This window comes from Ruditapes philippinarum, unplaced genomic scaffold, assembly GCF_026571515.1.
Source record: "Ruditapes philippinarum isolate M1 unplaced genomic scaffold, ASM2657151v2 ctg4131_1_1_1_1, whole genome shotgun sequence".
Lineage (NCBI taxonomy): Eukaryota > Metazoa > Mollusca > Bivalvia > Venerida > Veneridae > Ruditapes > Ruditapes philippinarum.
The window spans coordinates 32,511-104,599 of NW_026865925.1; the positions used below are offsets into that span (position 1 = coordinate 32,511).

The 72,089-nt window shown below is 33.6% G+C and overlaps 1 protein-coding gene across 4 annotated transcripts; it reads right to left on the bottom strand.

The window, feature by feature from the left end:
* Positions 1-19,801: 19,801 nt before the first annotated feature.
* Positions 19,802-45,766, bottom strand: LOC132730750 (uncharacterized). Of its 4 annotated transcripts, none has more exons than XM_060716736.1 (6): positions 45,659-45,766; positions 30,211-30,393; positions 27,494-27,605; positions 25,980-26,054; positions 24,274-24,333; positions 19,802-23,648 (listed from the first exon to the last, which is right to left on the bottom strand). In XM_060716736.1, the coding sequence occupies exons 1-6, from the start codon at positions 45,731-45,733 to the stop codon at positions 23,449-23,451; spliced, it is 705 nt and encodes a 234-aa protein (XP_060572719.1). In that variant the 5' UTR covers positions 45,734-45,766; the 3' UTR covers positions 19,802-23,448. The 4 variants fall into 4 exon arrangements, with proteins under 4 accessions (XP_060572719.1, XP_060572720.1, XP_060572718.1 ...); XM_060716737.1 differs by lacking the exon at positions 45,659-45,766 and adding an exon at positions 45,440-45,523; XM_060716735.1 differs by lacking the exon at positions 45,659-45,766 and adding an exon at positions 44,275-44,929.
* Positions 45,767-72,089: the final 26,323 nt, after the last annotated feature.

Consider the following 72,089-nt stretch of genomic DNA (forward strand, 5'->3'; position numbering starts at 1 on the left):
GTCTGGGAATACCGTTCTGTAGCTCTACTGATTTAAACTATCAAGTCGCTTACACATATCTTCCCTAAATAGTGAAAAGTTCTGAACTGTGACTCGTAATCCTCCGCTAAATTGAAATTCGTCCTCCAAAAGAAACTGTACCTGAAGTCTTCCTCCCCTAGAAAAACTGGAAAGTCACCATATGATCTGTGCAATGTTGATGTCACTTAAAATCCATCAAAACAAACATATAAACAAACACAAGATTCACTGTTCTGCTCAGCCTAAGAATAATGTACATAGATGCACCAGAGATCTTCTATCATCATTACAGATGGAAAGTTGCCATATGACTTAAGCAGTGTCATTATGACTTTAAATTCCATTAGATTATATGGACAAAATACTATGTAATTTACATGTAGTTTTTAGCTCACCTGAGCTTGCTCAGGGTGAGCTTTTAGGATCGATGAATGTCCGTCGTCCGTCCGGCCGTCCACAATTGCTTGTGAACACTCTAGCGGTCGCATTTTTGCCTCAATCATCATCAAACTTGGTCAGGATGCTTATCTAGTTGAAAGCTCGGATGAGTTCGAACATGGGTCATCTCAGATGAAAAACTAGGTCACAAGAGCTAAAAATAGAAAAACCTTGTGAACACTCTAGAGGTCACATTTTTGACCCAATCTTAATCAAACTTGGTCAGGATGTTTGTCTAGGTAATAGCTCGGATGAGTTCGAACATGGGTCATCTCGGATGAAAAAGTAGGTCACAGGAGCTATAAATAGAAAAACCTTGTGAACACTCTAGTGGTCACATTTTTGAACCAATCATCATCAAACTTGGTCAGAATGCTTGTCTAGTCAATTGCTTGGATGAGTTCGAACATGGGTCATCTCTGATGAAAAACTAGGTCACAGGAGCTAAAAATAGAAAAACCTTGTGACCACTCTAGTGGTCACATTTTTGACCCAATCATCATCAAACTTGTCAGGATGCTTGTTTAGATAATAGCTCGGATGAGTTCGAATATGGGTCATCTCGGATGAAAAACTAGGTCACCGAGCTATAAATAGAAAAACCTTGTTAACACTCTAGCGGTCACATTTTTGCATCAATCATCATCAAACTTGGTCAGGATGCTTATCTAGTTGATAGCTTGGATGAGTTCGAACATGGGTCATCTCGGATGAAAAAGTAGGTCACCGGAGCTAAAAATAGAAAAACCTTGTTAACACTTTAGCGGTCACATTTTTGCATCAATCATCATCAAACTTGATCAAGATGCTTGTCTAGGTAATAACTCGGATGAGTTCGAACATGGGTCATCTCGGATGAAAAACTAGGTCACAGGAGCTAAAAATAGAAAAACCTTGTTAACACTCTAGTGGTCACAATTTTGACTCAATTGTCATCAAACTGGTCAGGAAACTTGTCTAGGTCATTGCTGGGAATAAATCGAACATGGGACATCTCGGATGAAAAACTAGGTCACAGGAGCTAAAAATAGAAAAATCTTGTTAACACTCTAGTGGCTACTGTTTGTGATCCAAATATTCTGTTAATTGGTCTGAAAGTTTTTTTGATGATTTCTAAGTCAAGATCGAACATGGGTCATCTTGGATGAAAAACTAGGTCACACCGCCCAAATATGGAAAAAACCTTGTTAACATTCTAGTGGTCACATTTTCGACTCCATTATCATCAAACTTGGTCAGAATGCTTGTCTAGGTAATTGCTTGGATGAGTTCGAAATCGCATGTGAAACTAGGTCACCGGAGCTAAAAATAGAAAAATCTTGTTAACACTCTAGTTGCTACTGTTTTGATCCAAGTATCCTGGAAATTGGTCTGAAAGTTTGTTTTGATGATTTCTAGGTCAAGTTTGAATATGTGTCACCTGGGTAAAAAACTAGGTCGCACTGCTCAAATATGGATAATCCTTGTTAACACTGTAGTGGTCACATTTTTGACTCACCTGTCATGAGACTTGGTCAGAATGCTTGTCTAGGTAATTGTTTGGATGAGTTTGATAATTCAGGTGAGCGATCTAGGGCCATCATGGCCCTCTTGTTTAAAGATATAAAGGGCCTTTGTGGAAAAGGTAGTAATTTATAAACTGGAATCCTGAGGTCCTCATCACCTTTGATTTGAATTCGGCCAGAGATTAAATGTTTCATTTGTGAAAAGTTATGCCAGATTGGTGACTTGACCCTTAACTAGAATTTGTTGTGGGGACTTGTGCCTAAACAAATAATAAAGAGACAAATACACACACACACACGCACACATACGTGTATATTGTGGGAAGTGAATTCACTTCATTTTTGCCCGCAAACCCACTACCACTAGTTCTAGTTGTGCCAAAGACTTCATGTTTGGAAATATTGTATGAAATGCTTTGCTTTATTGAACGGTGTATTATTTTTTTCTAAATTAATGTATTTAAATATATTCATTTTTTACCATGCAATCCGCTACATACACATATCCAAAAAACAGTACGAGAATCACTACATTAACACACACACGTTTGAATCACAATGAAAATGCCTACATATAACCAGTGAATGAATATTTTCGCTCGTGCGCGTAAAAATATGGATAAAAATATCGACCTTTTTATGTTTAATAGTTTGTAAGATGTTTGTCTCTTAAAAATGTAGGCCATATTCGAAACTGGTCACGTGGGCTCAAAAACTTGGCCACTAGGCCAAATATTAGAAAAACCTTATGAACACTAAGCTTTCTTCATGAAACATGGTCAAAAAGAATCTTTGTCAAGTTAGCATCTCGGTCATATGGGTAAAAAAAACTAGATCACAAGGGCCAATTATAGAAAAAAAAAACTTTGAACACTTTAGAGTCCACATTAATATTTGGAAACTTCAGGAAAAGTTGTCTCCGTAAAATCTATGTTCAGTTTGAATCCAGGTCATGTGGGCTCTTACTTTCGACAGCTACAGACAGTCTTTGAAAAACCTTGTGAACACTCTTGAGGCCAAGTTGCCCGTTTAGAACTTTATGAGCCTTGATTTACATATTTTGGAACATTCGGGTGGGATAATGAAACGTATGATAAAGTAATGGGACATAAATCATTAAAATAAGCTGTCAGTTTTAATTGCGTTATAAGTATGGAATAAAACGTCCAAGTTATAAGAAGGTCTTTGTGATGTTCACCGAATTTCATTGGCTTTTCTTCGCAAGTATAAGAAGTAATCAATAGATTAAATGGAAAATGATAATCGAATGGCTGTCAGAATATCAGGGACCAGAAAGTTAGTGTGATACCATATTTTTTTTTAATTCAAAGCAAACATCTGGGAGAACAGATGCCCAGGATTATTGTTACAATAGATCTATTATTTATGTCTTTTGATCATTCCAAATAGTCGAGTTATCTAGTATTCGTTATAACTTTATAACAGTATAACAAGATGACATCAAACGTGCTCCATATTCAAGTGATTTGCAAAATTTCATTAAAAAATATAATAACATGTTAAAAATCTGGAAACAAAGTGATCCCTCGGAAGCATTAACCACAACAAAATAACAAGGGAATTGCAGACTCGGTCCCATTGAGTGTGTACATGAGGGATACTGAATACGTGCAACATCCCTCACGCCCCCTAGCACCGGCTTGAGAGGTACTCAATTCTCAACACTTTATAGTGCTGGAATCAATGTTCCCGAAGGACCAAATAAATGTAACAACCCTGAAGTGAAGTACGGGGCAATTTTTTACAGCTGCCACACAGCACTTGACACCTGCTGTTGTGAAGTATAAAAATCTGAAAACAACGTGATCCCTCGGAAGCATTAACCAAAACAAAATTACAAGAGAATTGCAGACTAGGCCCGATTGAGTCGGTACATGAGGCAACAACGTCCCTCATGCCCCCCTAGCACCAGCTTTAGCGGTACTCAATTCTCAACACTTAATAGTGATGGAATCAATGATCCCGAAGGACCAGAAAAATGTAACGACCCTGAATTGAAGTATGGGGCACCTTTTTACAGCTGCCACACAGCACTTGACACCTGCTGTTGTGAAGTATAAAATCTGGAAACAAAGTCATGTTTAGTTAAGTTGATTATCAGAAGACGATAATTCCCGGACAGTCTTTGTGGGTGCGACGTCGCCGCCCTTCGCGACGCAGCTAAATTGTGCAATTTGTAGGGCACATTAACATATCACAAGTGTTAACGAAGAATTGATCATGATCAATAAATGATTGCATTACCTGTATCTATTATTGACTTCCAGAAATTGACAGGTATTGGTACAACATTAAGAAATATAAACATTCTGGTAACATCACCGTCACTTCATGAACCATTGACAGTCTCATTCAAGTCGCGCATTGACTTGAGGTTGGTGAAGTTTCAATATTTTCATTTTCAATGATATGCTTTCGATCGGTGCTGAGGTCATTATGGTAAGACTAAAGTGTTGAACATAAACTATTGTCTGATACCGTCATTATGTTATGTTCGTAGTACTATCATTATGATCAGTTAATAAAACATGTTCTGTAATAAAAATTGTTACGCTTAGTCTACTCATGATTTTTGGGTGCTGAGTGGTCAAACATCTCAAGTGTTGCAGGGATAATTAGAGTGCACCAATCAGCATATTATTATAACTGACTATCACAAAATTATTAGCAAAATATTTGTAAATCTGTCAAGCTTCCGGCCGGACATCTCTGATTTCATGTACGTCTCAGACAAGAGGCCGAATTCGTCCCTTTTTTGTACGAGAAGTGCATGCATAATAATATGTCTTGTACGATGTGTCTAGAGCTAGGCATATGTGTTATATAATGATGTTTTGACTTGCCTGATATGCAGGCTTCATTACCTCTGACTCCCTTTCAAAAATTCCGTTTTATTTTATTTTGAATTGCATTGTGTTTTTATAAATACATTTGAATGTAGTAAATTGCATAGTGTGTGTAAATACGAATGTAGTGACTTGCATAGTGTGTTATACATACGAATGTAGTGACTTGCATAGTGTGTATACAACAAATGTAGTGACTTGCATAGTGTGTTTACAACAAAATGGAGTGACTTGCATAGTGTGTAAACATACGAATTGAGTTACTTGCATAGTGTGTATACAACAAATGTAGTGACTTTGCATAGTGTGTATACAACAAATGGAGTGACTTGCATAGTGTGTATACATACGAATTGAGTGACTTGCATATTCGTCGCTTGAAAAAACTGTAATGTTCTATCTCAAAAATTTTCCAAAAACAAGTTAAATACACAATTTTGTCCGTAATGGACTTGTTCTAATTTTTCCTTTTTTTCTCCTTGGCAATTTTGTTATATTAGTGCTTCAGAGCTTTATAAATAAATTACAACGAAAGCATCCAAAAATTTTACTATGTCTTGATAAAATAGACTGTTCTAAACTTATTGAACAATCATATCATCGATAATATCACGTGACCTGTGGGATATATGCAACATACTGTTCTAAATCCAAAACAAAGGTTAGCTTTTAAAAAAGCTAGTAGCGACTCGCTTCGTAATTGTTTTCCAGGGGTGTGTTTAAATGTAAAAATGTAAAAAATGACAGTTCTGGTAGCTGAAGAGACTTCAGCGAACATCAAGATAAAAAATCTTTAAGTGACATATAAAGTTATGGAAGTCAGTTATCTCAGTTTTAACAAAGAGGGAATATGAGTTTTATTTGGGGGGAAAGGAAAAGAAAAAAGATAGAATGAAGTCCCCCTTTTCTATGCACATTTAAAAATATGGCCTTTGACATTTTACCAAAAATTTTTAGGAAAAGGGAGTCTCTTATACGAAAATTAAGTTTAAATATGTTTTTTTAAATATTTGGAATGAGTTTACAAAACAAAAGTTTGTACAAGTTCTCCAAAAAGGGATTGGTTATTATAAACCCCCAAAATTTTAAACGGAGGCCAAATTTAAGTTTAATAAAAAAACTTACACATATTTTTCCCCAAGCATTTTTAAAAAAAATTTAAGTTCCACTTTATTTTTGGTATAAAAATCGTTTTGATTAGATACATTGAAAAAATTTTAAGAGTGGTAAACCCAAGGCCCAATACCATACATGCCAAATTATTTTAAGGTTGAAGGGCATTTAATAAGTAATTAAAGGTGTGCGTATGTATTTCTATATAAGAGGTGTCATTGACCTAGTGTATAGAACAATATTAAACAAACTATGAAAGAGGACTCCTGTAGTGTTGTTTGTGTGCTTTGATTTTCAGATATATCATTTAAAGAGAAGCAAAAAATTACACATTAGGGACAACAGATAAATAGTGATCCCAATTCCTGGTTTATGCTCACCAGAGCACAACTTGCTTCATAGTGAGCATAAAAGGGAATTATATTTGTAAGAGGGCTTGGTAAATGATCATCTCCTGTATATAAAATTAAACGACAATAATCAACAAAAATATAATGTATTCGCTTTTCCTATATATCTAATACTATATATATATATCCCCGGATCCCGGGCGTCCCGGGTCCCTGATCCCCGTGATTTCCCCCATCCTAAATACCCGAAAGAAAAAAAATGGACCGGAAAAAAAAAAAATGCACAGAACCAGAATATACACTTAATGTTTTATTTATCAAACGAAAGCTTTACTACAGAAAAACAGGTGAAATCGCTTTAATCAAAAGTCAGTGTAAATTATTTATGGAAAAGAATTCATGAAAAACAAACATTTTTTAATCATCATTATATTAATCATCATTATATCTTTGCGCTCAAAGCAATACTTTGCTGCCCTTTTAAAAAAAAATGGCGTGAAAAATTGAAGGTTTTTTGACGCTATGTAAGGTTAAACTTGATTGGCCTAAATAATTTTGGATTCCAGTCCAAGATAGATTAATTTAGTAGAAAGCTGGAAGCCAAGCTTCGATTACATTTTTGGATAGATTCAGAGTTTTAGGTTGTTTCTCAGTAAAAATCCCTAACGTAATACCGGCTCGCCGTGGCGAGCCGGCTCATGATCGTATCAAACATAGCATCAAATCACGTGAATAGCCAAGAACAAACCCGCCAGTGTTGTACGAAACATTTGAGTTAGATGGTTTTTGTTGTTTTATTTATTATATTATTACTAATATACTGTATTGAATGATACTTATGTATTCATGTTATTAGCTCCAATCATTGACATTTTTAATATTAAGTTCTGTAATTTATTACTGCATGTAAATTAAAACAACAAGCAAAAAAATGATCATGATTTGAAAGTAATTTTGGATGTGTATTTTCGGATAGAAACAACTGTGATCATACAATTACATCAAATAAATTCGGTAAAAAAAGCAAAATTTGTTTATATGTTTTAAACGTTTTCTTTAACAATCAAGGTACATTTGGTCTCAGAAACCAACTATTTATCTTTATAACACACAACATATTAGTTAAAAAAAATTGACTGTACCCATTGCCAATATGAAACAAAAAGGCATAAAGATGGGTTTAGGGTTTACTGACCCCAATGTGGAATTTTTGGAAAAAACCATAAACAGAAACTCCAAATAAAGGGGCTTTGGAGAGATTTTAAGATTAAAGCAAATTTCCTGGGAACAAACAAGGCCTTTAAGAAAATTTTATAATATTATACGTTTACAATTATAAACTAAGTAATAAAGAATGTTTTCAATCGGGTTAATTTTTAATAATTACAGAGAGATTGCTTTTAAAAAGGTAAACAATTTTTATACCAAAGACAGAAAGAAAGAAAAAAAATTTTCTTATACGTATTATTTTGGGTCTTGTAATTTATTGTTGAATTTTTCTAAATGAAAATTAAAATTTTTTTGTAATTTTTTTGTACACCCAACAATCTTTTTTAATAAGACATTTTTTAAATGTAAAAACAAAGCCTGCTTTACCTTTAAGGGGATTTTCCCATTAAAATTTTTGTTTTTTATTCCTATTTTAAATTTTAAAACCAAAATTTTTTTAAAAAATAACCCTTTAAATTAAAGAGAACTTCTTACCAACAAAACAGAATGTTAAAGAGCATTTTAAAAAAATAATTCTAATTTTATTAAATTTGGAAGGAAAATTTTTGGGTTTTACCATCTTTTTAATTTTCATTAAAAAAAAACGGGGGAAAACCCCCGCCAGGGAGCAAAGGTGAAAAAGGGGCTTTCCCTTTCAGGGCGGGAAACAAACCACAAAAAGGGGAAAAAGCGCCCCCAAAAATTTTTGGGGAACCGGGAAAAACGTAGGGGTTTTTTTTAAACCGGGGGGAAAGGGCGGGGAAAAAACCGAAGGGGTTTTTTAAAACCAACCGCTTTTGTTGTGTTAAAGGGGGGCCAAAAAAAACAAAAGAAGGGAAACCGGGGAAAAACCCCAACGGGGCAGGAAAATTTTTTATTAAAAGGGGGAACGACCCCAGGTTAAAGGGGGACACTTTTTTTTTCCCAAATCAAATTAAAATTTTTTTTCGAGGTTTACCAAAACGGGGGAAAAAAGGGGGGAACAACCAAAAAATTTTTTAAAAAAAAGGGGATTTGGGGAAAGGGACAGGGGGGGAAAGGGGAAACCCAAAAACAGGAAAAAGGGGACCAAAGGGGCAGAAAACCGGGAAAAACAACCAGGGGCCAAAAAACCCCACGCAAAAAAAAAGGAGAAACCAAAAATTGGGAACCCCTTTTGGCAAACAACCCAAGGGGAAAAGGGGGCGCAGGGCGGGGAAAGGAACCGCGGGGGGTTTTTCCGGGGGAAAACCCCCAACAGGAAAAAAAGGGAAAAAAGGGGCTGAAAGGGCCCTTTTTGGGAGCGCCCAAAGGGGGCAAACAAGGGGAAAAGGGGGCACCGGGAAGGGGAAAACCCCGACCCCTTTTGGGGGGAAAACGTAGCGATAGGTTTTCCCCCAGGGGAAAAAATAAAAAGTCCCCCGGTTTGGTTTTTCGGGGAACAGCAAATTTTAAGTTAAGGGTTTGGTTTTGGGAATTTAACCGGGGGGGGGCCGGGGGGGGGCCGGGGGGGGGAAAATGTCGTTTGGGTTTTTTTAAAAAAATTTGTTTAAAGGGGGAAGTTTGAAAAAATTTTTCGGGGGTTTTTGTTCCTTTTCTGGGGTTTTTTTTTTTTTTTTTTATTTTAATTTAATTATAAAAAAGAATAAAAATTTAAATTTCTTTTTTCCCCGGGGGTGAAAATAACAAAAAATTTTTTAAAATTTTAAAATGGGGGTATCCTCTGTGAAGTCATTTTCTGAAAACTTTTGTTTAAGTTTTCAGGCAATTCATTATCAAATAAAAATCACACTTTAGTATGAAGGTATGTTAAGATGTCATGTCTCTAGTCTGTTGAAAATTCGGTGCGATTATCTGACCTAAATTTTCTGTTCAATATTGTGAAAACTTCTTCAATACTGTTGAAAGATCATGTCTGCCTATATCTGTATCAAATTTATCGGTGCACAGCGTAAAAATACCTTTGCAAAACGGACACATTCTTTACAAAATAATTTTTAGTTGTATCATATGTAACTCGATTTTGAAAATTGAAAGTTTTTGATGGAGAAGAATGATACTTAAGTGAAAATTTAAAAAATACATTCCGTAGACCTTTCCCAACGGCGATAAAGAAATGCAATACGACAAAATCAGCGGTGAAGTTCTCGGCGCTGAACATAAAATGACTAAACGGAACGCATAACCTACTTGCAAAAATATATTGTAGCTTAACCATTTATAATATAATTTTAATTAAATATTTAATGTTCAGTTTCAAATTATAAATCTCATCTGTCCTCACCCCTCACCGATTATTAAGAAAATGAATACAATAAAATCGGCACGCAAAAGACATAAGTAATAACGGAATTGACGGAAATTATTGCTAATTATAAGTAACAAAGGAAGCCATGCAATTTGCGCATAGCTCTCTCCCGATAGCGAGAGACCTTTTCAAAATTTGTAATTCTTTATCTCTTTTTTTTTTTTTTTAAAAAAGGTCATTCCTGATTAATACAGGATCCATGAGAGGTTACACTGGAATATTGGAAATTATTGAAGCAGCAAATTTTAAAAAAAAAAAAACCTTATGTTTAACGATAAATTCGCAAGAATTATTAACCCGCATAAATAAGTCTTATACGGCTAAATTTATTGCATTTGAATATAGGCTCTTTTTGGGAAAAATTTGTAAGATGCTTATTAATAAAGGTAAAAAATGGACCGGAAAAAAAATGCCAGCCTTAATTTGAATTGACTCTTACATTTTCCATTTTTATGGAACCAAGGGAATGACCCTGCCCTCTTGTGGAGACAAACCTTTAAAGGTTGTGGGTTGGGAAGAAAAAAAAAAAAAAAAAAGAAAGAAATGTTTGTTTGGACTTATTAGCATACCTAGCACATGATAATTAAATAGGTCTTTTTACCAAATAAGCCAGCCTGGGCAAAAGGAAAATATACAACTGCGTCGTATCATATTTTATTTTCAACTGCGTCGTATCATTTCGTAAAACTCTTTTTAATGAAAAGTTTAATAAATGATCCAATATTATGTTTTGAAGTTTATGGTGAACTCTGAAAACGAGTATATAATTGATTTGAAGGAAAAAACGATAGATAAAGCAATATGAACTGCGTCGTATCCAGACATTTTCATAAAAATTCTGCCCCGCTTCGAGTTGCAAGTTCGCTATAACTTTTGTTTTACAAAATAGTTGTGCAAGCAACATATTTTCCGAACGAAGCGGAAAATAGTGTAGCGTGTTAATATATATATCTGGTTTTCAGTCATTTCCAACAAAAAAGAGTTATAAACAAAAACATACGTTTTTCGTTTTCCAAGATGGCTGGGCGTTTGTTTAACATTTTTGTAGGATACGACGCCAGTTTTTGATTCCCAGCCCTGCGTTTGCGGCTATAACTTTCTTTTCACTTTGAATGTGGCCAAAGTTATAAAAATAGATAAAATGTCTACAAAAAAATTATGTGGGTATTTATCTTTTATTTGTTTAAAATTATCTGTTTTAAATGTCAAATTTAATAAATGTAATGGATTTAGGGATTTTAATAAGATTTCGAAAAAATGTCATATATTTCATGAAGTTAGATTACATATGGTCTAAAGAAATAGTGTAGTGTCAAAGGGATAATAATATTATTAGCCGAGAGCATTTTTGGTAGCCTTTTAAAGATAAAACATACTGTTTTATATGATATAAATCAATTTAACTTAAAAGACATAATGTTCTAAGTCACATTGAACACTCTGGTTTTAACAATTTTTGAAAAAAGTTACAAGGACTGTTCAGCAAGGAAATATTAAAATCCACATATCTTTAACGATATTGAGATGTTCTCTCGACATCACGTTAAGTAGTTTTTAAATTTTCAAAATCCAACATTAAATAAAAAAAGTTATGCTATACTAAATCTTTACAGGCTTTTTTCTCAAAAACAACAAATTGGCACTTAGAACAAAACGTTTTTCAAGCGACGTATTGTGTATACATACGAATTTAGTGACTTGCATAAGGTGTGTACAACAAATGGAGTGACTTGCATAGTGTGTATACATACGAATGTATTGACTTGCAAGTGTGTATACATACGAATGAAGTGACTTGCATAGTGTGTATACATACAATGGAGTGACCTGCATAGTATGTATACATACAATAGAGTGACCTGCATAGTGTGTATACATTGCATAGTGTGTATACATAATGATGTATTGACTTGCAATTTGTGTATGTACATACGAATTTAGTGATTGTATACTGTCCTAGGATGATAACTTGAGCCTTTGTTTACATAACAAAGGCCAATAACAATGCGAAAAATAGGTTAGGCAGATCAATGCCACAACCTTTAAAAATGAAAATAAAACTACATGTTATCATATGTCTTGTTAGCGCAGTAGGTAGAGCAACCGTGTCAGTAATGTGTTTTATCTACTACAGTTCGACTACTGGTACGACACATTTTTTTCACCTCTGAACAGTCAATTGATCAGAAAACAAGTTTGACCGGTTTTTTCATACACACACATGAACATGAGATCGAACATTTTATTACACTTCGATTAAAAAATACAAAAAGAAAAAAGAATAGAAATAAAAATAAATAAATATATACTATAAAATGTATATTATAAGAAGAAAACAAAAAAGAAAACGAAAAATAAATGAGTTATTATAATGATAAAAACAGAGCAAGAAGAAAAATATGTGGCTATAAAATGGCACTACGTGGGGTTCGAACCTATGAGTACAAAACACTAAAAATTACAATAATTTCGATCTACCGACAGAGCCAAAACTGTAATACACAAACGATACTGTAAGAATAATCCTATATAGTATATGTAAGTGTTTACTTTTACGATATCGGATAATAATCCAGATAACCCCGTTTTTGGACTTTCCCATGTACCGTTAAGACCAAATTATCATCCTAGGACAGTACATACGAATGAACTGACTTGAACGGTGTGTATACATTGCATAGTGTGTATACATAATGATGTATTGTCTTACATAGTGTGTATACATAATGCTGTATTGACTTGCATAGTGTGTATACATACGAATGTAGTGACTTGCATAGTGTGTATATATGCATATTTTACATATTTTTACATATTTTGCAAGTTCTGTTTAAACATATATACTGTAGAAGATCAATATTAATGTTCTGTACGATGACTAGAGACGTCTGGCCCGTAGCTTAGCATACGCACAAACGCACGTGCGTATCATCATTTTCTTAAGTCAAACGGATAAAAACTCTTTATCTGTATTTCAATTGGAAGGTTAAATGGGCGAAGCGTAACAACGTAACTAATATTCACATTCCATGCAAAGAATTTTAATCAACTTATAGAGACCTGATCGATATTTTTCATCTTAATCATAAAACTTGATTTTTTCTGGAACACTAAGATACGAATATATTACATTTGAACTCATTATATAGCTTAATTTTCTGAAACAATTGAAATTCATTGGGCATACATGCTATTGCAACAATATTTTGAAACATGGAGCGCAAAATTATACTGTCAGAGCGATATCAAACGGGAAAATCTTACAAAATTTACCATTTTTAGTATTATTCTAGGTGTACACCTAACTATTAAATACAATGGGGGCACGTATGGTCCGTCAACAAGTCGCCCGGCAAAGGAAATGAAGCACCCACAATATATTGTAAATCATCACTTAAAACATAAAACAAAAATTTCTACAGAGTGATACCTAACGGGACAATGGTACTTAAATACCTCACAATAATGCATTTGGATTAGAATAGCTTATTTGTTCTTCTGGATCCGGACAAAAATGTTTATTTGGGGCATAAATAGATAATAAAAATGATAAATTGAAAAGCAACATTCAAAACATGATACTGTACACGTATTCAAATTGAGCGACATTAAATTCGGTTTAAGCACCGGTTTCTCGAGAAAAAAAAACAAAACAAAATTTTTTGACTCGTATGAGTACACTGGTTAAGTTATCCATTCTGATTCTTTCATATAGTGACTTTGTTTAGGCTTCTCAATAGTTTTACCAAATTCCAATATGCAAAAAGTAAGCTGAGTCATAACTTGAGTCTCTTATTAATGACTCAAATACGTTTCATTCTCTAAAACTCTTTTTACCAAAGCACTATATAAACAATTATTTCAATTCCATTTGAGAAGAAAATGCCACTCAACAGGGTAAAAACTGTGAGTCGTTGATCTATATGGTAGACTGAAATGAGTATTATACTAAGACAAAACTTAAGTTTTTTCGTTAAACCTGGGCTGCGTTTCATGGAGAGTCTTAAGTTAATCCTAAATCCTAGGACTTATGACCAACTTTAGGAGAAAAAGTTTTTGCACTTAAGACCGTTTCAAGTAACTGTCTTATCTTTTGTCTTAAACTTAAGACTTATGACCAATTCGCTCTCCTGAAAAAAGTTACAAAATACAATGGCACGCGCATAATCCGGATTGGATTTACTATGTAATTGATCATAGCAAGTATAAAAAGTAATGTATTTCCCTCTTATCATGTTGAGTGAAAATACATACCATATTTCACGAAAAACGATAAAATAACCGTTTCATTTAATTTCATAGTAAAAAATATTTACGCAATTGTACATCGCGCAGTAATATTATTTATAGATGCGTCTTGTTTTGCACGCGATATTTGGCGCTAAATTGTGACGTCATGTAAACAACTCTTTAAACGTCTTTACAGCGTTAATGACTGAATTAAAGATATTGGTGTTCGGATTTATTTTCTTAGTTAGACCATTATCTATCATTCTAGATAGTTTTCAAAACAAAATTCAACAAAAGTTGTTTGATTTTGGAGTGGTTTTGACTTAGGACAATCTTAAGATACCTTTACAACACTCCTAGACTTAGGACTGTTTTTGGTCATAAATATAGGAGTCCTAAGTTAGGACCTTTTTTAAGACTTTCTTTGAAACGCAAAATTGTCACAATTTTTGACTTAAGACAAACTTTAGACTTAGGACTCTCCATGAAACGCAGCCCTGGTACTTAAATACGCCAGAATGCCCCAAAATGACTGGTATTTAACCTCAGGCAACATAATATTTGACCACAGGCAACACATTAACGAGGCTTGAAAACTAAAAAGATTCACCAAACAAGTTGACCGTTTTGAGATTTATTTAGTACACACGAAATAAATAGGTGATAAATTGTAAATCATGTACGTAAAGTTGCCGGCCTAGCGGCATGAAGTTGTCGTCCAATCGGCCTGGCGGCATAACAGCGTGAAGTTGGCGGCCTAGCGGCGTGAAGTTGTCGCAATCGACATGGCGGCATAACAGCGTGAAGTTGACGGCCAATTGGCCTGGCGGTATAACAGCGTGAAGTTGACGGCCTAGCGGTGTGACGTTAGCGGCTCATACTGTGTTATTATGGTTCTTAAAGATAGGAAAATAAATCAAGAGCTTCTTGTATAGATTTCATTCTTAAAAATGCCTCTAATCTTTAACAAATGCCGAAAAGGAAAAGCTTGTTTACATTTGGAAACTCCCGTGTAATTTATACGAAACAAATGATAAAATGTAAATTTTTGAAGACAATTATCGATTACGAGAGTAGCACGAATTTAAATGATTAATGTAAATATCTTAATACATATAACATTTAAGTTTTAATAATTGACAAGATGTTACTTTCGCACGCATCAGAGGCCACAATTTTATACACAAAATTCAGAAACGTTTCCCAATATCTAGATTAGTAGCTACCATTAATCTTAAATATCATAAAAGCACGTGCATCCGTCTTGAACATTTCTTTGGCCGGTCCTGCTCGGTAAATTGTTCACATTAATTTTACCGATATTCATTGATATTATGAACATCGAAAGGAACACACACACATATATATATATATATATATATATATATATATATGCATGAATTAATAAAGATTGGCATAATGGCTTATGATCACTTTATATCCTGATATACTGTATACACGCCTTCTTGGAGAAGTAGATGCATTCTAAAAGAAATCAGTCGAAGTAACAGTTGTTGTGTGGTGTAATCAATATAGTACCGTGTGCAGTATAACCCAGCTACGGCCCTGGACGAAAAATGTTCATTTCACATTGGATTAATCACTGAACATTTGTTTGATTCAATTATTTCGACGAAAAATGATCAATGATTTGCAATTTATATTTAATTTCAGATTACATGATATAACAAGAGCTGTCAGTAGGACAGCACGCTCGACTATTCTAAGTGCTTGATAGTAAAAGAGCTTTAATAATGTTTTTAAGTTCACAAAAATGCTAATTTTTTTTTATAAATTCATGTTATAGGCCTTATAAGGAGAGGGTCTAATTATACAGTATTGGCTTGACTATTTAGAAGGAAATGTCACAAGGGTGTTTTATTGTATTATTTATAATATTATTTATAATATTAATTACCTATGAATACATAAATTTGACAGAAAAGGTACAAAGGCTTGTTATTAAGATGTTTTATCAAGTAAATCACTGCTTTATTATCATGAATGCATAAAATTGTCCCAAAAAAGGCACAAACCCTTCAGTTGTTGTTGATATAACAGCTTACAAGCAAAACTTTACCATGAATTTCTAAGTTGAAAAAAGGGGAGAAAAATCCGCCTAAAAGCAAGATAGAATTATGGATCTTTGTCAGTGACCTACAATTATGACCCTAAATCATATATGAAGTTTTAAATAAATATCTTTAAAAGTTATTGAGATATGTAAAACTTGCATGTAAACATTAACCAAGATACTAAGTAGAAAAGGGGAAATGAATCAGCCTTAATGCAAGACAGAGTTATGGAACTTGGTCAGTGACATACAATTATGACCTTCCAATTATGACCCTAAGTGCATGTGTAAAGTTTCAAGTAAATATCTTCGAAAACCTTTCACCTTTAACCAAATTTCTAAGTTTCAAAGGGGCAAATAATTCTGCAAATATTGCAGGCAGAGTTATGCAATTTTGCAAACTGATGTACATTGTTACTATAAAAAAGTATTTTAAATTTCAATTGAATATCTCAAGCAATAATTGAGATATTTGACTTTACAAAAAAACTTTAACCAAAATTCTAAGTTCCTAAGGGGCATAATTTTGTCAATATTGTAGGCAGAGTTATCCAACTTGTCAATCTGATGTACCTTATTACTATAAATAAGTATTGTAAGTTTCAATTGAATATCTCAAGCAATAATAGAGATATTTGACTTTACAAAAAACTTTAACCAAAATTTCTAAGTTAAAAAGGGGCATAATTCTGTCAATATTGTAGGCAGAGTTATCCAACTTATCAATCTGATGTACCTTGTTACTATAAATAAGTATTGTAAGTTTCAATTGAATATCTCAAGCAATAATTGAGATATTTGACTTTACAAAAAACTTTAACCAAAATTTCTAAGTTAAAAAGGGGCATAATTCTGTCAATATTGTAGGCAGAGTTATCCAACTTGTCAATCTGATGTACCTTGTCACTATAAATAAGTATTGTAAGTTTCAATTGAATATCTCAAGTAATAATTGAGATATTTGACTTTACAAAAAACTTTAACCAACGCAGACGCCGACGCGGACGCTGACGCCGACGCCGACGCCGGGGCGACTACAATAGCTCTCATATTCTTCGAATAGTCGAGCTAAAAACTGTCTGTATTTTTGGCCACATACCTTGTACTGCAATAAATATTCGTAGTCGTATTCAACGTTCTCTCTTTTGCTTTATAACCTTTTGTTTGTGCAATGGTTTATTGAAACATAAGGCAGTCAAATAAATTTTAAAATTACGTACGTTAGAAAAAAAAGAAGAACAGTTTAGCCTGTTTAGGTGTTGCGTTACTTTTTTGAGTATATATAAGTGTTTTGTGGATTTTTAAAGAAATACATACAAATATGACTTGCATAGTGTTTATGCATACATGCTCAGATGTAGTGATTTCCACAGTGTGTTTAGTTATATAGAATGTCGTGACTCGTACCCTCAAAGTAACTTCCAACACCACATCTGCCAAATTTATGATAATTTGAAAACGTTCAACGTGAAAATGGTATGAAATTTTGAATGATGATTACTGAATATATGCATTCTACATCAAGTGAAGAACAGTCCTCATATCCTTGAAGTGCAAGTCACAAAATTATTAAAGGAATGTTTAAGATTGTCCAGTCCTGATTACATGTGTCAGTCCGAGTCTAAAACAGAGGTCTCTGGAACAATGGGGAATCTGTAAATTCTTTAGAACAGGTAGTGTCTTGCATGGTGTATACATACAAATGCAGTGACTTATAGTGTATATACATATGAAACAACAAATCTTTTGTGACCCCACGGTATTGACTTTTGGCTTCAAAGTCCATCGATTTAGGTTAAGCAGATAGTCTGCTGATGAAAGTAAGGTGAACAGCAGATAGTCTGCTGATAAAAGTAAAGTAAACGTTAGTATAATAAAGTTTAAAATCAGATGTGCTCCATAACGCTGTGGATATTACCATGAAGATCTTCGGTAAGAGGGCTTGGGAGTCTGAGAATCCTTATGAATTCCTTTTTGTTATACGCGCATGTCAAATATTTGTTTACTTTTATGTTGATATTTTTTTATATTTTAGTTTCAATGAATCTTTTTGATCATGTGTTACGGCAAATTATTCATCGTACTTGATAATTTGTCGTTAGGACAGATATCAAGGCACGGTGGAGAATCAGAAGCTCCGCTTTATTTGATTTGTTTCCACAAAAAAATCTTCGGCGACTGACTGGTTTAAATAAAAGCACACCACTCGTCACATTAGGTCAATCAATATAATGCATATTTGCATTATATTCTGTTAGCATAATCATCAAATGTTGAACACGACAGTTGTCAGTGAAATAAAAATTGAACTTAATGTTTGATAAGCATGCAAAAATATAAAAAAAATATAATACATTTCAATTTAAAACATCGTTACTACTTTCACTCATTGATATTGTTCAAAAGTAGCTTTCCAAAAGTTTGTTAATAAGAAAATTCAACATTATTACAGTCTCCCTATCATTTTGATATTTACTTATTGTATTATTACATAAACACTTAACCATTGTCATGACGATGTTTACCTCTTACGCTAAGAGAAATATTTGGCTTGGTGCTTACCGACACAGGGATGTCATGTATCATAGTGACACGGCCTGGGACGATCAAGCATTGTGTGTCATTAAGTAATCAGAGGTAAAAATAACTTGGCACAAATGTTCACAAAATCAAGGCGAGATACAGGTCCGTGCCTTAAAGGTGATGGTCACACTTAAAGGTTATGTTTTGCATATTTTCATATAATGAATTAATGGTCCTTTCCCGGAAGTTTCTTGTTCAGGAACCATGTTCACCATATCAAGACGATGTGTCACACCCGAGACCAAGACCAGTAGGTCAAAGGTCAAGATCACGCTTAGAGGTTAAATATCACTATGTGTTACATAGTGTATAGAAGGCCATAAGTTAGTCATTAATTGATGGATTTTGAAAGTACTTAACCAAATATTCACTTCATCAAGATATGTTGCGCGCCTGGTCCGAAGCTCAAAGGTCACACTTAAAGGGTATATTTCATCTGGTCCTGCATACTTGTCCATACTAGTGTATAGATAGTCGGGTATGTGTGATAACCTGGTCATCCACAGGGGGTTCAAAATGTCACACATGTTTACTAAATCGAAACATAGCGCGCAAGACCCAGTTTCGTTGGTAAAAGGTCAAGGCCACACAGAAAAAGTAATGTTCTGCATATTTTCACCATGTGATTAGATGCACGTGTTCGTGCAAGAAGTTTGTTATTCGTGAATTCCAAATGACCCTTCACAAATATTCACATCGAGATGATTGTGTCGCGCCCAAGTTCATACCTAGTGTAAAGACGACCATGTCCTAAGAAAGTAATTCATGGATGATTTGGCAGACCTACAGGGACGGTGGCGACGCGATAACACGTCCGCCTATCATTCTAGAGTTCGATTCATGAATGAGAGAATATTAGTTTTCCAATTGCAATGTACCCTACACTCAATATACGGTAATTTCATGTTTTGGCAGGGAATGCTTTAATTATAAACCAACACTATCTTGCAGCAAGCAATGCTATTCCATATAACACTAGACAGGACGTCATTTAAATTAGACTGAACGGTTTCGTCTCCTGGCACATCAAAATTTCTATATCCATCACATGTATTAATATATATCGTGTATTTCAAGACACATGTATATACCAAAAAAACCCAAAAAACAACAAACAACAAAACTAGAATCAGAACCTTTATTGTCTAGATATATGCAAGTAAGATTTTAAACAATTCACACCTGCACTTTTAATATTTTCATTTCACTGATACACTAAAAATTCAACAGCCTTTAGGGGCACACATAACCAACAGTCACACTAACATCATTAAATTTCCCACATTGAAAATATATGTATATAGATCACGAAGGAATATGGACATAAATCAAAGACAAGAGGGCTATGATGGCCCTGAAATCGCTAACCTGTATATAGGCCCCTGGGCCAAGGCCAATTTGAAACCAGGTGCTTTTATTTGAACAAACTTGGTAAACATTCATTAGAAGATGTTCATGATAAATATCTAAGCTCTAGCTCTTAAGGGTTTTTTTCAAGAAGATTTTTTAAGTTTTTACTATATACATATAGGGAAAAACAATGACATCCCCTGGGAGGGGCCAATTTTGACACCAGGGCTTTTAGTTGAACAAACTTGGTAGACAACCCCTAGATGCGTTTAAATGCGTTTAAAACTATGTAAGGAGCTATTATAAAATTATTAATTAGTGTGTCATTGTATATGACGTGTTGTTCACCGGCATATGACATATCAGCCGAGGTCAATATGACTTTCTGCCGGTGAATATTACATCATATTCATAGCACACTAGTCAAAAATTGTTTTATTATATGAATAGGTTACAAAAATTAAAACAAATCACAAAAAATACAACCTTATACATGTACAACTTTTGCCCGTTTCGTCGAAGCACTGGAGTAAAGTGTGCAACAACTAGACAAAAGTAATTCAAGTTTATACTTATCATTGCAGTGCAACTTTGAAGTATAATAGTACAGTAATGATATTTAAAGGCCGGGGAATGTGAACTCTGATATCCGTACGGATGGCCATTAAGCATATTAGGTACAAGAGGCGGGGTTTTATTATCATGACCTGAGGTCAGCATGCTTGTAAATATAAACATGTGGTCTGCAATAGTATAGGAGAGTTCAGCATTCAGGAGAGATAAAGAGGTTTTTTATTTATTGGGGGGTAATGATTTTGCAATTTGATGAAAAGGTAATAGCAGTGCTGTCAGGATGTATATTGCAAATACATATTTTTACAATGAAGAGTATAATTTATGAAATCGGTGATAGTCAGTATATACAAACAGTAAATACTAATTGTTTAGAAATGCCTTGTATATAGAAAAAATGTTTGGTATATATCTTAGGTAATTAATTAGTTGGGAGAGTCCTTCTGTATCTAGGGTGAGGAAGATGGCAATATATTAATTTTAATCAAATTATGGCATTGTCAAAATTCAAGGTATTATACCTTAGATGTGTTTCAATTGTAATTTAGACTGTGTACATGAACAGAGTCGAATTATATATTAAATAATAATGCATTTATTTCACTTTTTCTTTAGATTACATACTTTACCTATTACACTAGATAGACTATTTCAATTTTGTGTTAGAACTGACCAATACCAATGTAATTTCAAGTTAATAAATTCATGATTGTAGGGATGGAATAAAACACAATCAATAAATAAAAATTCAAGTTAGTATTTCTCTGGTAGTATTTATTGCCCTAGTATTTATTTCCCCGCCATCTGTCAAACTCTACTGTGAGAACGTTTATACCTAGAGAGATGTAGTTGGCTGAGAGAAAGGTCATAACCTCTGTACAACTGTCAATCAAATGCACAGGGAAATTTGAATTTTTAACTGTTTTCAAAAAAAGATTTTTTTTAAAGTAGTACTTCTAAGTATCACAGAGATCTGTAACTTTAAAGGAATGTTGCTTACATGATAAAGAAGTGATGTGCCAATTTATAGCAAATAATATGAGGTAATTCTCTCTAAATTGTGAAATTTCATTTTTCTATCTCTCTCATTATGCTAGCAGACAGCATACAGATTTAAACAGTGGCCATTTTTCTGCTTGTCTGCCTTTTATACTTGTTCCCAGGCCTTTAATTCAAGAAATAACCCATTAAGAACAAAATGCAACAATCATTTTTTTCATAAGCATGCATAATAGTCTACGATATAAGTTCATTGAGTCTCAATCTATTTTTAGACTGGAAAAATCCAATTCATCCTACACCCAGTGAATATGATTCTATAAAAAGTTCTGTTGACTACTGTTTGGACCAATGAGATTGCAGCTATATTTAGATCAAATAACAAATTTAATCAATAAAATGAATTTCATTAAAAAATGGATCAGCTAACATTGAAAAACATATTTTACAACAACAACTCAGTAAATTACAAAGGATATTAATCGATAAAATATAATCATTTACCATTACAGTCTAAGTTTAATAAGTAACAAAGAAATCATACATTGCATAATACATGGATAATGGAAGTTAATAGCATCTTGGTATACGCTGTTTCAAGCTTAAGATAGAATTAACTTGGTCATGAGCACATACTTTTTCGATGTTGATATGCAAATTGGACAAGCTAAACTTAAACTTTGCTATTGAAAGAGCTCTTTCAGAAATGAGGAAACTCTAAATAATCTATAATATCATCAATATGAAAAGTGTTTGTCTAGTGATCATTCTTAAGAAACAAATAATAACATTCAGGTAACAAATTAAATGAGCAAAATGATTGTTTCTAATCAAAATGTTTTTATGTAAAAAAGTAGTACCCTACACCACTCACTTTAAACACTAATTTTATTATTTCGCTATGTAAAAACCTTATTCAAAATATCCCTAACATTTACCACATTGAGGAGCTGTTTTGTTTGTTTAGGGTTTTATGGTAAAGGTCATTTGGAGACTCTCCAGCATTATTGGTGAAGGAAGACCTCAGGTGCCCTTTCGTGCATTACTTCAGTTACGAACAGGGCCCCAAGTAGAACTTTTACCAAGAAGTTTTTATTTTATTTAACTTTGAAAATATCTAGTATCATATTTGGTGTTAAATTGGGCATTATTTAGCTACACTATTAAGAAGTAATTTCACAATTAAAATCAAACACTTTTTCTTTCCATAAAGCATTTAAGAGAAACATTATGTCGAGGCCTAATGTCAATCAGTATGAAAATCATGCTACTCAATTGATACACCCACCAGCAACTTTGACTTTTTGAAAAATTAGTCTGAAGAAAAACTTGAACTCAACCTATAGTTAATGAATTATCAACTGTATACAAAGAAGTATCTAATTAATTGTAATCCCAGCCAGGATCTTCATATAAACTTTCTATACATCAAGTTTGATTACAATATCTTACTCCTTTATCTAAGTTATTGTCAAAAAAAAAACATTTTTCTATTTTAAGTAACAGTGACCATGACTTTTACCCCAGGGGGTCCAAATGCAATACTAACCAGGGTCTTCACATAATCTTGCTATACACCAAGTTTCATAACAATTTCTCATTCCTAACTCCAATTTTTCTCTGGGAACCATTTTTCTTTTTTTGTAACAATGACCTTGACCCGAGGGGGTCCAAATGCCAACCGGGGTTTCTACATAAGGTAGCCAATATATAAGTTTGATTACAATAACTCATTCCAAACTTTAGTTATCTTTCGGAAACCATGAAATGGATTGACCGACAAGTTGACTCCTATATACCACCCCTAAACTTTGTTTGGGTATATAAAAAAAAGCATGTTTCATCCCAATTACTGTAACAAATTTTTCCTTGCTTTTAACATATTATAAACGGCAAATTTTATTTTTTTCCAGCTTATGTTTAAAAGGCATCTATGCTTTCTCTGTGCGTTAATGCAGTCAAGCTTTCCTGGTACTTTTGATATTCTTAAATGTTTTTCAAAGAAAGACTTCAATGCTTCTTTCTCTTCATTGCTCCAAGTGTGTTTATCTGAAATTATATAAAAACAAACCTCTGGTACATTTGATAACCTTTATGAATTAGTGATGTACTTGTTTGACTACAAAGTGTTAAAAAAACTTGATGAAGTGTCTGGCACAAAATGAAACTTAATATACTTTCTCACAAAAATTCGAACATTAAAACTAACAATTTTTTATTTGATTTAATAAACAAACAACAAGGAATTTAATTCTTTAAAAAAAAGTGGAGATGCTACTGGCATATCTTTGCAAGACGAAATACGCAATATCAGAAACATTAATAATCATGCTCTATAAATATGTTTAGTACCATTGAAAGTATAATTTGTTATCTTATGTTTTAAGTAATTGCATAAACCAATGGTGGAGTTTGACACACACTGTTTCCATCACATACTACATGTAAAAATTAAACAAGAGGGCCATGATGGCCCTATTTCGCTCACCTTACACATACCTTAAATCATATCCCATGGTATCCCATGGTATGTGACTACATGTTTATGCTGTATACCAAATATCAAGAGGCTGTGATCATTTTTGCTGAGAAAATTGTTACGAAAAATTCCTACCATTGACCATTATTATGAATTTAACCAAGTCAGTAAACATGAAGTGGATGAGCAACAGACCTGAAATCGAATCCCATGGTTCCTCCATCCTGATTTTTGACTGTGCATTCTCAGTAGAATCTGAAATGCATAAAGTTTGGTATATAATTGAGCAATATTAATGTTGAGATATTTTCTCAGGGTAGTTGAAAAGAATTCAATTTTATAAAGACCTTCCACATTTAAAATGATGCCAATTTACACATTATACATGTACCTCTACAAATCTTCACAGTAATTTGAAGAAGAACTAGAAATGTGTCCATAGGACACGGGCGCCCCCACCACGCCACTGTTCTGTCAATCTTTTTACTAAGTCAAGGGAATATTGGATAAATCCAAAAGCGAAACCCCAGGTGCAAATCTAAATATGTTGAGCAACCTGCCCATAAGGTTTAATGACTCTATGATCCTTTGTGAGTAACTTGCCACAAAAGTTGAAAATTGAAAAAAATTTCTAAGTCAAGGGCAATTACTCAAAAATACAAAACAAATCCAGACGAAAATACCTGGTGCACAACAACACATGCTGATCAACATTCCTGTAAAGTTTCATGACTCTAGGTCAAATACTTTTTGAGTTACATGCGACACAAGTTGAAAATTGCAAAATTTAACTAAGTCAAGGGCAATAACTCTGAAAATACTAAAAATATCCAGACGAAAATACCCAGGTGCACAACTACACATGCTGATCAACAGTTCTGTAAAGTTTCATGACTCTAGGCCAAATACTTTTTGAGTTATGTGCGACACAAAAGTGAATGGACTGACAGAAGGACGGACAAGGGTTAAATCTAAATGGCTGCTACTAAAGGCCCAAAAACCTGACATAGTTAATACAGGATTCAATCTTTTTTTTTCTTCCTTGAGTAATACAATCAATGTTAAGATACATTTTAACATATTTTTCACTTCCAAGAACTATGTGTCATGAACATTTTAAACAAACGAGCCATGATTTGATGCATGCAAATTTGATGAGCCTAGGGACACAGATGTCCCTACCAACAACTCTGTCAGAAAACAAGAGCCCTTACATCTATTTTTGTTCAGTCAAGGACCATAACTTTGGCATCACAGTTCTGATATTAAAACCAAAGTGGTTAACTTCACTTACCAATGAATTTTTCCTTCAAATTTAGTCAAGTCACATAGTTAAGGAGCAACAAATACTACAAGAATTATAAATCGAACATTTATTTTCCATGCATTTTTACCAAAGTCAATCCTCATAACTCAGGCTTTACAGTTCTGATAATAAAATTCAAGTTTGGTGATTCTAGCCTAAATTATAAGTTTTAGAGAAACAATATTACTGTATAGAATATCTCTATTTTTGCTAAGTAACATACTAAATACATGTTACTCTAAATATACAAAATAGATGTTGAAATTAAACTAAGGGGCTCAACTTGACTAACCAATAACCATTTTCCGAAAGTTTTCTGACCTAAGCCCAAGTAGTTAAGGAGAAATGCAAACCACAAATTAAAGTGTCAAGTCAAGGGCCATAACTCTGCCTATATAAGTCTGATACACAGATACATAATTTCGTTTACCATTCAATAAAATTCTGCAACTCTGGGGTCAATAGCTAACACTGACCTTGATTATTTTGGTGGACAGCCAAATGCCAGGTCATAATTTTGCCGGAATCAAACATAATAATTTTAACTATTTAGATAACTAAACCATGGTGCAATGAATGAAAATATTAACCATACCATCTTGCCTGTGTCTCTTCTGTGTCCTTGCAACATTTCCAGTATCCTTGTTTTCCTTTTTGCCTTCTTTGATATCTGTAAAAGAAGACTACTATGAGGTTTCTGTATCACTCTTCTGAGACCCCCCCCCCCCCCCCAAAAAAAGCAAGAAATATTCTGACAAGGTTTCATGAAGAAACGATTAAAAATTTAACTTCAACAGCAATCAAAGATTTTCCTCATTCTTCTTACCACCTAATCCAGATTAACACTGTTTGAGATCACATAGAAACAAGCTTTTTGACAAAAGCCTATGATTTTTGCTTCACTAGCATACACACTATGCAAATCACTAAATTGCTATGCAATGCAATGAAACAAGGTTTTCAACAGGGACAATCTCATTAAAGATGGCAAAGTTATGGCAAGGACAACATTGTGGACATTGTGACCTTTAACCTGTCTAAAAGACCTATACATTTGAGCTACAGATCTGATTTTTGTATTCAACACATTTTGTCATTGTGAAAGCACATGCCAAATAATATTGAAATTGTTCCAAGGATGGAAAAGTTATGGCAAGGACAGGAATTGTGAAAGCCACATGCCCAATGAGGTTCCCTATCTAATAACACAAGTTTCTCCCATGGAAAACCTGGTTAAAAACAATAAAGTTTGGTACACATGCATACACGCTATGCAAGTCACTTCACTTCCATGTAGGAAACAAAGCTTGCTACCTTGGCATACACACTAGCAAGTCAATACATATGCACACACACACACACACACACACTATGTAAGTAACTACAATAGATCATAGGTTTCACAAATTGTCAGGATTATGTTAACATTAGACCCAATTTACATCATCAAGGAATTACACAACAGTCTCAAACCTTTGACCTCGGAACTATGGCCTTGACCTTGGGCTGGCATGTCTGAACAGTTGGTTCTGCATGTTGTGCATTGAGGTGAACAATCACCTAAAATTTTATTAATAGAATACTCAAGGTAATTTGGAGTGGATGTGATATTTAAGGCTCAAACCTTTGACCTTCAACTGTGACCTTTGGCCAGCGTGCTTGCAAGGTAAGTTCTGCACATTGCCTTAATGAGGTGATCATTTCAACCATATTTCAATAAATTTTCAAGGCTGGTGGGAGTTACAAAGCAATCACAAAATACTAGGTTCAAACCTTTGACTTTTAACTTAGGCCTTGGGCCTGCATGCCAAAATGTTGGTTTCTGTACACTGTCTTAATGTGCTTATAACTGAACCCAAATTTCAATTAAAAGTCCTTCAAGGCATTTGGGTATTACCAAAAACAAAACTGGTCTTGAGGGTATAGTTTTTACCCTACATGAGTGAATATTATAAGAGGCATAGTGTTTTGTTTGTTTTATTATTTCATTGTCTTAGTAGCATCATGAAGGCATTAATCAACTTATTCCTGGAAAGCTCAGTACTGAGCAACTATTCTGTTTTTGCTATTGAGCTTACTTCAGCCATCTAGCAGATTTAAAATAATTACCTGAATAATCTTCACAAGAATCATTGTCATCTTCACTGTTACTTGAGTCAGACTCCACAGCCTCTACAACAATATCAAGAAGATGTATGCAAATAGCTGGTATCACAAGGCACTGCACCATGAAAATAATATAACTTGCTGTAACATGTGACCGCGTGGGTGGCAATTTTGCCCAGGTTGTCCCTAAGCTATTACAAACAAGTGAAATTTGATCAGAATTTACTATATAATTATCATATGGACAAGTGCAAAAACTCTTTGCTACAAGAAACTCAAAATTTTATTTTGCCACCTGTCAGTCAGACTCAAAAATTGTTGTTTTTTTTTAATAGTACCACTATTTTATCTCTAGCTGCCCTCTAACTCCACCACTTAAAGGGACTCCACTGAGGTTTTTTGACATGATGGGACTGAAAATAGTTTTTCCCCATAAATGTACCATTTGATGTAGGTTTAGACCACTAATCTTTGTGCAAAATTTCAGGTCATTGGCGCACTTAGTTTTTCCAGAATACTTATTCAAATTGTAAAAAATGACCCAAAATGAAAAGCGTTAAAACTCTTTTCACTCAAATCGGACTAAGGAAAGCATAAAAATACGATTTTCAATTTATTTCAAAGTATATTTCTTAACTATCTTTGTATATATTTCTCTTTAAAGTGCCCCAGCTCATTTAAGTAAGAAATTCAAATGTTATGTTTTTAGGCTTTTAAACTTCAGTGGAGTCCCTTTAAGTCAGAAACAAAGCTGAATTTCAGTTTTGCCAGTGCCAACTCCATTTATTATACAAACATGTGGTCTACATTATTCACTTCAAAATGATAATTTAATGTAGGGAAAATGCAGAGACCCTAAGATCAGTTAGTTATACATAATTTTGATAATCTTAACTTTATATTTTATTACCTTAAATGATTCTTGGTGTGTAATTAAAATGTATTTTGAAACACTTTTAAAAATAATTTGCATTTTCAAACCATTTACATTCTAAAAGACAAAAAAATTTTTTATAAAATGTTTCAAAATTTCTTTGCCCTCGTTTAACAATCATCTACCACACAAGAGTAGTCAGTTATTTTTGCTTGACTATCATGACAGACGGACAGAAATTTGAGCAGGTCCCCCCCCTCAGGGCGATACAAATCGAATTTAAAAAACATTGCAATTATTTTTAAATAACATGCATTGTATTCTTAGAAGCATATAAATTACATCTAAATGACAAGGTGAACGCAATTATGACTCTCATTTACGTTGTATTAGGGTATAAATTGTGACCTTTTTGCACCATAAAGTTTGTAATTTTAATGGATGTTTTTCAAAGTCTGCGCTTGGAAGTCTTACTTAGTATCACTGCACTTCTAATAAAAGAAAACATGCCTTGTAATATGCCTTCTTGTGCTTCTTTACTTTAATAATAATACAATGTATAAAACTTAGGAAATTGTCAGCCATTTTGAAATCCAAGATGGCTGTCGCAATATTTTGTTTTTTTGTTTTTGCATTTATTCTTCTCATCAACACTTTAGCAGACTAAAATTAACAAAGCCTGAAATTAAAATGCCAAAAAAAAAGTATATATCTCGCCCACGAGAGAATTAAAGTAAAATTAAAAAGTCAATGGCAGCCATTTTGAAATTGATTTTTAAAGGTCAAGGACTAAAAACACAGCCGTGGTAGAGCAAAAACCTGCTTGTACTAAAAAATGCCGTTAGGATGAACATTTTCCCAAAATCAAACCAGTCTAAAAGAAGATTTGTAAGTTTTTGCTATACTCGTATAAGGAAAATCAATGCCAAGTGAAATAAGATAATTTTCAGACCACAAGATGAAAATATATCTTATATTTATAGAAATTTTTTGTTTGTTTATTTTCTGTTTATTATATGCATTTTTCTTTATTGACACTACAATTTTTTAAGTTTGTACTATATGCATATAGAGAAAATCAATGACCCCCTGGGGCGGGGCCAATTTTGATCCCAGGGCTTTTATTTGAACAAACTTGGTAGACACCCATTAGAAGATGTTTCATGCTAAATATCTTAGCTCTAGCTCTTTTGGTTCTTTAAAAGAAGATTTTTTAAGTTTTTATTCTATGTATATATGGAAAATCAATGACCCCCTGGGGCGGGGCCAATTTTGACCCCAGGGCTTTTATTTGAACAAACTTGGTAGACATCCATTAGAAGATGTTTCATGCTAAATATCTTAGCTCTATTGCTCTCTTTTGGTTCTTTAAAAGAAGATTTTTTAAGTTTTTACTATATGCATATAGGGAAAATCAATGACCCCCTGCGGCGGGGCCAATTTTGACCAATGGCTTTAATTTGAACAAACTTGGTAGACACTCACCAGAAGATGTTTCATGCCAAAAATCTAAGCTCTAGCTCTTTGGGTTTTTTAGAAGAAGATATTTTAAGTTTTTTTCTTTTAGTTGCCATGGCAACCACAGTTCTGCATGGAATTAAATTCTTTGAAAAATTTTCAAAGGTGACCACCAAAGGAACATTCCTGTGAAGTTTGGATGAAATTGGCTTAGTGGTTTATGAGGAGATGTCATTTAAAGTAAAAGCTTACGGACGACGGCTGGACGCCGGACGAAAAGCGATCACAAAAGCTCACCCTGTCAAGGAATGTACAACTGTTCTTAAAACTTTTGCTTATATCTTAAATTCAAAGTTCCATAATTTCGATATCATAAAAATGTACACACCTTCTCTTTGCCTTCTATTTCCAGTGCATCTATGTATACCTCCTGTCTGTTAATGAGCTTGAGGTTATGCTCATTGTTTGTTGCCAGACCTCCCTCATCGCCAGCTGCCATGCCTTCCTCATCACCAGTGGCCATGCCTCTCTCATTACCAGCTGCCATGCCTCTCTCATCTATCTCTGATGCCTGAAAGTAAAATTGGCAATAAGTGAGCTATCACTGAATGTGATAAATACCCCGAAACACAGCAAGGAATGTACAACTGTTTTTGAAACTTTTGTTTATATCTGATTAAGTTCCATAACTGCCTTAAAATAACAAGAGCACCACTAGGCGGAGCATTATATGCCCAAAATCTTTCCTTTTTTTTTCTTTTTTAGGAAGAATGAAGCATTTGTGTAAGACATTACATAAATAAAGTTTAACCTTCTTTTCAAAAAGCAATCCTCCTTTAAAGTTTGTCCTTGTGACTCTAAAATCAAGAGGGGTGTTCTGCCTAATATGGGCAATCATCCTATGAAGTTTGAATATTATGGACCAAATAGACCTTATGTCATACTCCGGAAATTGTTTTCAGTTTTAAAGTAATAGTGACCTTGACTTTTGACGTTGTGACCCCAAAATCAATAGGGGAGTACTATCCAATATGGACAATCATCCTATGAAGTTTGAACACTGTGGGCCAAATGGAACTTAAGTTATATTCTGGAAACTGTTTACAGTTTTAAGGTAATAGTGACCTTGATTTTTGACCTTGTGACCCCAAAATTTATAGGGTTCGTATGGATAGACAGACAGAAGTTCACCTGGCTGTTTGGGCTGTGAAAGCTAGACAAGATATTTGTATTTTTTGCTCTTGCTGCCATTTTGTGCAACGGTGCAAAAACATGCCAGCTACAAGCCAAATGAGGACAAATAGATGGGGGAGACATGTACTAAAATATGCCATGGAGGTACATGGTCAATTGATACATGTATGATGTAGTCTGTGTTAAAGGAATAGGAATGGATGGATTGATGTCTGTCTAATATAAATATTCATCATTAAAAAAGAGGTACCATGACAGTTTTTTTGTTGACATCAACCATTTAAGTGAGAAATTCGTGTTTTAAGACACTATTTTTTTCTTGAGAAATAAGTTCATGGTCGCCGCCATTTTGGCGTTCTGTCATTCTCGCGAGACACAGACGAGACCGAGATTTTGTGACGTGTTATACCACTTCCGGTAAAGGTGTACACGCTGGTACAACTGAAATATATCTTGACGAAGAACTTAATTTTTTCTTATTGCGTACATTATTTATTATTTATGAAAACATCATATGGAACTGACTTGCTTTAATTAATTAATTGAAGACGCCGCGGCATTAACTTTTGTCCGATTTTCAAGCTTGCTGATGATCCCACCACATGAATTTAAGCAATGACTGCTTAGTTTTCAAAGATAAACCATCAATTTAATTTGGGTACTTTGAGAAACTTCTTCAAATTGACGATATATCCTTTTATTTGGTACTTAATTTTCGCTAGACAAGCTGTCTGAATAGGGTACATCGCGGGTCATGTATCTTTTTCTCAGCGGTAAATATCAACTAAATCCAATATGCAGATATTTCCTAAGGACGCGATTTTCCGACATTGATGCTAAAAATAAAATGGCGCAGGAAAATCGGCAGCTAGACTAATATCGTATGAAAACAAAAATGTCCGTTCGGTTAATTAGGCACCCAGGCAAAACTGGTACCAACAGCAACAGGTTGCCCAATCCTTGCCCATTGGGCATAATTCCCCTATTATTACGCATATTCTCGGGTTTATCCAGTTCCCTATAGCTTTTTTCCACGTTATCTACTTACCACACAGATACACATTTCTACTACCGTAAATTTAATCCAATAAAACAAAAAACATAAATCTATTTAATATTCAAAATGATTATTGGTAACTGAAAAAATGTGTTGCTATTGTATGAAATGCTGTAATTTACAGTATAACTTGACTCCTTTAAATTTAAGGTCATTCAGTTCACTGATGAAGCGTAAAAAAAAATGTCTATTTCGTCATTAGAATATTTGGCAAGGGTGATTAACCAATCAGGGCAACATTGTGCATGATCAAAAGGTCTGTTGGCACAGAGGCATACAAGGAGCAATAAAAACCGTTAGTACACAGTGTGACAGGAACATTTGGTGCAAATTAGGAACAATTAAAATGGATAATGCACAGTATTAGTCATAAGTAGTAAGAACCAGCAATTGTGTGAATAAATTATGCAAATGAGATTTTTGAGCAGCCAATAAAAATGTTTTGCATGCAGTTATTATTAGGCTACGATTACGATGTAAATAAATACCACGAAGCATCATACGTTGACAGACATGTAAACAATTTACTTTTCAAAAGAGTTGCTTATATTTTTGAAATGTGTACATCACTACTAACATATGTTCACACCTTTTAATTTGAAAGTCAGAATCAAACTGCAAAAAATTAATTACATGTACTATTAAGAACACGTTTTAGTAGGATTTTAATAATAATGATAATTATCGCCGTTCAATAATTAACAGCCAATTATTCGTTGGTGCGTTTGTTTATTTAATTGCATTATTTGATTGTGAAATTTTGTTAAATAATAACATGTGTATTTATTAACTCTGTGAAATATTGTTTAATTACATTAAGATGAGACTTTTATGAACATAGCATTGTTTGGAGTAACGGGCATCACTGGCCTGAAGTGGTGCGACCGGTAGACGTTGATTTTTTATTTGTTTCTTTATTTTTTTTATTTTATTTTTATTTTTGATATTTTGAATTTTGAACAATAAAAAATCGCCTCTACACCTCCTGTGAAAATTAGATTGTCTGGTCAATACTTTATTATGTAAATATTTCGCTAAGATTCAACTAGATTTATCATAAATCTAAAGATGTGGGGAAATGACATCACGCGCACCTGTTTTTATACGGCCAATACACAAACATGGCCGCGCCTACTGATTTGTAGAAATCGGCGATTAAGCAATTTAAATTTCGTTATCATTCGTTTAATATTATTATTTGGCGGCAAAAAATTTGCAGATTTATTATTTTTAGTATTCGTTTTCTGAAATCGAGTTTTTATTCTAACCTTGTTTTTCCCTTTAACTATAATATATATACAATGTAGTGACTTGCATAGTGTGTACTGTGTAGTGACTTGCAAAGTGTGTACTGCATAATGACTTGCATAGTATGTACTGTGTAGTGACTTGCATAGTGTGTATTGCAGGGCTTGAGCTAGGTCAAAATTTTAGGGAGAAGTGACTTCTCCCTCTAGGTGACTTAGGGAGAAGTGAGGAGACTTCAAGGGCAATAACTCTAAAAATACTAAATATATCCACACAAAAATACCTGGTGCACAACTACACATGCTGATCAACATTTCCTGTAAAGTTTCATGACTCTATATCAAATACTTTTTGAGTTACGTGTGACACAAGTTGAAAATTACAAAAATTTTACTAAGTCAAGGGCAATAACCCTAAAATACCGAATAAATCCATACGAAAATACCCAGGTGCACAAGTTTCATGATTCTAGGTCAAATACTTTTTGAGTTACATGCGACACAAACGGACAGACAGAAGGATGGACATGGGTAAATCTAAATGCCTCCCCCCCCAAAAAAAAAAAAACAATAAGAAACACCTTTTAAATAAGATAATTCTACTTTAAATCTACTTTCCATAAATGTATACCGTCTGTCTGTCTGTCCGTCCGTCACAAAAGTTGTCCGGACTACTCCTCATAAACTACTGGTGCAATTTCATCCAAACTTTACAGGAATGATCAGTACCAAGCCTAGTTGTGCATATTGTCAGCATTTTCCAGTTCAATGATTTTTGTCAGAGTTATGGCCCTTTAATAATTTTTAATTTTAAAGTTTGTCCGGCCTACTTCTCTTATACCACTCATGCAATTTCAATGAAACTTTACAATATTGATCTGTAGCTCAAGTCCTTGCGCATATTGCACGGGTTTTCCGGTTGAATGATTTTTGGCCGAGTTATGGCCCTTTGATAAAAAGGTGTTTTTTTTCTGTGTGTTGCCAGATATGCAAAAGCTTGTCCGGACTACTCCTTATAAACTACTGGTGCAATTCTATCCAAACTACAGGAATGATCAGTACCAAGTCTAGTTGTGCACTGTCTGTCTGTCTGTCCGTCTGTCACAAAATTTGTCCCAACATGAAATTGGCCATCATGAGGCGACACATGTGATTACTGATCGCTCTTGTCCCTAATAAGAGAAGTCGCTTTTTTCCATTTTTCTTGTCTCACTTGAACTTCAAATCTGTTTTCAAATGTCAGTGACAAAAAGAACAGAAAAAACAAACTTTAGTTTGAGGTATATGTAATAGAGGTGCGCGGTTTGACCGGTATTCTGGTAGACAATGGTCTCAGACATCTGTGGTACCAGTGATTTTTTTTTCAATTTTCAAAACAACCTGTGGCTTTCTGAAGGGGAAAATATAGCGCGATAAATCAGAAAAGGGGAAAATCAAATTCTAACCACTGAGAATGGTTTAGCCACACATGTTTAAAAATATTCAATTTCAATTCAATTTAACATCCATGATACATGCAGGGGCTATCTGTAGTTCACTAGTTCTGTCTTAAGCTGATATAAGTCAGCTGCTGTTAAGTCATGGCTCTAGTGAAAAATGTGCAAAGGGCATTTTAGGGGAAAAATAATAGCATTTTTAGGGGAAATATACCTATTTAGGGCTAGGGGAAACAGCCTTTATTCGGCTGTAAAATGCAGGAAAAAAAATCACTGGGTACGTACCGCGTTACAGACTTGGAAAACCAGTACTTTTAGCTCAGATTTAAAGCAATTACAGATCCGTAAAATGTACTAAATTAAAAAAACTTTTTTTGTTGTATATGTCAATGTTTCTTTGAGTTAACCTTTTTGCAAACAACTTTCGCTAACTGTTATCATTCTTGGATAGTTCTTAGCGAAAATTGAATGCTTTATCGATTACCGCATGTAAGCCAGAATTGTCGACTTGCATGATCTCAGTTGAAGAAGCAAGAATTGTCAACTTACATTTACTTGTCGAAAACTTATCGTAAAGATAGATAATTCATGAGGGCATTCCTTGCATAACATTAGGGTGTTACTATTTAAGTACTTTTATAAATAGTGACCAAACAGGCTAGGGTCTTACTTACGTCACGCACTTACTGCATGCGCATGGCAATTAACTAATTATAGAACTGCGTAGAAACTGGATTAAAAGTAATGTTCGTTCAACTAATGAATATCAATTAAGCAGTAACATGGTCAGCTGTTTTCTATGTGAAAATTTTAATTTGCTTTTGGGGTACATGTTTGTTTTGGTTTCTGACACAGTTTAATTAAATACTAAAAATAGCCCTTGCAATAAAAAATTTACAATAGCAGCTGGGACTCTGTTATAAAATTAACCGACAAATAAATATTTGTTTGATGTCATCGGCTAACGTGCATTTGACCTATTATTTTATAAATCAATAAGCAACAAAAACATTAATTTTTATTTTTCCATTTTAACTATGCAATTTATATAACAGTTGTTAAATGTTGAAAGAGACCAATATGTAATAATAAACTAGAAATGTGTCCATAAGACACGGGTGCCCCCACCGCGCCACAGTTCTGTCAATCTTTTTACTAAGTCAAGGAAAATAACTCTACAAATACTGGATAAATCCACAAGCGAAACCCCAGGTGCAAATCTAAAATATGCTGAGCAACCTGCCCATATAGTTTAATGACTATGTCAAATACTTTTTGAGAAACTTGCGACACAAGTTGAAAATTGCAAAAAATTTCTAAGTGAAGGGCAATAACTCTTAAAATACTAAATAAATCCAGACGAAAATACCTGGTGCACAACTGCACATGCAGATCAATATTCCTGTAAAGTAACATGACTCTAGGTCAAATACTTTTTGAGTTACATGCGACACATGTTGAAAATTGCCAAATTTTACTAAGTCAAGGGCAATAACTCTGAAAATACTAAAAATATCCAGACGAAAATACCCAGGTGCACAACTACACATGCTGATCAACATTCCTGTAAAGTTTCATGACTCTAGGTCAAATACTTTTTGAGTTACCTGCGACACAAGTTGAAAATTGCAAAATTTTACTAAGTCAAGGGCAATAACTCTGAAAATACTAAAAATATCCAGACCAAAATAACCAGGTGCACAACTACACATGCTGATCAACATTCCTGTAAAGTTTCATGACTCTAGGTCAAATACTTTTTGAGTTACATGCAACACAAAAGTGAACCGACGGACGGAAGGACGGACAGAAGGAAGGACGGACGGACAAGGGTAAATCTAAATGCCCGCCACTAACCTGGGGGCACAAAAAACAACAAGAACTGATCCATGACCCAATTAATTTATGATTGTCAACATGCGAAAGTACCTGATTGAAAAAAGTTAAATGATGCTTTGATTAATCTGTATTTTATAGATCTGCTTCAATTTAATATTTGAAATTCTATACCAGCCTACCTTGATACTATTAACCTATAGCGTACAATGTATATATCTCTCAATTTTGCCAAATATAAGAAGCCACTTTTTTCCAGTTTTCTAGGCTAACTTGAACTTAAAACTCTGTTTTCAAATGTCAATGACAAAAATAACAGGAAAAAAACACTATCTGTTAGTTTGTAGTATTTGTAGTCTAATACAAGCGTGGGATAAAACCATGACCCCAAATTTTAAAAAACACAATTAAAAGTTTTTCATTGTATCTACTGTTTAAATGGATATATAAAAATCCCCGATTTTCTGTTCTCAATTATCCAAAACAAAAATTGGTTTCCCTCAATGACCCGCCCAGAAAAAAATTAAAATACTTCAAAAAGAATATCCTAAACTTGATTAACTAGATATACATGTACCTCTTCCATCTATCAGCATGATCAGCATCAATTTTCAAATACCAACAGAATTCAAATGCAAGCATTAAACTGAGACAGAAGATTCTAATGGAATAATTGCCCATGTCAGCATGTTGTAATTTTAGTGTTTCACACCTAAACATTATTTATAAATGTACAACTGTTATCATTTTTTTCTTGACTTCAAGTAGCAAAAAAAAATCATTAAAGTACATATAAATTATAATACATGGCTTTAAAGTGTAAAGATCTATTTATGCATATTTTTCATGTCTCTCTGGATAAAAGAAATGCCCAATGAATATTTTGCATCTTATGTAAAATTCCCAGTAAAACCGAAGCATTTTTTTCCCAATATGTCCGGTGCCAACACAATTCTCAAAGCAGGAAAAAAAAAAAACTAACTGTTATGCAAAAATAATACTTATGTCTTACGTTTTACAACATATAGGCGTCCAAATTTATTTTGACAAGTCAAAAAATAGCACAAACTTATTGTTGGATAAGTTCAACTACTTGTTGATATAACACTTTTTAACAGATGGTCGGCACATTTGCTATGCCAATAATGGTCAAATTATCAAAATTGAAAATAAATCAAATTAGTGTTTCAGGGCCTGCAAAATCAATTGTCCGTATTGTCAAGGTTGTCCCTCAGCCTGGACAAGCATTAACTATATAGATGTAAATATCATACAGACAAGTTAAAAATGCTCCACATAAAAACAGGGAAGTAATTCAAAATCAGATTTTGCCGGCCCTGGTATTTGTTATACAGTAAACGGGTGCTGGAAAGTTATTTTGTTCTTGTTGATCAAAGGGTGATTATTTTTTGATAAATTGACCAATATTGGCATTGCAAATTTGCCAAACGCCTAAAGTGGTCTCGAGTACGAGTTTTTACATAAAGGTAATTAACCTTTTACCCTATTTGTAAGCATATTGCGAACAAGAGCTGTCACAGGAGACAGCCAAGCTCGACTAATAAAATACTGGACGCAGTAAGGAGGACAAAACTATGAAAGAGAAATCAATTATGTTTAATTATGTATTAAGTTATAGTAAAAAAATAACATTTGTTAAAATAAATTCCAAGATCAAGGGAAATAATTCTAGAAATAGTCACGCTAGAGTTATGAACCTTGTCACACAACATGTATGTAATGATAAGAAGTATATATTTGAAGTTTGAAGTAGATACCTTAAAAAGTAACAAAGTTATAATATTTCTTAAAGAAAATCCTAAGTTCAAAGAGAAATAATCTGTAAAAATTACTTCAAGAGTTATGAACATTCTCACATAAAATATAATTGATTATAAGGAATAAGTATTTGAATGTTGAGGTAGATACCTGTAAAACTAAAAAAGTTATAGTAAAAAATAACATTTTTCTAGTAAAAAAATCTAAGTTGATGAGGAGATAATTCTTGCAATATTGGTGCTAGAGTTATGAACCTTGTCACATAAGATGTGGATGATGATAAAGTACATTTATTTGAAGTATGAAGTTGATCCCTTTAGAAATAAATAAGTTACAGTAAAAAATAATATTTTTTTAAAGAAAATTCTAAGTTCAAGGGTAGATAAATCTGAAAATATTGGTGCTAAAGTTATGAACCTTGTCACATAAGAAGGGGATGATGATGAGGTACATATATTTGAAGTATGAGGTTGATCCCTTAAGAAATAAAGAAGTAACAGTAAAAAATAGTATTTTTTAAGGAAAATTCTAAGTTCAAGGGGAGATAAATCTAAAATATTGGTGCTAGAGTTATGAACCTTGACACATAAAATGTGGTTGATGATAAGGAACATATATTTGAAGTTTGAAGTTGATACCTTAAGAAATGACAAAGTAATAGTGAAAAATATTTTAATGCACCAAAACTTAAATCTGAAATCTGGACGCGGACGCCGACGCCGGGGCAAGTAGGACAGCTTTCCATATACTTCGTGTAGTCGAGCTAAAAATGGCCGTTATATTGCTAAAAATGGCCGTTTCCATTAAAAAGCCTCCTGTAACAAGTTCAAACTGCTATGAAACTATGAAAAATGCTTCAATACTAATGAAACCTGGCACAAATGTTGACTACACCATAGCCTCTGTAACAGCATGCTCAATGGTAAATTTCCTGTTACCATGGCAACGGGGGAGACGTCTCAAAATTGCCAAAAATCACTATTTCTCATTGTTTTTTTTTCATCAAAACTAATTTCAAAGTGCTGCAACTTCTCAATGAATTGAGATAGAGTAAAAGGCTTTTCAGCGTCGGTAACTAGTTACCCTAAAGATCGACCTGAGGCCATTATTAGATTGTCACATGTCCACAATTTTCTTTGCGAATGTAATATTTGGATGATGGAAGGCGCTGAAAAAGTGGTCACTTTTTTAACAACATTTCTCAAACGAACAAGAGCTGTCGGTAGGACAGCAACGCTCGACTATTCTTAGTGCTTCATGGTTCATACCAAATTCTCAAATCAAAATTCAAGGACTTTTCAAGGACTTTTCAAGGTAAAATTGTCATTTTCAAGGCATTTTTTTTCCCGATTGATCTTATTTAAAATTATACTTTTACAACCATATTTGTGATATACATTTTTATTGCAATTGATCTTATTTAAAATTATACTTTTACAACCATCTGTGATATAAAACATGTAAATAAAACATGTGTATTTCAATTTAAGGTTCAAATGACTAGAATTGCAAAACAGTGACTATATTTAGAAAATCAGCACAGTCAGTAGAATATATGAACACCAAAACTGTAACATATAGGTGATTGAGTAAATTCACACAACTCTATCTAGTTTTTCCTTTCTTTTTTGGATTTCTCTTCCAATTTCCTCAACTTCCAGTTTCTTTTCTTTGAAGCCCTTTCTTAGAATGTTTGATTCAGTCACAAATCAATGATTACTAGAAGTTGGTGTGGGTGGTATTGTCATGTCATGCACAGTTTCCGTTGTGGATTGGGATGGCACTATGTTATTATTTGAATCAGATCTACTGCAATTTTCAGTTTTGACATTTATAGTTCCTTCCTGTCTGACAAATGCAAGGCCACACTTCGTCAATGACGACTTGATGTCTAGATTTTTTTAGGTGCTTTGCACCCCTCGCATGCGAATTTAATGCACTCTCTCCCATTTGCGACAAATCGATGGTTTTCATACACATGGTACATTGTGCTTTTCGTGGTTCTTGTATAACTTGTTTTACCCAACTGTATTGTTGAAGCCATTTGAGCTGAAACGTACATTTCTTAGTGTATTTTCCAATTTTTTACTTCGCAATGGAAGCTGGCATTTTGTACACAATTTGCGATGACGTCATACACAAGTGCTTGTTAAAATCCGTGCCAAAACCGTAACGCTGGCTAAACACTACTAAAACAGATTCCAATGGGCGCACTCGATCGGGCTGCCTTCGTTCACATGTCCGATTTGTAGCGGAAAAATTTGCCTGACCTTTTACAGCGACAGGTTTTATACCCTTTTGGATTTTTCAAGGCATTTTACCGAAATTCAAGGGGGTTTACTGAAATTCAAGGACAATTTTAGTGTTTTTTCAAGGCAACCCTGAATTCAAGGACTTTTCAAGGTTGAAACCAAATTCAAGGACTTTTCAAGGCCAGTGCGAACCATGTGCTTGATAGTAAAAAAAAATGCTTGATACAATTATCTCCTCCTGTGTACAGGTTGGGGTAATGATGGTGAACAAGTGTGCAAAGTTTCAAAGCCATATGTCAATGGACTTTGAAAATATTTGAACTATTACAAAAACTTTAACGTAAATTCTAAGTCGAAAAAGGGGCATAATTCTGTCAAAATGCTTGATACAGTTACCTCCTCCTGTCTACAGGTTGGGGTAATGATGGTGAACAAGTGTGCAAAGTTTTAAAGCCATATGTCAATGGACTTTGAAAATATTTGAACTATTACAAAAACTTTAACGTAAGTGGTTACGCCGACGCAGACGCTAGGGTGACTACAATAGCTCTACTTATTCTTATCGAATAGTCGAGCTAAAAACAGTGTTTGGGGCCTAAATAGGGCATTTTTTCACTGTTTGAGGCCTCAAAAGGGGGGGGGGGGGGAAAGCCGTCGAAACACGCTTATATATGGGAAAAGGTTAAATGTTTGTTCTATCTTCTTCTGATTGCTGTAACTGGAATGTTTAACAATACTTTACTGTATTGGAATGGCTGCAATATGACTACCTTGAGAATTTCTGGGTAGAAAATTTATATCCCCACTGTAAAGATGTGTCGCGAAGAATTATGGTAGTTTCCTAAAACTACCTGTTCGGCGAAATATATTTATGAAAAGGTGCGAAAGTGGTTTCGTTGACCTTAGGTTATAAAGTAATTAAAGACAATTTAGACATGGTTTATATATATAATCAGAGCAACAGATAAGCTTTAAAAGTGAATTGGGTATTACTCCATCATTTCCTTTAGAATTGGGTAAATATTGGCTCCATTTAATTGGGTATTCCAAAACTCGATACCCTATGATTTCAAGATTAATTGGGTATTCAATTATGAAAATATTAATTTTATGGTTTCAATATCAATAAAATTTGAACTGTTTTAAAAAGAAAATAGGATTAACTATTTTCTAGAACTTTTCACAATTGTTTTATTTCTTATATAAAATGCTCATGTTATATTTCATAATATTTGTAACAAGTTCGTTTTCTGACTGATTTTTGATTATTTACGAATGTTTTGTTTCAAATCATTTTCCCTTTTGTACGACGCCATATTTCTTTCAAAGCGTCTATTAATACAGGTGGGACCTACTCATTGACGGTCTCCGCAAAATCAACGGTCTCTGCTGGTCTGGAAAGACTGTCGACCTGAGTAGACACGAAGGTGTCACGCTTTATTGATATGACTTAGTTGGTCTTTGGAGACCGGGGACCGTCGAAGACCGGAGACCGTTGATTAGCTGGCATTGATTCGGGAATATTCGGATAGCATGCATATCGATATAATTTGTCCAAAACTACGAGCGTACGACAGATTAATTTTGCAGTGATGACAGGGATCACGTTTCTAGGCGACTTGGGCGACAAAGTCGCCTTGTCTCTCTCCATTTCGCCCGGATCGCCCAGAAAAGTGAAAACAAAGTCGCCCTAATATTCAATAAACGCTTGCAATAAATTTTGAAGTGTCAAGCAGCTCGGTAATTATTTACGCTCCTCCTATTTCAAAGCGATTTGTTAAACGCATTTTCATTGGTCGGTAAAATTGGAAACGCAGCGAGACAATTTAGCGAGTGTTGGAATTGAATGGTTGACATCTTCGGGTATTGTCAAATGCCGGCTGATTATCAATAAACAACAAATAAACAGATTAGCGGCGATTCATGTCAATTAGGATAAATTGGGGGCATACTTATTGCATTAATTAGTCGGTAAGTTTAGTGATCTTATTCACACATTATCTACAAAAGCGTGTCGCCAAAAGTGTTTGTCACATGTACATGTTTCGATGTTTACAATTGTCTCAGCAATTTGGAAAGTTGGAAACTTTTTTTGAACGTTTATAAGTAAACATACATATATTATAAAACACTGATGTCATTTGCTGGTTAATGGGGAAAAGACCGGTGCAAATAGTATCACCGATAGATCTAATGCATTATGCAGAAAAAGTCTGTCGAAGAAAAAAAATATCAACTGTAGATCTACACACGTTACGTTTTCTTTAAAAAAAACAAACAAAAAAAACAAACATCCACATAAACTAAGTTTATATGAACTTTGACTCCGCACTCCCTATGAATATTTCTGGGGAAAATGATGAAATACATGATGTATAGAGCCTGGGGGCCTACTAGTGATTTACTAAAATAATTTTTTTTTTATTTCAGCACAACATCTCATGGCTGCAGCATTAAAATCAAAACAAGCTACAAAAAAACTATGATAATGATGATATAGAAGAAAAAAAAACTGCCACATTTGTAATATTGCTGTTTATTGTCATGAGTTACTTAATAAACTGTTATGTACTCCACATAATGTTAATCAATCTTAAAAATTAGTATGAAATGGAACATCAACACTTCAAAAAAATGCAGTTCGTATTAAGGGTGTAACGGTTTACCGGTATACCGATATATTGCAATATGAAAAAATAAATTTCGAACCGCGGTACGATTTTTGGAAAACCGGTATTTTATAAAAATCATCCATCTTTACATCAAAACATATACACGACAATACGTATTGCAATACATCGCAATACGCTTCAGCAAAATGGCAATATATTGCAATACGGTTTTTGCTGTATTGTTACACCCCTAGTTCGTATGCACTTCTCCTTGTCCCTAAAAACTTCTCCCTATTTTCACTGGAGGGAGAAGTCACTTCTCCCTAAATTTTAGGTCTAGCGTGATCCCTGGATGAAAATAACAATACGCACAAATTTTTAAGACAATTGCGTATTTTATTTTTTTTAATGCGTTTTGATACGCATTCTTAAAATATCAATTGCATAATTTATAAAATTAATTGCGTAAATACGCACCTTATCTGTTGCTCTGTATTATGTGTTTTTATTAGGGCTGCAGCGATACACCAGATGTTCAATACATTTCTGATTACTAATTTATCTTTGGTATATAATTCTTTTTGTCTGCTCTAAAAGTGAGTGGCCTTCAACCTAGTGGTGCTTTGCTTTTCTGTTGTAATATAACTGTTATATAAACTTATTTGCCTTAATAATTGTGTTAATGAGAATAAAAAGCTCTTGTCTATTTGGAAAATAATATTAATCAGGCAAATAATCATTAATCTCAGTAACATGACTATCACAGATACCCTCTGCTGACTAGGAATTTAACAAAGTATGTAAATTGTTAAGTAAATAATAATAAACAAAGTTACACAAGGTTGTCAGAACTGATATTCAGATATTCTGTTTATAATTCCCATAATATGTAAAATGAATAATCAATCCTAATGTCAGTGTTGCACACAATACTTCTTAGTTAATAATACAGAAAAATTGAAATTCGTGAAATTATCACTTTTTTCACACTTTACTAAAGAAATAATAATCAATTCCAATGTCAAATATACCTACTTACTGTAGTACTAATCAAACTTTTTTCGGGAAGGCCAGGACAAGGATTAAAAAGCTTACCAAACAAGTCCACATCGTGTTTTCGTTTCATATGTTGCATTAAATTAAACGTACTGCCGGACTTCCGTAAAGCATATTTTGCAAGTAGCTTTATCCGTGTCCTGGCCTTCCCAAAACTTAAAGTGTTCCCAAACAGTTGATTTTAATTTTTTAGGTGGATTTTTTAATTTTATTTTATCAACATTGATGTTGGTAGCCATTTTGACTTGTTTGCTGAAAATAAAACATTACACGCCCACTGATTGGACAACCGAGTTTTAACTGGCCAATCGTATGTAACATGATAAAGTGTGAAGGGAAAGACTAAAACTTTCACTTTTTTTATGTTTATTTTTGGGTGGGGAATCGAATCAAAAATGTTACAGTTGGTATCGGAAATCGAATCGGCGCTCATAAAACCGGTTTTCGATGCATCGAAAGGTATCGTTGCACCTCTAGTTTTTATCATCAATATTTTGTTTAAATCAAAGTTTTATATCTGTAGAGTGGTGAATATTATAAAGACTAAAAACAGATTGTTGTTGTTTATAACATAGAAATCATGATGCATTCTCTTTAATAATATGCATGTGTCAATTGTTTATATTGAGAATAAAAAACTGATAAAGTATTTGTACCGTTTGTTTGTTTATAATATTTTATAACGTAGATCTCTACGTGGATTTTTTTTAAAGTTTTTTCTTGTGTATAAATTATATATAAAATACATTGTTAATTCTTTCTCTAAAAGGTTTTTTTTATATAGATCTATAGCGATTTTATTCCGATTTAACATTTGTTTCTTCTTTTTTTCAGCTTTAAATATTTGTGACTTGTGTATATACATGTAGATCTAGTTTGACAAAGATAATAAAAAATAATGTTTCCTTATTTCACAGACCGAACTTAATGTGTGAAATGTAATTATCTTATTTAACTTAGAAAGACAATGTGTTATTATCGAATCGGTAGTTCGACAGGTACGTATATTAACGGGGTCCCTACTAACGTACCTGGTTCGACGAAACCACTCTCACCCTTCGCGAAAATACATGACAGTAGTCTTGGGCAGTATTGTTTTCGGTACCATCCATATCAAAAGGTTATATTACTATCAAAAAATTACTTACGAATGTTGTTTTCTGACTGTCCTGTCCATTTATCTCCAACTAAGTTATAAGAAAAACAAATAATTTACGGTTCGGCTTCGTACAAACTAAAAAACCATTCGCATCTGACACGTTCGCTTACCGGACAGGAAGTTTTGTAACAGCCAATACGTAATTGAAATAAAAAAATAATAACACATTATCTTTCTAAGAAATTAAAATCGAAAAAATAACCAAAACCTTATTTATTCCTTCAGGGAAACGTGCTTCCATGTCATCCATTTTGTCAAGGTTGAATTTGGAATCAATGCGCATGCGCGTAAATAGCACATCAAACTGTGTGAACGAATAAAATCCACCACTCAGAATCTGTGTACGTTGTTGACAAATTTTTGCAAGTGTTAAACCGGCAAGGCAATACCATGCTAAAAAACATTTTTTTCCGACATAAATAGGTTCAATTTAGCGGAAAAAAATATTTTGTCAAAGTCACTACAATTGTTTTTGAACTGGGTTTCCCAAATGTAGTGAGTTAATTGGTGTGTTACGTACGACCGGAATTGGGTCTCCATGATTTACACACTCACACACCACACACACACACACACACCACACGCATACGTGTTCATGGGTAAAAGTCACTACACACCAACTTCTACCCGGAATATGACTAAAGTACCTTCCGCTCAACGCGGACGTGTATAAATTCGGCAATACATTCAACAGGCATAAATAATAACCATTGTGGGTGATTCGTCTTAGAAAATGATCTATAGAAAAATTTTGATTTTCACACGAATGTCACTACATGGTCACGTGGTGAATATTTTACACACCCGAAAATCACTACATGGACTTTAATAAAGATACACACTTAAAAATCACTACTGCTTGGATTACACACTGGAAAATCACTATATTGCCACGTGATAAATATTTTACAAACACGGAAATCAGTACATGAACTGTAATAAAGATACACACTTGAAAATCACTACTTCTTAAAAATCACAACTCCTTTAACTTTGGTATGATAAATACCACTAATTACTATCAGCATAAAGCACCTATGGGGATTCCCGTTTTTCTCCTAGTGAAAACACTGATATTGAATTTTGATTCCATCATCCAGCGGCATCAATCCAACTTCTGTTACCCATTGATGAAAGCATGCGTACATCTGGATAACAATACAATCTAATAGCGAAAAACAGAATCCCTAAAGAAAGCCCAACATGGCAAAACTGAAAATGTTGCAGGCTCGGTTTGATTGAGCCTGTTCATGGACGGTACTGGAAAATGCAATTTACCGTCCACGCCCCCTAGTACCGGCTTAAGTAGAATTCAACATTTAAACACGTAAATGGTGAAATTTTGAATTTAGAAACACCCGCAGATGTGTACATACGGCAATTATCATGAAACCTTCAATGTGACACAGTAGTGCCATTCCATGAAAAGCGGCGTATGGTCCCCAATTGAAAAATGCATGTGCCCTAAACGGGAAACAATGGGCAGAACTAAATAAAATGGAATTTTGAATGGCGATCTGATATTATGAAGCCTGCATATCACAGATACAACGTCTTAACTTCTGTTACCTATTGATGAAAACTTACGTACATCGAGCTAACAACACTTTCATGTTTATTTATTTTTGAGCTGAATATTTGATGGTTTAAATTATTTATATATGTCATATAAACCGGAAAAAATAAACAAGACATAAAAAATCTACATTTTAATTGGATATGAAAGCAATCTTTTTTTATATTGACGAGGAATTCTTCGATTTGCGTTAATATGTTTTCAAAGGTGAAAATATTTTCAAGTATCATGATACCAAGACAGTTATTTAACACCATAAATGCGAAATCAAACAGTTATACGTAACTAGCGCACACTAATCTTTTAAAAGTATCTGTATATAACTTTTCAATACTCATAACGATTGAATAAACTACTGTTCACGATTGAATCAACTACTGTTCACGATTAAATCAACTGAGGAAATGACAATTCTTTAACACCAGAACTTTTCATTTGCTATTATTAAACATTTTTCAACTGATTTAATGAGAGAGTCTCTTATACATGTACCAGACTGTTGCATTTTTTTTTTTCGTCCAAAGTGACAATGAAATGATGCAAAACACTCAAAGGGATTTTTTTAAAAATATTGCAACATAAGAATATTACATGTATTATCAAATATTTTTCTCTATTTTACTTACGAGCAAGATATGGGCCGTTATTTTCTAAGTTAATCACATGTGAATTATTAACATGTTCCACACATCAAACGAATCCCACAAAACTCTTATTTATAACATAATTATTTTCTTATATTTATTGGTGTAAATATAGAATAGCGGTCAACCCGGGCTCGGCGGCGTCAGCAGAAATGCGCATTTCCATAATTGTCATGAACAGACTTAATCAATCCAAACCTGCAAAATTTTAATTTTTGTTGAGTTCAGTTATTTTCAAAGTTCATTTTCCATCTGTTTAAATTATCTAAATGACACGAAGTATTTGAGGATTTATTTCACATCCGGGACGTAAAATTAGACAGTTTTTACTTGAAACGATGAACATATGCATCACGTGCGTTTATAATGTTAACACTTAATTGTATTGACTAGGACAATTTTAGTGGGGTGCACACCGGGTATTATACCATCCTAATCCGCTAGATACTTAAAATGCTTCAAGGCTCAGGTTTATTGTAAACCAAAGAAACCTGGGATCCTTGAAAGATGTCAGTCACTTAAGGATTCTGAATTAATCATTGTGGTCCATCTATTACACTGTATGCAATGGACTGCTCTCTCAGTTTGATTAAACGGTCAAAGATAAATTCCATTAAAAATTCGAAAATATGTTACCACAGTACCTTCCGATCAGCAAAGATGTGTATAAATTTAGTAATGCAATTAATAATCATTACGTTTGTACAATAGAAACAATTTCGATTTTCACAGGAATGTCAGTACATGGTCACTTGGTGAATATTTTACACACCCGAAAATCACTACATTCACTTTAATAAAGATACACACTTGAAAATCACTACTGCTTGGATTACACACTGGAAAATCACTACATTGTCACGAGAGGAATATTTTACACACGCTGAAATCACTACATGAACTGTTATAAAGATACACACTTGAAAATCACTACTTCTTAAAAATCACTACTCCTTTAACTTTGGTATGATATATACCACTAATTACTATTAGCAAAAAGCACCTATGGGGATTCCCGTTTTTCTCCTTGTGAAAACACAATTGAATTTTATTCCATCAGCCAGCAGACATCAATCCAACTTCTGCTACATATTGATGAAAACTTACGTACATCAAGCTAACACTACTGTCATGTTTATTTAATTAGGAGCTGTTATATAAACCGGAAAAAAAAAGACATAAAAAACTACTTTGTAATTGGATATAAAAGCAATCTTAAGCAAGTAAGCCCTGACATTGTGGTGATCAAATACACAAATTGAACTTTCAGTCAAAGCTACAAAACCTTTATTGTTCCTTCACTTTGCATATTTAATGATTATATGAAAGTGATCAGTAGTTTTGTAGATGTTTTCTATATCTCTTATGGATTTTTCAGCACATATGGAGCTCAAATGCAATTTTGAACAGCGATTCCTTCGTTTGTAGCCAAATGCCAATACATGTTTAAATCAGGATTTGCCTGAATGTTAAGCATCGGTCTGTAGTATGATTTCGTAATATATCTGTTTTTTTAGTACATTTTCTTCATACGCATTGCATGTTTGGACACACCATAACTCCCGATGGAAAGAATATTTTGGTGAACACTGCATAGAAATCGGTAATATAGAGGAGAGTTAGGAGGGCAGAGTCACATTTCGATTTTATTTTAAAAAATAAGATGGAAATTTATATAACTGATTAAAGAGTTGAAAACTTACCTTGCGAATGACTTAATTTTAAGGTCACATCTGGTGTTATGCTTCACATCTGGAGCAGCGGAAAATCTCATATACTCTTTACCGATGCTCATTTTTGAGATACATATGGTGTTTCACCCCCGTGTTTTACATGATCTATAAAACTTACGTGTGTTTTACGCATGAAAAAGTGATTTTATGTCCAAACTCCGTGTCTTTCTTTGCTACTTTTAAGTTGGCTGGAATTTTCATACGGGATTACAAAATAATGGAGTAAAGGTTAACATGTTAGAACAATATTATATGGATGCGTAGATCCACTTTAGTTTTTCATGTATTTGGATTACTGTTAAATCTTCATGTGTAATAACACTGTAATGAATGATGGTGATAGAATGTTCTACAGTTATATAAATCAGGAATTTTAGATATAAAGAGCAATCAATCGCTTGCAAATCATGTTCATAAAAAAATGATCAAATTATGATTTTGCAATAAATCGGTGATTAATTGCTGGCTATAATTTTATCCTTTGAGATTAATTTAATGAATTATACACAAATCATACTAGAAAATTGTTTACGATTTGGGTACGATTTGTCTTCCATTTCTTTTTTTGTTAGTTTCCATTACACGCGACCCTTCGAGTAAGCGATCCAAATAGATCAAAGCACTGAAAGTGCTACTGTATCCAGTAAATCGCAGAAAACTTGAAAGCATATAGGTAGTTCTTGAGTAATGAAAGTAGTTCAATGAACTAATCAATTGATCATTAATAACAAAGTTATAGCCAGTTACAGCAAAAAAGAGGGGAAAATCAAAATAATTTGACCTTCAAGTCTGTATTTTTTTATTCAACCAAGTTACAAAAAATGTTGAATGTCAATGAGATTGATGCAAATAAAGAATTTGAATTATATGTGTTTAAGACGGACGGTTACAATATTAAAGAATGGACAACGCGCAATTGCACAGTTTGCCCCGATATAGCGGTGCGCTTTTTCGAGTTATAAAAAATGTGTGCAGATGTATTTATGCGAGATACTCCGGAACTCTCAATTTTCACTTTTTCAAGACAAATACTTGATTACCATTTGTAAAATAAAGTTGCATGCATAGAAAACATATAACACTTTTATTGTTTACGACCTTATCACATATAACCGTGGAACACGATTGTTCACGGCATTTAGAGAAGTAAAATACATGCAACAAATATTTTCAACAATGTTTATTCTCACAATTTCATTTGAGTAAGCAAAATCACTAAAATTACATTATGACATAATGGCCTAGCATATGGAGAATCTTCGAATAATTTGTGATTGTTATATTTTGAGAACTATATGTGTGTAATTTGGCTCTTTTCTCACCTCTCACGAATTTGTTAGAACTAAAGTGGCGGACCTCAAAAATTAACAAGCTTTCAAGTTTAACAATCAACACTAAGAGAAGAACGTAGTTTTTACGGTTTTCTGTACGTAAAAATGCCATTCGTATTTAAGTGTTTGTTTCAAGACTTAAAGATTTCAGTTAGAAAAGACATTGCTTAAAATTTAAATATATGGAATGAAATAATTAGCAACGGACATTTTATTTAGTTCATTCTGTGTGAGCTCCCTGTTTGTAGATTGGTGGAGTGTAGGACAAAAGCCCCCCCCCCCGGACGAAAGCCCCCCCCCATCTAAAAATGACAAGGTGGACAAAAGCCCCCCCATGACATTTACACAAAGGAAAAAAGCCCCCCATCAAAAATACAGGTAGAACAAAAGCCCCTCCCCCCCCCATCTTTTTTCACACACACACACACAGGTGCTCAAATTCATCAAATGCCACACAAACTTTTAAATAAAAATGAAAAGAATTAGATTTAATGTTTATTTATAGTGTATATATTGAAGTGATAACAAAGTATATGATAACAGATGAAATAATGCATGCATGCGATACTGAATTCATAGTTTTTCATAGTTTCATATACACAACAATTATGGGTCAGAAGAGTTGTAATGTTTGATCACTTTTGTAAAGGTGTCAGAATAATCATGAAATTTATATGTAGATATGTATCTTACAACGAGTTAATAATTCCGTACAGTGATATATTGTTGTAGATGAAACAACGAGTTAATATTTCTTTACAGTGATACATTGTTTTAAATAGAGTGTAAATATCATGTTTAAACCAGTCGCTGTATGTATACATGTTTAAAGGTCAGATCGTTTAAGCTAGCAAATATGCGCGTTTTGAGAGAGATTTTACATCAGTAAGGAGAGACACGCTGATAGTGTGTAGCGGTTTTTTTTTTTATTGAGACGAGAATTTTGTTGTTTTGAAGGGAGTTTTGTTGGTTTGTTGAAGTGGTTGAATATAATTCTGGAGATCTTAATTGATCAGGGTTTATTGGTTGTAATTAGTTGTTTTGGTTGTTGAGTTATATCTGTTTGTGAAGATATAATTGGTTGATATTGGTTGAATGTTTGGTATTGTCAAGATTATATTAGTTGCTGCTTTGTTTTGAGGATATATGTTAATATTGGGTGCTTTAGTTTGCTTTTCTGATGCTGATTAGATTTTGTGAAGTTAATATTGTTGGATGAATGTTTGTGGTTTATACGGTATTTTAGAGTTGTAAAAATAGTAATTTCGGTGTTCGTCATTTTGTGGTGACTTTATTGTTTTGTTTGATCATAAGTTGTTTAGAGCTTGGGCTCGCCAGGTGTCTAGTATTGTTTCGTATAAAAGACGTATACGTGAAAAGATATTTCGTATAAGTGGCTGATAAATGATGTGTGTTTGTTTTGGGTGTAAATAATGATCAGAGTTCTTTGTTTTGGGTGTAAATAATAGTCGGAGTTTGTTGTTTAAATGTATATATTGATCTGAGATAAAAAAATATAAAAATACCTAAAAAAATAGTGTTCACTAAACAATTACATGCTAGTTTTCCAACTGAGAATATTTCACTTTTATGTCAGGCGGTGCTGCCCAGCCCCCATATCTTGGAAATTGGTTCCAGTATTTATTACTATTTTTTCCTTAGATTAAATAGCATCAAGGCAGACATCTCTCCTGACAAAAGGGATCAAGTTATTATCCTTAGCACTGTGTTTCCTACATGTGATGTCTGTACATATCTTTTAAACACATAAAAAACACAACTTTAATACATTATATGTAAATTTGATTGACCATGGGGGGGCTTTTTTGTCCTACCTTTACTTTTATATTTTATGGGGGGTGCTTTTGTCCTATGTGTAAATTTCATGGGGGGGGGCTTTTGTCCACCATGTCATTTTTAGACGGGGGGGGGGGGCTTTCGTCCGGGAGGGGGCTTTTGTCCGTATCCCAGATTGGTGTTGTATATGAAAAGAACGAATGCACCGTAACATTATTTCCGACAATGCCAATATTCATATGCGGTAGCCCGGTTTTCTTTCTGTTAAACAAAATTCCGTCTTGTGTAGCAACTTTCCTGTATGGCTTAGATTTAAGTAAATGTGTGTTACATTGTTGGATGAGGTCAGCTTTACATATATATTTAAGTGCATGGGGTTGGTCTGGACAGCGCGTATTTATGAAATAAAACGATTTGTTGTTATCGTATAGACCGTAGTATTGATATATTACAGCTACTGAAACAAAGAGATTTGGGTTTGAACCCAACCGCTGGCCCTTGTTTTATTTATAATGGAACATTTTCAAGTACTTGCAGAGTGTGGCAGACAATAACTAAATATTAAGAAAAAGGATTTTTACTATACAATACCTAATGTGATATTAAATGTCACATCAAAACTGCGATGTTAAGATTTTAGAACACTAGTGAACATCTACAGAAGTATATCGACAAACTAGCTTCAACACAATAAATACAACAGAAAATTGTAAATGTAGTGACTTTGTGGGTATGTTCTTGACATTTTATTATTTAGACTACAAATTTCCTGCTTTCTGTCGTAAAGATTGACATTATTTCCGATTACCCTTGCCATTACTTCTACATAGACGTAACGAAGCTTTCGTTGTATTGACGGTTAGACACGTCTCTAATGTGGTCATTGTTGGTTCTTATAGTTCCGTGCGTCCTATACTGATTATTGTTTGTACATAAAACTGAAGGTTTGATGTTGTGATAAACTCATACAAATAACACAAAGTTTACATTCCTTGTAAAATTAAGGCAAGAGAATGCCGCCCTTTCCGGTTCCGCATTCGGTAAACAGCATTCGGAGAATAATAGGCATTGGAAGTGTCTAAATACGGCAATCTAACTTTTAACATTCTCGCACTATACTCTTAAAATAATAAAATTAATAATAAATTATTAATAATAATAATAATATTTTTCATTATTTTATTATTATTATTATTATTACACCATACGCTGTAACAGACCATTTTAGGCTTTGACCTCCAAGTTTGACCTTGAATTTTGAGGTAAGGGTCTGGGTGGTGTGTATGGCATGTCGGGAATAACATCTTAACAATGGTCGCAAATGACATTTTCGCGGGGGAATAAAACAAAAACTATTCAACCTGCGCGAAATAATGCGCTTTTGCAACAATTCAATAAGAAGGTACGATATCTATTTTCTGTGGAAGCTTACGCATTATTCGAGCTTATGGTTTAAAAAACAAATAAAGGTTGATTAACGAAGAATAAATACATATTGTTTGAATGTACAACTTACAGTCAATTAATTAACATGAAAACAGTAGTTCCGCTGCATAATGTGCGTTACTTATTAAAAAAAAGAAATTCAATATATTTAACCATGGCTAGGTTAACACCTAATATTATCAATTGAGAGACAGCAGCAGCTAAAGTGTGTTGTCAAACAAAATATAGATTTATTAAGTTGTTTGGACCTTCAACTTAAAGTCAACCAATTTGACAACAGGAGTTCGGCTACATAATGTGCATTACATTATTAACGCAGTAAAGTCTACTTTTGCACATTTTGACCTTTTTGGGGGTAATTTGCGTGGATTTTAAGCTCCGTTTGCAATGTGTAAATTAATATCTTTGATCACGTCATAATATTTTACGTTTAAATACACTTTCAAAATTTTCAAGAAAATTGGCAGGAATCTGGACGAACCGGGGTTAAACAATTAATAAATAGACAGTACAGTTGAAGATTTACTTTTATAATTACTAATTGGAAGTGACAGGTATTTATTGCATACAGTCGTATGTCAAATCAACCATACCTAGCATCTCATGTGTAAGTACTGCAGTTGATTTTGAAAACGTTCAAATCACAATTTAAGGTCTAAGATATATATATTTCTTCCCACTAAGTGAATACAATAAATTGTAGGGCACTTTAGGCGTACATTTAAAAGTTAGAACATACTTATGACAATGAAGGGAATTTGCTTCCAAAAGTAAGACGTTTATAGACGAATCAGTCAGACAACTGCCCTGCCAACATTATCCAGGGGGTGGTGCTTTGGCCAAAGCTTGCGACCTGCGCTCATAAAACGGGCTTTAGCTCGGCAATAGGCAGGCTTAGTTGGAAAACTCTGTAATCTAGCAGGAAAGTTTAAATCGACCTATATACTGAACAATTAAAGAAACTTCCCCTATGTTTCGCTACTTTCCGACCGAAATTTGACATCTCAGATCTTTTAAATTTTAACTCGTTTTGCAGGAAAAACTAGCTACAAGCGATTTTCACGAGCATGACGGAACCAGTAGATTCTTGTATATTTCATGACACTTTTTTGACGTTTTTTTTCAGTTTTTTTTTTATTTTTTGTTATGCATAGAATTCCGCAAAATTTACGAAAACGTGTCATTGGCAGGGTTGATGCTGGTATGGTATGACGATGAATATCGTCGCTACGAATATTGGATGTTCTACTCGTGCTATTTGACACCTTAGGCAACGTTTTCAAGCAAGATCAACCACGTAGTGGACGTCCACGCGTCAAGACGCGTGTCCAAGACCGATACACGGAACCCTCCCCAGCGTATTCGCTTCCAAACTGCCATATATACTGCTACTTACAATCATGGTACCCAAACAGTGCGCAATCTCTTGTGCGAAGGTGGGCTTTATAGTCGTCAGCCAACCTTGGTTGCGTTTTGTGGCGAAGTCGCCACGTAAAGCTTGTTAATTGGGCACGAACACACCAACGCTGGCTTAGACGAAAATAGAATAACGTTCTTGTATCTGACGAGTTGAGGTTTTCCATTCATCGAGCTGTTTGCAGGATTCGAGTATACCATAGGAGAAATGAACGTACTGTACTTGAATGAGATCGTTTCGGGGGTTGGGGTTCTGTCTTGGTCTGGGATTACTGACTGGTCTGCCAAAAGTGTTGATCTAAATGCAATTGAACACGTTTAAGACCATTTGGACAAGTGCCCAAGACGTCGCCCTATTCCACCGACAAACGTTATTCAGCCTTAATTCAGGAACGGAACAACATTGCACAAGCCTAAATCAATACGCTCATCCGTTCTATGAGCAAACGATGCCAGGCTATCCTTCATGCTGAAGGTTGTCATACCGAATATTAATTTGTGATTTTGTTTGGGGCCCCTTCTGCATTTAACTGCTATTACACTACTTTTAGATTAACCTTCAGCAATATTTTTTTCTCACAAAAAATAGCAATATAATACTCTTAGAATACTGTAACATATAAATCTACTTTAATCCCGATTTTTATATTTGTGTATATCTGCACTTAAACACAGGGGAAGTTTCCTTTTTTTTGTTCAGTATAAATCGGGTTATAAACGAACAGAACACCTGTTTCTTTCTGTTCGATGGAGAAATATACATTTTGTAGTCTATTTAAGGCGATAGCAGAATGAGCAGCACTCTATTTTGGACATTACTTGTGCCAGCCTGACCATACCAACCTCGAAAAAAATTTGTGTGGACCACCACCATTGCGTAAATTAGACCCATAATTTTCCGATACCAAATTATAGCCTCCAACAATTGTTACCCAAAACAATTTTGCCTCAAGCTTAACTTTGGCTTTGCCTTTTCTGTCACCATTTAACTACAATAGTACAGCCATTATGGAATGAAAACTAGCAGAACAACATAAGCAACAAGAGCTGTCACAGGAGACAGCGAAGCTCGACTTATTAAACACTGGACTCAGTAAAGAAGATAAAACTATGAAAGAAAACTCAATTATGATATAAATATATTTCTTCTTATGACAAGACCTTTTAGTTGTAAACATGAATTCCAATTCCAATGGGGAAAATTCTGGAATTAGCCACTCTAAAGTAATGGACCTTGTCACACAGTATGTGTGTAATGATAAGACATATTTATTTGACGTTAGAAGTAGATTTTTTTTTACAATTTTAATAATGTGTTTTTAATCCTAGTTGTAAACAGGAGTGTCATTAAATCAAGATTTGACTGTGATATATATTTTTATGACTTTTAGTATTTTTAAACATGATTATATTTAGGTCTGCTTCTCTATGTCATGCCGCCAATACAAAAGACCACAATTGAAATTTGAGCTGTTTTGCCCTTCTTTGGTGTTAATGAGCATGTCATAGTTTTCTAGTATGTAAAATAGTATTTAAAAATGCTCATTATTTTATCCTATGCTATGTTGTCAACTATGTATATGCTTCCTATGCCGAACTAAATCTATCTATCTATCTATCTATCTATCTATCTATCTATCTATCTATCTATCTATCTATCTATCTATCTATCTATCTATCTATCTATCTATCTATCTATCTATCTATCTATCTATCTATCTATCTATCTATCTATCTATCTATCTATCTATCTATCTATCTATCTATCTATCTATCTATCTATCTATCCATCCATCCATCCATCCATCCATCCATCCATCCATCCATCCATCCATCCATCCACCCACCCACCCACCAATCCATCCATCCATCCATCCATCCATCCATCCATCCATCCATCCATCCATCCATCCATCCATTTATCCATCCATCCATCCATCCATCCATCCATCTATAAGTTATAGTAAAAAATAACATTTTTCAAGTAAAAACATCTAAGTTAATGGGGATATATTTCCTGCAATATTGGTGCTAGAGGTATGAACCTTGTCACATAAGATGTGGTTAATGATAAGGTAGATACATTTGAAGTATGAAGTTGATCCCTTAAGAAATAAAGAAGTAACAGTTAAAGAAAAATTCTAAGATGGTTGATGATAAGGAACATATAAGTGAAGTTGATACCTAAAGAAAAGACAAAGTTATAGTGAAAAATATTTTACTGCACCAAAACTTTAATCTGAAATATGGACGGGGACGCCGAGGCCGGGCGAGTAGGACAGCCATCCATATACTTTGTAAAGTTGTGCTAAAAATTACAAACACAGATTTTAATTATCTCATTCAATCAAATTTAATGTGCATTTATTTACAAAATAAAATAAAGTTTAACAAAATGAAATAAGGGGACGCCGACGCCGACACCGACGCCGACGAAGACAACGACGCCGCCGACAAAAGTAGCCAGTATATGTCGCCTTTTTCAATGCGACACAAACATAAGTGGTCTGAAGCAAAATTTGAACTTTTCATCTGTATACCAATTATTATAACTAATTGCTTATCTTCAAGAAACAAATTTTCTATTTCTAGTTACAGTGAGCTTAACCCAAGGTGTCCAAAAGCAATCCAAATACCAATGAATTCATATAAGTTTGCTATATATGAAATTTCATTACAATATCGCATTTCCAACTTTGTTTATTGTCTGAAAACAATTTTAACAGTTACCAGTTTTTGTCAGAAAACAAGTTTTCTATCTTTATTAACATTGACCTTGACCAAAGAGGGCACAAAAGCAATCCAAATAAACTTGCTATATACCAAGTTTGATTATAATATATGGGTAACCCCAAACCAAAATGCATGCCTGCGACAAGCTTGCGGCAAGCTTGTCGCAAGCTTGCCGCAAGCTAACAGCTTAAATACAAGGTTGCTGCATGCTTGCAACAAGCTTGCGCAAGCTTGCGATGACTTTTGAAATATATTACAAGCTTGTTTAAAATTCATGCTAGCTTGCGAACATTTGATGTAAGCTTGCAATGCCGCAAGCTTGCAATTAGTAGACAATTTTTTGTACAAATCTACACTTAGAATTTGTTTGTTAAAGTAATGGAAACAGATATTTTTTGTCAAATGTGTACATCCAAAAATCCAAAAATGATAATTTCAGTGATAATTAATTGATTAATAAATACATATTATTATTTAGATAAATCTACATGAAGTTTTGTACAATGAAATAATATCCATTTAATTGCAGGCTTTATGTTAAACTATAAATTAATTAAAGTCTGTGATTCAATCATTCAGACACTAATCATCAAGATGGGATTGCACTGCTTGCCATTTTTAAATTCTAAGAATTCATGTTTTTGGATAACAATAAATAAATAAATAAATAAAACAAAAACAGTGCATGAAAAAATCTCATATATATTCTATATTAAATTAATCAATATATATTGCTTTTATTTAGGAAAATAAATACTACATCCACTGAGATTTTACGCTACACAGATCAGAGCCTAGATAAAATTCATTGACCAGCATTTTCCCACCATCTGTGCATGACTAATTTACTCCCTGGTCATTCCGACAGATCAGGCTGTTCCATGTGATTATTTTGGGGAGAGATAACATTATAAGTTTCATTTGCAGAATGTGTCTAGAAGGACATTGCAATCTTTTTATACAAACATTTGTAATGATTTTTAAAATCTATATATCTATTAGCCATTTGATATTTTCTTTTACACTCAAAGACTGAAAGTTAAAATGATGACTAGATTAACCCTGCTTTACATAATGATAGACCTGTCCAGTTTTACAGTAGCTGTTGTAAAATTTGAATTCTAAGATATCTCGGTCGGCAAAGAGAGCTAATTACAGAGGATGTACTTGATATTTTAGCAGTTTTGAAGATATTGTTTTGTTTAGGATTCTAAGGTATGATAACAATCAGAATCACCTGGGACAAGGAGATATACAACAGAATCAGGTATTTATAAACCTCAAGTTACATTAATGCAGAAACAGGTTATATATCAAACTATTAACATTTGTAACAAGAGATCAAGGTTGTTTATATATTTTCAACTTCATGCATTTGTTTTTCTGATAATTCTTTTTAATCTATACATGTATAATCTGTAAAATATAAATTATTCAATGATTGCTTTATAATGATTGTGTATGTTGTTTAAATGGCATGTAAGTAGTTCTTTTTCATTTCCTGCAAATTAAACAAATAAAATCAATTTGATTAAATAGGACTAAATGGTACAATCAGTAGTTTTGTACAGCTGAACAGGGTCAATCATAATCATTTCTTATTTTACATGTATGTGTTGTGTTTTCAATGGAACAATCTAAAATTACATTTTACATTATACATACATACGGTAATTTGCAGGCTGGGACATAAGTGCTGACTGTGAGAATTAGCGGCAGTGTTTAATAATGATGTGCAGTATTAATCCTGAAAATGTATATTTTTAAATCTCAATACTTTTCTATTCCACATCTTTTCTTGAAAAAATACATACTGGGTAATAAATATTGTCACAAATTTACCTAATTCTTATACAGAGAAATTCTTAAACATTTGTGCACATTGAAATAAGATATACTGCATTGCTTTAGTATTTTTTGAAAATGCAAATGCATAGTTAATATTAAATAGTTAATACTGTTGAAAAATTAGATTTGATGTTATTAAAAGATATGAAATATAACTGCATATATGCATAATTCATTACCACATCTGTGTTTAATTAATTATGAATTTTATCTTTAAAGGTGAGCGCAACCATAAGAAGTTCTAGGAAACACAGGCAGAGGACTAAAAATGGACATCGATAAAAGAAATAGTAATTTAAATAATCAGAAAGATTTAATACAAATTTAAGATTGAATAGTTCGTCATTGACAGATTTAGAGCAAAATAATTGCTGAAAACAAAGTGTTGGATTCTAAGAAAACAAGAACCTACCAAAACCTGCAGCTAGAAAAAAAAACTGTTTGTGATATAGTGAATGTAGGGTGTTCTATTCTGTATTTGGACTAAAGGATATGTATTAAATTTTGTGAAAGAAATATGTGATCATGTTAAACTCATAAAAATTCAACTCCAAACATTCCTGTGCTGAATTCCGTCCCAGAATTTTACATTTTAAGAACATTCAGGGATGCTGTAATTAGGCTGGATTTTTTTCCATGTCATTCCATCAAGGCTGGACTATTTACCATGGTGAAAAGTCCAGCCTCTATGGTTGGCAGACACATGGAATACCCTGGAAAAAAATCCATACTTTTGTTCCAATACTCCATGTACATGGAAAAGCATGGAATAAAGGCCATGTTTTTTTTCATGGAAAACATGGAAAATATTCCATGCAGCATGGAAAATGATCCATGTTTTTTCCCTGTTTTTCCAGCCCATTTTTTCCCAGCTTCAGCCTGGAAAAGGCTTTAAAATTTTGTTCCAATACTCCAGCCTCTTATTTTCCATGGAAATCCATGGAAAAGCATGGACATTTTTTATACCCGGGTTTGTTTGTTTGATAATTTATTTCTTAAAACTCTGTATAAATAACCTATACTTCTATTAAAAACTGGAAATTTGAATTCATTTTTAATATGAGCCTTTAAAAATAATATTGTATGCATTAAAAATCTTTAATTTGATATTAGAAAAGTTAATTTGTCATAAAACCCAGTATTTGTTTAATAATCTTTCACTATTTATACAAGGATATTTTTTTACTTAAGTTAGAATATATTAGCATAACCAGTATTTCAAATATTTCATGAAAGCAACAACTCTCATTCATTAACAACCTTTAATTAAACTGCAATATCACAGGTGAATATAAAATTTACTTACATGTACTTTGTATTGATTGATGTGTGTTTTTATTCTAAACATTCTAAAATTTAACATCAGCTTCTTTTTACAATTTATAATTAAATAAGTTTATCATGGTAATTAATGCCTTTTTTGCGTGTTACATAGGATTCAGAGACTGTTCGTATACGTAGCAGCTCCCTTTCCAAATAGGGTTTACAGTTTTGCAAGCTTGCGATTAAGCTTGCGCAAGCTTATACATTAAGCTTGTAGATATACATGCGCAAGCTTGCGACTTAGCCTGTGCAGGCTTGCGGATAGATTTGCGCAAGCTTGCAAATAAGATTGCGCAAGCTTGCAAATAAGCTTGCGATTAAGCTTGCGGTTAAGCTTGCGCAAGCTTGAGATTAAGCTTGCGCAAGCTTAAAAATTAACTAGTTTGAAGTAAGATTTTTTTTAAATAACTGATTGCAAGCTTGCCGCAAGGTTCCAATTACTAACCAGTAGCAAGCTTGCAACATAAGCTTGCAGCAAGCTTGTGACAAGCTTGCACTGTTAGCTTGCGATTTTGGTTTGGGACAGTCAGTGTGCTTGACCAAAGGAAGTCAAAAAAGAATACCAATCAGGATTTTCACATAAGCTTGTTATATACCAAGTTTGATTACAATAGCAGAGCCAATTCTAACTCTAGTTATTGTCCGGAAAACATTTTCTATTTTTAGTAATAAGGACCTTGACCCGAGGAAGACCACAAGCAATAATAAATGAAATTTTCACATACGGTTGCTATATATCAAGTTTGATTACATTAACTCATTCCAAACTCTAGTAATGGTCCGTAAACCATAAAGTGGAAAGACCGACCGACAAGCTGACTCCTATATACCCCCCACCCACTTTGTTTCTGGGGGTAAAATAACCACAATCAGGAGTTTACACATTTAAAATTTCATTTCATCAGTTTTTCATTTCATTAATACATGTGCTATATAGAGGATACAGAATAAGTGTAAGTTTAATACTGAATTTATTGAACGAGGTGAACAAAATTATATTACGCAAGCCACAGGCGAGCATACCATAATTTCATTCAACGAGTTCAATAAATTTAGCAATGAACTTTCACAAATTTAATATTTTATTTATCACATACGTTTGAAGTGATAAAGTAACATTAATCATTGACGCACCTATAGTATACTGCAAACATTTAGGGCGTTTTAACACCATATTTATATAACTTAAATGACTGCACAACAAAATATATGCGCGGCCGTGCAATACCATTTTGACAAAGTCTTAAAATCAACACAGGTATGTGATAAATTATTATTAACACTCATCTTCTTAACTCCATATATAAGCATTATAACTATTGTCCGACCAGGGTAGATCTAATCAACTGGCACATTCAGGTTTGATATGGATCTGCAGTCTGACATAAGCTAATGAATCTTAAAGAGAATAGCTGCGCCTGCTTATCTAGATCTACACTGTCCAGCCATGCAATAATAGAGTACCTATGCAGTAAAGGTTTAATGTGTTCATGTTTGAAAACCAAAATTATTTACAAACCTAATATATTATTATAAAAACACCCAAAAATATCCATAGCTTAACAAATTTGATAATGCAGTCTCATCATTTAGATGTTCTTGGGCAATAAAGCTGTACAAGATAATAATTATGTACAGCAAAGGAAACAATTACAAAACTTATTTCAATCCAAAACTAGAAATTGCAATAAATGCCGAATGCTCTCAACACACGCTTGTCACAAAACATGCTTTTTAGTTATAACTTTGCACATAGGGAGCATTCGTACCATGTTGTCAGGACCTACACTGGATAACTGCTATATCTCATGGAGTATAATTCTAAATACGGCTCTAAATTATGTCTTTACATAAATGAAACTTTTTACTAGAGTAAATGCAATGTTGATATCTTACTAAGTCATCAAAATATGCTAAGTGTTGAACTTTAAGACACATCTTGTATGTAACATTTTTTTTAAAGGATTGAATACTTACTGGTGTTCCCTTGTGTATAGAAAACATTTAATTTGTGTTTTAACAATCTTAAATTGTTTCATACCTAAATTAACACCACCAATTTAAATTCAATTCACATCTTTACACTTCCATTTTACCAAGAATTCAAGATATTATCATGTTACCAACAAAGGGAATGACAGCGAAGTTTTTCACAGCAAAACAGGAAAGCTAGTTGACAATTCAAGTGTTACGAGCCAGGCGTAACGAGAAAGAAAAGCCAGCAACAAACTTGTAACAATAACAAATTTATTACAGAAAAATTATTAAAGAAAATTAAAAGAACAAATTATGTGTACAAATACCTGAAGTCCAAATAATAATGTAAATTTCAAATGTCTTATCTGATCCTGGAATGATCCCTTTTTGAATAGCACAGTTAAATCCAAGTTAAATCCAAGAACACTTCAGAATAAATTCCCACAAAAAAATCCACAAGAATAATTTAAACTATTTTAAAAATAATCCAAGCTCCAATAAATCACTTAATATCCAAGTTGAATAATACTCCAAATATATTGATGTCATAAAAGGTAACTGATGACTTAAAAGATCACTGATGACTTAAAAGGTAAAAGTAATGAAAAATGTCACTTTATATATATTAACTAAGAAAATTCCAGAAAAGTCTATTATGTTCTACAACAATCACAATCTAGCAACTTCAACAATAAAGAACATTCCGGAAGTTTCTATCTAAACACAATGCATGAGTTTTCTACAACAGTTAAGAAAGTTCTAGTACATTCATGCAGTCTATGTTCTAAAAATAGAACAATGATAATATTGGAAATACCAACTGGTCAGATATAAATTATATACATGTAATTTGTTGCATACATAACACAAGTCAAAGCATTGTGCAGAATCCAATAAATTGTGAGCAGCCTTTACTGTAGCCACACCTCTTTAAATAATATGTCACACTGCGTACAGTAATTATGATTCTTTAGATGAACTAGAAATGTGTCCAAAGGACACGGGTGGCCCCATACTCCACTGTTTTGTCAATCTACTGACTCTAGGTCAAATATTTTTCGGGTGTACATGCAAAACAAATTGAAAATCTTTTTACTAAGTCAAGGGCAAAAACTCTACAAATACTGAATAAATCCACAAGCAAACCTAAATTTAGGCAAACAGCTACACATGCTGACTAACATTCTTGTAAATTATCAGTATTACAGATCAAATACTTTTGAGCTTTGCATGAACAAGTGGAAAAATGCAAATTTATACTATGTCAAAGGCAATAACTGAGAAAAATACACAGGCAAAACCCAAGGACTTTGTTCACAACTACAGATACTGACTAACATTCCTGTAGATTTTTATGACTCTGGGTCAAATACTTTGAGCTGAGAATGGACAGACAAGTGTCAATTTAAATGCCCCACCCCATAAAACTTTAACGTTTATAATGAAGTTTAAAGCTACTATCCCACACATTGTAGTTTGGGTGTTTTTTTGAAATAAAATGTCATCAAAAGATGAAATTTCAACACAACCTTTTATATTTATATGAAACTAGATGATAAATTCATGTTTTGATCAACAGAAAAAACATCTAAGTTATTTTTTTTGCAATTTTCACATGCTGTAATTTAATATCATTGCAATGTTTTAATTGGTTGAATTTTGACTTAAATTATAGACACACCTGTTCACTGTTTGCACGTAGAACAGCTGTGCGCTTTGTGAGTTTTTTTATCCGGCAATCAATGGCTTCACAATGTATCATAGAAAAAATGAGCCGCGTCATGACAAAACCAACATAATGGGTTTGCGACCAGCATGGATCCAGACAAGCCTGCGCATTCGTGCAGTCTAATCAGCATTCATGCTGTTCGCGTACAAATCCTATAAGAAGTAGAGAAACTGATAGCGAACAGCTTGGATCCTGATCAGACTGCGCGGATGCGCAGGCTGGTCTGGATCCATGCTGGTCGCAAACCCATTATGTTGGTTTTGTCGTGACACGATTCATATCTAGAAAAAGAGACAAGAAAAGAAGAACATGCCTCAGTAATCTGGTTTAAAACTGACATTTATATTAATAGTTATAACTTTTTGATAGGTTATATAGCCCTATATAAACAGCTGATTGGATATATAACCAAAGCCTCTTGGTCAGGGTTTTGTTGCAAACAAGTTATATACGTTCATATCACCTGTCAGGAATTTTAATAACACATTTATAAACAGCAAACTTCCTCTTTTTTTGAGAAAAAATTAGATTCTTAGAACATTAACAAATTTATAATACAGCAAGCATCATTTTGAAAGGAAAAAAGCGAGATTTCTTTACAAATCGACAGCAGCCATGTATATAACACTATATAAACATCACGTTTATCCAATGAAAAGCAACATTACAAATGTGCAGTATTATAAAAAAAACTATATAAACGTCACGATTATTATAAAGTAAGTTCTAACCACAGGTAAACGTTGCGTGGCCACGACTTACACTATAACCCCGTTGCCGCTCTACAACCCAAAACCCTTACACATCATCCAAACATCATATGTATTGACAAAAATAAATTTTATGAAAAAAATATTTTTAGTACTATAATATTTTAGTCATAAAATTTATTTTTGTCAATACTTATGGCGTTTGGGTGATGTTTTAAGGGTTTTGGGTTGTAGAGGGGGAACGGGGGTATAGTGTAAGTCGTGCGCTTCACCACTACTCTTTCTTTTGAATACAATGATTTGAGCTAGACACAATTGACAGAATTCACGGTATACAGAAGATTGAGCACACTTACACTTTTCATTAATATAGTTATTTAACTTGGCAACATCTTCCATAAGTGGCAGGAACTTTAGACGATTGTATTTAATTGTATCCAAGGTTGTCAAAGCCTTTCCAGAAATCATTTTATTCCAGCGAAGCTTGTACATCTCTAAGAAGGTCTTAGCAACTTCTTGTTTGACTGTATCTCCTACTTTCAATGCCTTAAAATACAAGTCTTCAGCACAAGTTTTCAATGAATGTCCTAGCTTTAAGGCTAATGATGGAATACCAAAGTTTTTAGTTTCAGGATTTAATTCAGACACTAATCTTCTTTAACTGACAAAATAAAGAGGTACCAGTTTTCTTTCTTCATTCAGTCTTCTATTGACATTAAGTTATTTTTCTTTCCTGTAATCTGCAATCTGCCTAATTTCCTCATTTTCTGTGATATATATACATGTACATGTTTGTGCTTTTGTTGCCCTTGATCATTGTACATGTTGAGTCCAAAGTCTTGTATTATAAGAATCTTACACCGGCTGCCGGTACAGACCGGAATATCTAGCTCGAGGGTAACTGTTTACAGCGGTAACGAGGCTCTGCCGAGTTTCCGCTAAACAGTTACCCGAGAGCTAGATATTCCTGTCTGTACCAACAGCCGGTGTTTGATTCTTTTTCTTGCATATTACATGTCAATTATTTTCGGAACAGAAATGATGAAAACTGATATTATCATTACGCACTTTTGTCTTATAGTAGCGTATGAACATACAACTTCATTCATAACAGAAAAATGACGTCATCCTAAGAACACGCTTCATTCATTTATGTTGTGATGAAAAGCTTGATTACTGCATGTTACAGGTAACAATTTTTTCCACCAGCTATAGGTCTTGTTTCATAACATGTCGATGATTCTTTCGATTACATGACTTTTGGTGCCGCCAAGAATTTTTCCTACTGCTATCTCGTGTTTGTGTTTCAGACTTAAATGTCTTGCAATGTTTGGATATAACTTCTCACAGTATGTACAGCAATGTTTCTTATTTGAGAGACTGCCTTTAATACTTCTTTTCACCTTATCAACTACTATAAGCTAAGGAAACAAAGGCCTTTCAATTTCTTCACAAGATAGTTCAATGATCTCTGACATCTCTGAAAAAGGAAAATAAGAACTAATGAGGAAACACAAGAAATGCTGTATTAATACTTTTTAATACTTTTTTATAATATATAGTCAAACTTGACATGTGACTTTCCGAAAGAGTTGTCACAAGGAAGTTTCATTGTGTATAAAAAGGGGCATAAATATGATAATAAGTAAATCAGAGTTATGGGACCTGTGCCAATCATGTTAAAAAATCACAGTGAAAATGTATGTTAAGATTCATTCCATTCCCTTCAGTAGTTAGGGAGATACCAGCTTACAAGCAAAAAGTTAACCATGAGTTTCATTAAGTATAAAAAGGGGCATAAATTTAGAAATAAGCAAATCAGAGCTGTCTAATGACAGCATATGCTCAACAATTAGAACAGTTATCAAAATAATGGCATTGGATTAATGGAAAGGACAGGGATTGAATACAGGTCTATCTTTTGACAGACCAGCACTCTACCTGTGCGCTATAGCCCCGCTGGTTTAGTGGAAATGCATTTTATATCTATCAGAATATAATTAGGAACATGACTTTGAAAAGAATTTTAAAGTACTGCAAGTGAAAATTGAAATATTTATTTAAAAAGATTCAGTCATATATGAAACAACTGGTATTTTTTATTAGTATTTATGAAAATACAAAATGGAAGATGCCGTCATAAGCTTAAGTTACCGATAAGAATCTGAATATCATAAAAGCAAATAACCATTTGAACAAAGCAAAAACACTATTGAACAAAGTACACTTTCGGTCAAAATGAAATGTGTAACGACGTGAATCATTATGTTAGCAACAGTACTTCCGTACACAAAAGAGTACACGTTAATTATAAACAAGAGCATCGCTAGGCGGAGCATTATATGCCCGAAAGGTTTTTTTTTCTAGTAAGGATGAAGCATTTGTAAGACATTACATAAATTAAATAAAGTATTACCTCATTCAAATAGCAATCCTCCTATAAAATTTGTATATTGTGGGCCAAATGGAACTTAAGTTATGCTCTGGAAACTCTTTTCAGTTTTGAGGTAATAGTGACCTTGAACTTTGACCTTGTGACCCCAAAATCAATAGGGGTCTTTTACCCAATATGGACAATCATCCTATGAAGTTTGAATATTGTGGGCCAAATGGAACTTAAGTTACGCTCCGGTAACCAAATTGCTAACAGACGGACGGACGGACAAACAAACAGACGGAAGCCAGGGGGTATAACATAAAAGGCCTCTACCTGTGAACAAAAATGTGTAAAGAGATTAAATTATCAGGAACCCTTATTTCTGTTTATAAAAATATATGCAAAAAAATCCTTTAAATATCAAGGATTAAGTCAGTTTTGTAATGTATGTGTTGGAGTTTGAATGGACAGTTATGCTAGAAAAGGAAATGTATTGAGAGAGAAATACCTTTGGAAATGATAATGATAGTTCTGTAATAATTATTGCACCTAATAATGTTGATCTAAATATAAAGTTCAAAAGGGGAGAAAAATCAGCCAAAATGCAAAAATTAATTGATCTTGGTCAGTGACCTTAATGCTTAATAGTTTCAGAGATATGCAAAACTTATCCAAGAAAAGGAGATTTTTTGTAGTACACAAGGGAGCATAATTCAGTCAAAATACATGGCAGAGTAATGGATCTTGAGATGTGACCTTCAATTAACCTTCAATTATGACCCTAGGTAGATGTGTAAAGTTTCAAGTATATATCTTTGATAGTTCTTAAGCCCTTTAACCAAAATTTCTAAGTTAAAAAGGGGCATAATTCTGTAAATATTGTAGGCAGAGTAATCCAACTTGTCAATCTGATGTAAATAGTTACTATAAATAAATATTGTAAGTTTTAATTGAATATCTCGAGCAATAATTGAATTTTAACTTTCCAAAAAAAATTAATGTCGATGCGGACGTGGAGGCCGACGCAACTGCAATAGCTCTCCATATTCTTCGAATAGTCGAGCTAAAACGGTCACATACGACAGGGAGTCTTTAAATCAAGGTCAATAAAATGTTTCAGTTTTACTTTATGAAAGTTTGCATATTCTTTGATTTTTTTGTTTATTGATAATATAGGATAATATTCTCTTGTATAATTCAATTTACATGTATTATAGTAAAATTGTTTTTTTTTTTATATATTTTGACATGTGTATTGTAAGATTAACATAATATGAAAACAATGAAATATTTGAATATGCTGATGTGACAATGAGGAACATGAGGAACAATGAGTTAATTTAATTAAAACATTGATAAAAATTGTCAAATTACTGTGTCAGTTCATCTTTCATTTCCTGAAAATCAAGCATGTTTTTATATTTTGCACACAAGTAGCTCACAGTTGTTGTCAAAAAGTAAAATATCTGAAAAAAATTCCCCCAAATCAATATGCATAGAATAATCGCTCCCTCTTGTTATGACAGCTAACATCAAAGGAACATATGTCATGTTAAAATCATGTAGCTTAAATATCTCAATGATGAAATTCCAGCACTTTTGCACACATTTTACCTTCAAAGTTTCTTTGATATCAGTAGTTTTCCAAGCTAGTTTATGTGTGACCTTGTCACCTAAATTAAACTCGGACTGTTTAATAATTGCAACTTAACTATTATTAGTAACAGGATATTTTTGCAGTTGAAATACAGCTTAGAAGTTTTATTAAAACTTAAAATATGAATATAACTTTTGTTTATTCATTTTTGCAGCCTGCAATGATTTAGTCAAAGAGCTGTGAAAATGCACAGTGCAAAGACTTCATTCTTATAAAAAACAACAACATATTTTGGTAAAATCCAACCGTGTAATTAAAAAGAATACGTATTTTAGTAAATACGAACTTCATTCAAAGTACCTGCCTATTACGAGGGTACGGATCACGGTATATTAGTATCGCAGTATATACGGTCCCGTACATCTAAGTATTCAAATTTCACTTATTTTTACCTGTCTATATCTATAATATACGGAATTCCGTACCCTTTATTGTATCAATATATTTTCCACAGTGGTCATAATGGCGTAAAGTGCCGTTAATAGCGGGATTTTGACACAGTTAATCGCTCTAACAACATCAAAACAACAAACGCCCCGTGATTGCGTGACTTTTATCCAAAGGGGTAGGGGGAATAAATCCTGTGTACCAAACAAAAATGAGTCCGTGACCCCAACATTTTTTATACATTTTAAAGGGCGTTTAAAGGAAATAACCAAACAAGAGGGCCATGATGGCCCTGGAGTCGCTCACCTGTATATAGCCCCCCGGAGCGGGGCCAGTTTTAACCCCAGGGCTTTTATTTGAAAAAAACTTGGTAGACACCCATTAGAAGATGTTTCATGCTAAACATCTAAGGTCTAGCTCGTTGGGTTTTTTAAAAGAATTTTTTTTAAGGTTTTTCTTTACATATATATTTAAAAACAATGAGACCCCTGGGGCAGCCCAGTTTTGACCCCAGGGCTTTTATTTGAACAATCTTTGTAGACACTTACTAGAAGATGTTTCATGCTTAATATCTAAACTCTAGCTATTCGGATTTTTCCAAGAAGAGTTTTAAGTTTTTGCTATACACATATAAGGAAAATCAATGCCCCCCGGGGCGGGACCAATTTTGACCACAGGGCTCTTATTTGATTAAACTTGGTAGAAATCCATTGCTAAATATCGTAGCTCTAGCTCTTTGGGTTCTTAAAAAGAAGATTTTTAAGTTTTTACTATATGCATATAGGAAAATCAATGACCCCCGGGGCGGGCCAATTTTGACCCCAGGGCTTTTATTTGAACAAATATGGTATACACCTATTAGAAGATGTTTCATGCTAAATATCTTAGCTGTAGTTCTTTGGTTTCCTTAATTTAAGAAGTTTTTTAGGTTTATACTATATACATATAGGGAAAATCAATGACCCATGGGGCGGGGCCAATTTTGACCCCAGGGCTCTAATTTGAACAAACTTGGTAAACATCTATTAGTACATGTTTCATGCTGAATATCTGAGCTCTAGCTCTTTGGGTTCTTTAAAAGAAGATTTTTAAGTTTTTACTATATGCATATAGGAAAATCAATGACCCCCCTGGGGCGGGGCCTATTTTGACCACAGGGCTTTTATTTGAACAAGCATGGTAGACACCCATTAGAAGATGTTTCATGCTAAATATCTTAGCTCTAGCTCTTTGGGTTCTTTAAAAGAAGATTTTTTTAAGTTTTTACTATATACATTTAGGGAAAATCAATGACCCCCTGGGGCGGGGCCAATTTTGACCCCAGGGCTTTGATTTGAGCAAACTTGGTAGACACTCGCTAGAAGATGTTTCATGCCAAATATCGTAGCTCTAGCTCTTTTGGTTTTTTAGAAGAAGATATATTTATTTTTTCTTTTGGTTGCCATGGCAACCAGAGTTCTGCATGGAATGTAATTCTTTGAACAATTTTCAAAGATGACCACTAAAGGAACATTCCTGTGAAGTTTGGATGGTATTGGCGTATTGGTTGATGAGTAAAAGTTTACGGACGCCGGACGAAAAGCGATCACAAAAGCTCACCCTGTCACAAAGTGACATGTGAGCTTAAAATTATTTCAGGAATTTTTTAATAAGCCGGTTTTAAGCCGAAAAATGCGGCTAAACTGAACGTCAAATTTTACACAAAATTTACAGTATTCTTTCCATTTTTCAAATACTTTTCAGCATAAAAGGATAAATTTTAAATCAGCTTAAAGGGAAAAATAATTTCCGTTGAATGCTTTAGAATTTAAGACATTTTGTCCGCCAATGGCGTTGAATTACCCGTAACAGTTGCCAAGGATACACAACAACGTCATGTTCAAAAACGGGCTTTGATGGCCAGCTTTGACGCCTTGTGTACAGAACTTCGCTGGAACAATTGAAATAAAATCAAC

What these genes read in the sequence shown, in the direction of transcription:
- LOC132730750 (XM_060716735.1), bottom strand. Translation starts at nt 44,370, where the DNA reads ATGCAACATATGAAACGAAAACACGATGTGGACTTGTTTGGTAAGCTT. An exon ending in AAAGTTTGATTAGTACTACA is followed by an intron (nt 30,394 to 44,274) that starts GTAAGTAGGTAT and finishes TTTTACTTTCAG; the next exon opens with GCATCAGAGATAGATGAGAG. An exon ending in TTCTTGTGAAGATTATTCAG is followed by an intron (nt 26,055 to 27,493) that starts GTAATTATTTTA and finishes CTTCTTTTACAG; the next exon opens with ATATCAAAGAAGGCAAAAAG.